Here is a 72,089-nt window from a genome sequence, read left to right as displayed (position 1 = left end):
ACACCAGACAAAAAGTATAACATGAGAGTTCGCAAGAAATGCTGAACCTCAGTTTACTTGGGTAATATACAAGTATCTCCCTCCAATACCATCTCCACTTCAAACCCCCAAAACACAACAAATCACAATTGTACTCTATCACGCGTTCAATCCAAATCGAGCATCAAATTCAATATTATATCTCGAATTACCATTAATTAGCAACAATTAAAAATAAATATATAAGTTGTACCATGTTAATCTACTCAAAAATTCATATTGATGTTAAATTCTAACAGTACGAACTTACCTAGATTGAACTGCAGAAATGTCAAAGTATAGGGGCATTTTGTAATTTTCATTCTCTTCGATTTTCTACTCGATCTTGATCTAAATTAATAATTTCATTCAGTTTATTAATTTAGATAGCAAAAAAAATTATTTTATGAAATTTAGACATTTTGAAAATTTTACAAAATTACCCTTAATATTTTACTTTTATTCAATTTAGTCACTGAGCCTAAAACATGCAATTTAACCATTTTTACCTAAATTGAAGCTTAGCCAAATGTTCATGGCACCCAATACAGCCCAAATTTGTAATAATTTCACATCAAATCCTTTTACTTTTATTAATTCAACAATTTAGTCCTTAATCGACAAATCCATTAAAAACCACTTAACAAAATACTTTTACATAGCAACTAATATCTCAAATTCATCATTTAACATAAAAAACCACAAGATTCATAAATGAAAACATTCAAAATCTTTAATAGTTTCAAAATCGAAGGTACGGGCTAGCTGAACCTAGTTGCAACGATCTAAAAAACACAAAAATTATTAAAAACGAGACTAAAACTAACTTACATGCATCATTCAAAGCAAGGCCGAAGCTTAAAACTTCTCCATTTCTTTTTCCATGGCACATTTGGTGTGCTTAAGAAGATGATGCCCTTTTGTTTTATTTTATTAACCTTTTTATTCATTATTTTATCTTTATATTTTAATAATAATATTATAACATATAAAATACATATAAAATTAAAAGAAAATAAAGATTTAACTGTCCACCAACTTAAGAATGGGCAATTTACCCATTAAGACCCTTCAATTATACTTCTTCAATCAAATAACACATTTAAACTAATAACGATAGACTTTTTTCAACTTTTATGATTTAGTCTTTTTGTCTTAATTAACTATCGAAACGTTAAAATTTTTCAATGGAACTTTAATAGAGCCTTTATAAAACTCCGTAACTATTTATAAAAATATTTATCACTCAGTTTATAGAAACGAGGTCCCGATACCTCATTTTCTAAAACCACTTGACTTTAGGGTTTTACCAGTTGAACTTAATTAATTATTCGAATAGCATAAATTACCATATCAAAAACCTTTTAATAATCATAATTGACTCGTAAAAATTAAATAATAACATTTACGAACTTACTCATCGAATCTGTGGCCCTGAAACCACTGAAAAATGGGTTGTTACAACATTTATGCTACTAAGGCCAATGATAATCTGATCGTGTCCAGCCTTGCTACTGGTGCAAATGTCTCCCAGTAATCAATGTCATACTGTTGACTGAAACCTTTCACAACCAATCTCGCCTTCAGCTTGTGAAGAGAACCATGAAAATTTAATTTGGTTTTGAACACCCACTTGACACTAATGACCTTTTTATGTGATGGTTTGTCAATGAGCTCCCAAGTTTGGTTCTTTTGAATTATGCTTATTTATTCTTGCATGGCTTCTTTCCAGCCTTCAATAGTTTCAACCTCTTCAAATCTCTTAGGTTCAGGTAGTGCTAAGTCAGCTCTCTGATAGATCTCATCAATAGATCGTGTGCTTCTTACTGGAGTGTCATCGAATTCTACGTTAGTTAACTCATTGCGAGACCACGACCTCAGCTCGCCATCATCATAATAGTTTTGCGAACCCAATTTGCCCAACCTTTGCTCAACCTTAGTAGTATCCTAATTCCATGTTTTGCTTTCATCGAATACAACATCCCTGCTCGCCAAAATTTTCTTGGAGGAAGGATCATAAATTCTATATCCCTTCCTATTATTTCTATACCCAAGAAAGATACATGGCTGCGACCTTATTTTTAACTTGTTCCTTTTCACATGTGGAACATGAACCAAATAGACACAGCCAAAAATTTCTAAGTGAGAAATAAGGGGTTTGTTTCCATTCCATGCTTCGAATGGAGTCATCTCTTTTACTGTCTTAGATGGCAGCTTGTTCAGTAAATAGATTGGTGTGTTCACTGCCTCAGCCCAAAACTTATTTTGCAACCTGCTTTTAAATAATAGGCACCTTGCCATATCTATTACTATCCTATTCTTTGTTTCGCAGACTCTATTCTACTGTGGAGTGTAAATTTTGGTGAGCTGGTGATGATTCTAGCTTCTTCACAGTAGTTTTGGAATCTCTCAAAAGTGTACTCGGTTTCATTGTCAGACCTGATCTTTTTCAGTTTCCTGTTAGTCTGGTTTTCAACTGTACTTTAAGTTTCCAAAATACTTCTTCAACATTATTTTTTTTGTTTCAAAAAATACCCAGCAATACCTGGTGCAGTCGTCAATGAGAAAAACAAAGTATCTACACCCATTTAATAAAGGTGTTTTCAAGGGTCTGCACACGTCAAAGTGCACCAACTGTAGCTTTTTTTGAGCTCACCAAGCTTTTTTCGCTAGGAACGGTAACCTCGTCTGCTTTTCAAGTTGGCAGACTTCACAAGTACCATTTTGCTTCTCAATACTGCTTTTTTATTGAACTAAACCTACTTCGCACATTCGACTAAGGGACTTATATTTCGCATGTCCTATTCTTTTGTGCCAAAGGTTCGCATCACTGACCGTACTAGTGTAGGCCCTTGAGTTCGCCAAATTTCAGTCCAACATAAAACTTCTATTTCACATCGAGGCTGTTACAAATTAATGTCCCAATGAATCAAATATTATGCAGCCATAATTCTTAAAAACTACATTGTAAATTTTTTTCAATTAGTTGACCAATGCTCAGAAGATTTAGATCTATCGCAGGTACAAAGAGAACATCATAAATTACTTTAGTACCTGATTATGAATTAAGCACAACTTCACCCTTACCCATAGCTTCTAAAAGTTCGTTGTTACTTTAAGATCGCAACTTTGATCAATCTTCCTGAAGATTCTTTCATCTGAGGTCATATGATTGGTGCATCCACTATTGATCAACCAACCTTTCACGACTTTGTTCTTTGAAGCATAACTTGTGGCTGTGAACACCTGCTCTTCTTGAATGCAATCTTCCTCAGTTTCCTGAGCTTGCATATTCTGTTGAGGGGTTCACCCTATGTTCTTGCATACCTTCTCTATATGACCTAACTGCTTGCATGATCTGCACTTAATATTTGGTCTGTACTAGCAATATTTCTCAGGATGAGTGTATTTCTTACAATGCAAACATGGTGAATATTTCTTCTATCCACCATCTTGCATCAACTTCTCCTTCATCTTTGACCAACCTTTATTTCCTTTATGTTTTTAGGGGTTTGCACCTTCAATGCTCAGGGCTCGTAAAGCTTTTTCTCCTGCCTGCTCCTTATTCCTTGATGCTCTTCTTTGTTCTTAAGCATACAATACATTTATCAATTCTGAAAGAGAGATCACCGAGAGATCCCTTAAGTCTTCGAGTGAGGAAATATTTGATTCATACCTCTGAGGAAATGTTTTTATAACCTTTTCAATGACCTTGTTAGCTGCGAACTCTTCCCCAAATAACTTGATGTTGTTTACAACCGCCATAATTCTGTTTGCATATTGCTTCACTGTTTCCGGCTCCTTCGTCTTCAAATTCTCAGAATCTCTCCTAAGATTAATGAGTTGTTGTTGTTGTTGTCTGGTCTTATCTGAACCTTGAAACTTTTCCTTTAGTTTATCCCAAACTTCCTTTGGGGTTTCACAGGCCATAATGCGTGTGAATATGACATCCAAGATACCATTTTGAATATAGGACATTACCTTGTATCTTTTAGCTCGCTCGTCATTGTGGTGTTTAATTTGAGCAACTGTAGCATTGTCCCTCAATGGTGTTTAAGTCGATACTAAGAAAGGAAGAATTGTAGAGAAGAAACGAAAAAAATATTAGCAACAAAAATGACTGCTAAGGTTTTTATTATTTTTAACTCATCTGTTTTGAACAATGCAACAATGGTATTTATAACAAGAAAAAACTCCTAAATATGGAAAGAAATAACAAAGATATTTATACTAATAAATGCTAAATATATTATACTAATAAAAAACCAAATCTTCTAGAAAGTAAATATATTTTGTTTAACTTGTCTTGCAAGTAAACCTCATTTGCAAGTAAACTCATCAAATCCTATTCATATTTTTTTATTCACCAAAATTAATTAGCTCGCCACTTTCTGTGAGATTGCCAATCTTAATGGGTTCGCCAAATGTGTTTGCTGCATGAATGGTCATCTCGCAACAGTATCAAAATTCCAACAAGTTTGATCATAGCTACAATCACTACACTCAACATACTCAAAACTGTTAACTTGAGATTCCAATTGTATTTAAATGAAAATTTACATGTTTCTAGTTAGTAATAGGAAAGTTATATGGTCTAATTGTTTTTCCCACAAATTTCCTCTGTTTTCTTAGTTTGGGGATAAATTTTAATAATCATTCCAGAATGGTTTGGTGCACCTTTTAGGTCTGTTAGATTAAGATCTAATTTTCCAAATTTGGAAGTTGAATTACAAAGATGGAATCAAAATCGACCAATTGGTCTTTTCTGTTCATGTTGATGAGCTCCAAACACGTAACACACGAGGGAGAAGCAACGGAAACAAATGAATTCGAGAAAGTGGATACAGTTTTATGAACTCTCATTGGTAACAAGACCAGAAAATCTGGTAAAATGAGCATTGATAATGCACAAATTGAATTGCAGAAATTGGAGTCAAGTATTCAAGATCTTGAAGATGGAGTGGGGTGCTTGTTGAGGCTCTTGGTCAAAACTAGAGTTTCTGTTCTCAACATCTTTAGCCATTAGGCTACAGAAAGGTATAACATATGGCAATAGAAAACAACTTTATACAATTTTGCTATACATCCTTGTATATTGGTAAAATAATATATGTATACTTCATCTATCATAAATGAAAAGAATTTTGACAAATGAATTTAATATTTCTTTAGCATATACATTTGTTGTTTATTCTATGCCTAGTATAGTAACTTTCATCCTTGTATATACATTTTTTGTTTATCATATACATCTATTGATAGCATGAAACAGAAATTCTAGACTCCCATTTGGGCATTTTACAACCTAGTATCTTGAAGGACTTGAAAGTTTCTTTAAGAGTTTGATCATAGCTACAGTCACTACACTCAACATACTAAAAATTGTTAACTTGAGATTCCAAATGTATATTGATGTGTCTCACGTGACTAACTAAAAATATGACTAAGGTAAGTGCACCTATCAAACAATAGTATAGCTACGGTGAGTAAAGATATCATATCCATGAGGACTAAAAGTATTAGTAATTACCGTTTTCTTATTATTTAACCGACAAATTCGAGTGATAGGTTTTAAGCTAAAATTACTAAACTAAATTAACTAAGAACTCAATAGAGAATGAATCAAGGAAATAACCGAATATTAACCAATGAGAGAGACAATACCTAGGAAAGAATCCACCTAAACTTTATCTATTATTATGACTCTGAATTAAATGATTAATATCTTTTTCGAGAGTAAAAACAACTGACTCTATGTTGATTATTTGAAATCTCTTTCTAATTAAAATCCTTATAGTTGCATCACCTCGATCTATGAATTTCCCTAATAGATTTGACTCTAATCCGATTGATTTATGTCGTCCTATTTCTAGGATTGCATGCAACTCCACTCAATTATGTTAGATCTACTCTTAAACAGGGACTTTTCCTCCACTGAATTAAGCATATTAAACATGAATTAATATCCCGAAAATATTAAAACAAAAAATAGTCACACATAATTGAGAACAATAATCAAGTATTTATCATGTAAAACAGAAATTAAACAATAGAATTCATCATAGGTTTGATCTTTCTTAGGTATCTAGGGAATTAGTTCATAATCCTAAAAAAAATATCTCAATGTCAGAAAAACCACAAGAAATAAAGAAACTCATAAAAACGTCAAGGAAAATTAAAAGGAGGTCTTCGATCTTGATGGAAATCCACTTCAGAATTGGCTTCGATGGTGTTCTTCGAGTTATTTTCTTGATATTCTCTGATGGCTCCTATATGTCTTATTCTATTTGGTATTTATAGACTTTATAATGCTTAGAAAGCCTGAAATTCAGTATTTTCGCATGTTTGGGAAGCAGGTTGTGAAATCGACACGGGCTACCACAAGGCCGTATGGTAGCCCGTGTGGGTCACATGGCCGTGTGGAATGGGTAAGCCCGTGTGAATCCTGTAGCTTGTTTCGATTTTTTGATTTCCACTCATTTTTTACTCATTTTGATCCCATGTGCTTTATTAAGCGTAAAAACATGAATTTAAAGGATTAGGAGCATAAAATTCACAATTGACATCAAATAATCAACCAAAAACGCATAAAAAAAATTTGACCATATTAATTTAAGCTCTTCAAGGAACTTTCGTGGATCTAAATTCTTCAGCAACACTTTGTCTCTTACTTTGAATTTGTTCATCCATTGAAAATGCACACCATGGCATTTCTTTATTACTTCTTTGAACATTCTTGGTTTCTCATAAGCCTTTGGTTTCCATTCGTCTAATTCATCAAGTTGCACCATTCGTTCTCCACTCGTCCCTTAATTTTTATCACCTTGAACAGGATACAATTCTAACATGTTTTCATTAGTGATTTCCTGCAAAGAATTTTGGGTCGCATGATTTCTAACACTATCAAAATAACGAGTATCATTTCGCTCACTAGAAACTCTAAAAAATTCACGTGCTTGAAGAGTAACCTCTTCATCACCTACCCTTAGCAAAAGTTAACCATTACCTATCTCAATAACAGTTCTAGCAATGGCTAAAAAGGGTCGACCTAAGATTATGGGTAACTCAATATCCTCGTCCATGTTTAATATAACAAAATCAATAGGGAATATAAATTTATCGAGTTTAACAAGTACATCTTCAATAATGCCCCTAGGATACTTAATTGATTTGTAAGCTAATTGAATACTCATCTTATTGGGTTTTGGTACACCGAGAACAAGTTGTTTGAACATTTTATAAGGCATCAAATTTATACTAGCACCCAAATCAGCCAAAGCTTTTTCAACATTTAAGCTACCAATAAAATAAGAGATAGTAAAATACCCTGGATCTTTAAGCTTGGTGTGTGACACCCCTAAAGTGACCCTAGTCTGAAAGTGGTTTCGGGACCACTAAACCGAGTCATAAAGATAATTAACCGTCATAGTTGATGCTCATTATATGTACATATGCATGTATGAAAATTTCATGTTTGAATTGTGTTAATGGTAAGTGAATTTTATCAAATAGGACTTATGTGAGAAAATTTGGAAATGTGCTAGGCAAATGTAAAGTGGCCTAATAATGCATGTTGTGAAATGATGGGTTTGCATGTCAAATTCCCCACCTTAGAGGAAGTGGCCGGCCATGAGGGTATGGGATACAAAGCATATGCATTTTGTATTAATATTATAATGACTACATGGTTTTATAATAGGAAATAAGTATTAAAAGAAAAACATATTAAAGACATTTTATGCTAATATGTGTGGGAAGAACAATAAAATATGAGGGGAGTGGGAGGAGAAACCAAAGTTGTTTCATCCTTGCTCCCCCATTTTGCCGAAACTAGAAGAAAAAAAAAGGCTTCATCCTCTTTGTTTTTCTTGACCGAAAAATCAAAGGAAGAAGAAAGAGCTCTCTTGCTTATGTTCGGTTTGGATGAGGATTAAGAAGAGGTAAGTACCTTGAAATTCTTGGAAAAATTTTGTATAAAGAAGGTGGTTAGTTCAAGTTCTAATCATTCCATGGCTTAAGTTTTGATTGTTAGGAGGTTTAATAGTTGGCCAAGTAGTTTGAAGCTCTTAGCACATATATTTTTTCTTCTTCTTTCTTGAAGGTTGAAATTTGGGTTGTTATTAAGGAGGTGCCGAATGTGGTCCTTGAAGGGCCTTGAGGAACAATATATGTGGCTTGGGTTATAACATTCGGCCATGGTAGTTTGAGGATTAAGGATTTTATTTCTTGTTAAAATTGGATGAGTCTTAGTGTGTGAAGTGTTTGAACTAACTAAGGATCAAATAGATGCATGGGTACAAAGTAGGAAGAATCGGCTACTATGGTTGACACTAATGCCGAATGTAAAAATGTTATATTACATAATGTATGTGATTTGAGTTAATGGTATGAAAAAGAATATTTAGATGTATTATAATTGATTAAGTAATAAATCAAAAGTTGCTAAAATTGCCATTTCTTTAGCCGAATATGTGTTTGATCAATGAAGAATTTGTTGAAGAATATAGGTGAACTTGGTAAGAGTATTCGGCTTAGTGTATAAATGATATAAAGATTTTTGAAATTTATTTTGGTTAGATGTATGTATGATTAAGTATATTCGGCAATATACTTAAAGTGAGTACATGATATTATTGAGCTTAAGTATATGGATATGTGTATATGTGGTCATATAATGACATTTTGGGTTGAAAATTTAATGATATGTGATTGCCGAACGTGATAAATAAATTCATATTATTGGTTTAAATATTGAATACTCCTATTTGTATTCTCTAAGCTCAAGAGCAAAGGGGAACTAAATCCGATAAAGGGAAGGAAAAAGTGGTCGAATAGCCATCGGAATCGTTCGACAACATCCGAGGTAAGTTTTAAGTGTTTAAACGCTGAGTAAATTCAATTATAATAGGACATGATGAGTTGATTTAATAAGATAAGATGTGGCCATGATATGTTCTAAGCTCAAATGGTAAGTTCTTAAGTGTTTGAGCTTGGGAATTTAAGGGTAATTTGAAATAGTCTGCTTCGGACAGCAGCAGTAACGTGAATTTAGAAAATCACCATAAATTCATGGACTTGAATTAGAGGCTGAATGAGACATGAAATTAAAGCTTAATGAGTCTAGTTTCTTATAAAAGAAACTATGTAAGCAAAGGAATTTCCGATAATGAGATACTTAAAGTTGTGTGAGACAGCGCAGAATGACACTGTAATCCTCTGTTCTGTTTTTAGAAAATCATTATAAATTGTAAAAAAATGGTTATAAGATAAAATTTATATTCTTAGACTCCTTAATGAGTCTAGTTTCAAATTAAATCAAATACAACACTTTTTGAATTCTGTAAAATGAGAAATTTGATTCGTAGCGAAGAGTGGTCAGATTAGTCAAACAGTGAAACAGGGGAAACTTTAAGAAAAATCTGGTATTGATTGGCCAAACCTAAAATTCTGGAAATTTTATGGATGGAAGATATACGAGTCAATATTCAGGAAAAATTAACGGAAAGTGATTTGGAGCTTTGTAGCTCCAGTTATAAATAATTTAGTGACTATTGCTCAGGAAAAACAGCTTGTGCTGAATTTGAGATTATGTTGTGAACCTTGATAAACTTGTTTTAGTTGCTCATAAGCTATTGATTAAACCCATACTTGAATTCTAAATCGTGGTATTGTAAGTTTATGAGTATTCGAATATGAAATGATAGTAAGGCCTAATGGCCGATGTGATGAATGTGAAAGTGTATATATATGTGATAGGGCCTAATGGCCGATGTGATGAATGTGAAAGTGTATATACGTGATAAGGCCTAATGGCCGATGTGATGAATGTGAAAGTGTATATACGTGATAAGGCCTAATGGCCGATGTGATGAATGTGAAAGTGTATATACGTGATAAGGCCTAATAGCCGACGTGATGAATGTGAAAGTGTATATACGTGATAAGGCCTAATAGCCGACGTGATGAATGTGAAAGTGTATGTGTGTGATAGGGCCTAATAGCCGACGCGATGAATGTGAAAGTGTATATGTGTGATAGGGCCTAATAGCCGATGTGATGAATGTGAAAGTGTATATATGTGATAAGGCCTAATGGCCGATGTGATGAATGTGAAAGTGTATATATGTGACAAGGCCGAGTGGCCAACGTAATGGATGTGGAAGTGCATAAATGTGATAAGTCCCGAAAGGCATTTGTGTCAGTACTATATCCGGGTTAAAACCCCGCAGGCTTTATGCGAGAATATTATCACTGATTAATGTCCTTAAGCTTCGTGCTTGTACTATATCCGAGCTCTAAAGACCCGATGACTACGTGTGGGGATGTTGTCCGGGTAAGACCCGATTACTTCGTGTGGAGATTATGTCCGGGTAAGACTTCGTAATAAGAATTGCTTATAAATATATTCAATGCGAAAGGTTAAACAGGTATGTACTTCAAGTTTATATGTGAGCTTGATTTGCACTAAATCATAAGGTAGTTATGTGATGCATACGAAAGCAATCTATGAGACTATTCCTGTGATTATGTGACATCGGATCAGTGTGAGAGGTGATGTGAAATCATACGATATATCTATGTCACATGAGCTCACTTTTATGTGAAATTTTATCTGCCTATTGTATATGATGAGATGTACAGATTCGGTAAAGGGATGGTATGCCCGAAGGAAGAGTGAAATAAAAATACGAACAACTATGTTATAATTTGATTGTTATCTGTTGACACTGCTTAAAACTTACTAAGCATTGTAATGCTTACTCCGTTTACTCTGTTTCCTCTGTTTTATAGATCTCATTGCGAAGCTACAGGCTCGGGGATCGTCAGCAACTAGTCACACTATCACTATCCACTGTTTGGTACTGCTATGTTTCGGATTGTCTTATGGCATGTATAAGATAGACTAGTGGCGGAAGAATATTTTGGTTAATGTATATAGCCATGCGAAAATGGCTTATATATGTTTGAGCATAATGTTATAATCATTTGGTATGGAATTGGTTAATCGCTATCATGATTTGTGCTATTTATGCTAAAAGGGCTAGTTGAATCATGGAAACTATGAAATAGGTAAAGTCTACCTTAAAGGCAGATGCTGGCAGCAGCAGTGATGTAGATTTGGAAAATCACTAAAAATAGTAGGATTGGAATTAAATAGTGAATAAATTATGTAAACGAACCTTGATGAATCTATTTTCATAGAAAAGTAACTAAATGATCATATGGACAGTATGTTAAGAGATATTCAGGTTCTCGTGAGAAGGGGCCAGAACGGTTTCTGGATTCCCTGTTCCGACTTTGGAAATTCATTATAAATTAACCAGAGATAATTAGGAGTCATGCCATATATGTATGAATTCCTCTCTGAGTCTAGTTTCTATAGAAACAAACGGCATCAGTATTGAATCCCTGTGCAGGGAGATATCCAAGTCGTAATGCGCAAAGGTCAGTGTAGTCGATCCCTGTAACATGGGAGACTTTGACTAATAAACTGTACTAATTGGCCGGACCAAAAATTCTAGAAAAAAATATGTAGATGGGCATATGAGTCTAGTTTCAGGGAAAAATTACGAAACTGATTTTCAAGTTGTGAAACTCAAGATATGATTTTTTTAAAGCGACTAGTACGCAGATTGGCAGTGTCTGGGAATTTTTTTTATAAGTGGTTAAAGTCTGCTAACACCTCGTGTTCGACTCCGGTGACGGTCTCGAGTTCGGTTTGTTACATTTGATTGGTATCAGAGCTACGGTTTAGTCGATTCTAGGACTAACGTAGCACGCGTGAGTCTATTTATACATGCCATAAAGTGATAAAATGATAGTGTGATGATTTTTGGCTATTAAAATGTGTTTGCTGTATTGCAATGAATCTTGATCCCGATCGAGCTGTAGCAAGCTTCTGACTATGAGAATTTGCGATATAACTTCACTTAGATATGCCTAAATTATTAAGTTGATCAGGTACGTATCATGTACTCGTATTTGAATTTCGATTTGGATTGAATTATAAGGGTATAAGTGATGCAATTTGAAAGAGTGTTATGACTACAAATGTGATTTTTGTATGTGGCTATGGAACTGGAAGTTGAATGGTCGATAAGCGTGTTTTGTTTGTATTCGAGTAATGTAAATGATATACTAAGGTGTATTGCTATATGTGTATATGTATGTAGAGATGAAATTGTCGAATGTAAAAAGGCAGTGAAGCGTATAGAGTGGTTGGTTTTCAGCACTAAGTGTGCGAGCAATAAGTGTTCACGGTTGTGAGATTGGCACTAAGTGTGCGGGCTTGAAATGCATGGCACTAAGTGTGCGAGTTTAAAGTACATGGCACTAAGTGTGCGTGGTTGATTATTAAGCACTATGTGTGCGAACCCACTATATATATATTCTCTATCAATTATTTATATTAAGGGTGCGACCTTACCGAGTCGATTTCGGACAGCGGAAAGGGGTAAGTTCTTGAGTAATAGAGCTTAAATTATGATTTGATTAGATCATGTTTTAAGCAAATCAAAATCATGCTCTTTGTGTGTGGCTATTGAGCCGAAATTGCAAGAATGATAAGTGTCTTGTGTTTGAGTTTTGCTAACGAAAATGAAATACGAATGTGCCATGATTTGTTGTTAAATGTGCATGGTTATTTGAATGATGTCCGGGCTAAGTCCCGAAGAGCATTCATGCTAGTGATGTATCCGGGCTAAGTCCCGAAGAGCATTCATGCTAGTGATGTATCCGGGCTAAGTCCCGAGGAGCATTCATGCTAGTGATGTATCCGGGCTAAGTCCCGAGGAGCATTCATGCTAGTGATGTATCCGGGCTAAGTTCCGAAGAGCATTCGTGCTAGTGATATATCCGTACTAAACCCCGAAGAGCATTCGTGCTGGTGTTATGTCCGGGCTAGGTCCCGAAGAGCAATCATGCTGGTGACGTGTATTCGGGCCTTCGTGCCTAGTAGGCTTCGTGCCGGTAATTTGAGCAAAGTTTAAGTATTCATTACTATACGAATTCAAATTTAAATGAGATGATATGTTTAAAAGTGTTCATACATGATGTTTATAGACTTGGTTAAGTCATTTCAATGTGTAATAACGAATGAATAAGAGCACTATGTGTGTGAATGATTAGAGGCACTGTGTGTGTGCGAATTCCTTTAACCGAGCACTATGAGTGCGAGATCGGTCAGTGGGCACTAAGTGTGTGAAGTGGAATTCATGTAAGACCTCGTTTGGGACGAAGGCATTGATTTGAGATAGTGTGTAAGACCATGTCTGGGACATGGCGTCGGCTCGATATGTGAGAATATGTAAGACCATATCTAGGATATGGCATTGTAAGAGCTATATGTACTATTGCTGAACGGACACTATTTTGTTAATCTTGTTTAAGAAATTATTTTGATTAAGTTTCGACATTCGAAAGTTTGAAAGAATTTTGATGAATGTTGATAATTTTTGATATACGAGTTATGTGCTAGAATAAATCTCATGCCAGTGTATTATATTAGGCTTTATGCCTATTCGACTGTATACAGGTAACGTTAACTATGATTGAATGTGCTAAATGAACTAAATGTTCAGGTACGTGGAAGTTGACTTTTCTTTTGGAAATGAGTTAAGTTGAATATTGAGATGTGATAAAGTTATAAAGGATATTTATTGGGATGTTTGAGTATATGTGTACTTTCGTTTAGGTTACAGCTTATTCATGAATGAAAATGTGGGTTACAAATATGTGGGTTGATGATGTGAATTATACATGTTAATATGTGTTTGAAATGCATTTGTGAATTAAGTTAAGTGATTATTGCTTATGAAATCAAGAAAATGAGATATTTGTGCATACTTGTAGAAATGTTTATGTATTTGTTTTAAGATAAGAAAATGATTTTATAGACCGATGCGAAATCAATAATGAATTACAATTGCTATCAATGAGCTAATGTCTTTGTGGATGTAATTCAATAAGAGGACGTTATCCTAAACTATGCATCGGTAGAAATTTTCGGGGACGAAAATTTCTTAAGGGGGGGAGAGTTGTGACACCCCTAAAGTGACCCTAGTCGGAAAGTGGTTTCGGGACCACTAAACCGAGTCATAAAGATAATTAACCGTCATAGTTGATGCTCATTATATGTACATATGCATGTGTGAAAATTTCATGTTTGAATTGTGTTAATGGTAAGTGAATTTTATCAAATAGGACTTATGTGAGAAAATTTGGAAATGTGCTAGGCAAATGTAAAGTGGCCTAATAATGCATGTTGTGAAATGATGGGTTTGCATGTCAAATTCCCCACCTTAGAGGAAGTGGCCGGCCATGAGGGTATGGGATACAAAGCATATGCATTTTGTATTAATATTATAATGACTACATGGTTTTATAATAGGAAATAAGTATTAAAAGAAAAACATATTAAAGACATTTTATGCTAATATGTGTGGGAAGAACAATAAAATATGAGGGGAGTGGGAGGAGAAACCAAAGTTGTTTCATCCTTGCTCCCCCATTTTGCCGAAACTAGAAGAAAAAAAAAAAGGCTTCATCCTCTTTGTTTTTCTTGACCAAAAAATCAAAGGAAGAAGAAAGAGCTCTCTTGCTTATGTTCGGTTTGGATGAGGATTAAGAAGAGGTAAGTACCTTGAAATTCTTGGAAAAATTTTGTATAAAGAAGGTGGTTAGTTCAAGTTCTAATCATTCCATGGCTTAAGTTTTGATTGTTAGGAGGTTTAATAGTTGGCCAAGTAGTTTGAAGCTCTTAGCACATATATTTTTTCTTCTTCTTTCTTGAAGGTTGAAATTTGGGTTGTTATTAAGGAGGTGCCGAATGTGGTCCTTGAAGGGCCTTGAGGAACAATATATGTGGCTTGGGTTATAACATTCGGCCATGGTAGTTTGAGGATTAAGGATTTTATTTCTTGTTAAAATTGGATGAGTCTTAGTGTGTGAAGTGTTTGAACTAACTAAGGATCAAATAGATGCATGGGTACAAAGTAGGAAGAATCGGCTACTATGGTTGACACTAATGCCGAATGTAAAAATGTTATATTAAATAATGTATGTGATTTGAGTTAATGATATGAAAAAGAATATTTAGATGTATTATAATTGATTAAGTAATAAATCAAAAGTTGCTAAAATTGCCATTTCTTTAGCCGAATATGTATTTGATCAATGAAGAATTTGTTGAAGAATATAGGTGAACTTGGTAAGAGTATTCGGCTTAGTGTATAAATGATATAAAGATTTTTGAAATTTATTTTGGTTAGATGTATGTATGATTAAGTATATTCGGCAATATACTTAAAGTGAGTACATGATATTATTGAGCTTAAGTATATGGATATGTGTATATGTGGTCATATAATGACATTTTGGGTTGAAAATTTAATGATATGTGATTGCCGAACGTGATAAATAAATTCATATTATTGGTTTAAATATTGAATACTCCTATTTGTATTCTCTAAGCTCAAGAGCAAAGGGGAACTAAATCCGATAAAGGGAAGGAAAAAGTGGTCGAATAGCCATCGGAATCGTTCGACAACATCCGAGGTAAGTTTTAAGTGTTTAAACATTGAGTAAATTCAATTATAATAGGACATGATGAGTTGATTTAATAAGATAAGATGTGGCCATGATATGTTCTAAGCTCAAATGGTAAGTTCTTAAGTGTTTGAGCTTGGGAATTTAAGGGTAATTTGAAATAGTCTGCTTCGGACAGCAGCAGTAACGTGAATTTAGAAAATCACCATAAATTCATGGACTTGAATTAGAGGCTGAATGAGACATGAAATTAAAGCTTAATGAGTCTAGTTTCTTATAAAAGAAACTATGTAAGCAAAGGAATTTCCGATAATGAGATACTTAAAGTTGTGTGAGACAGCGCAGAATGACACTGTAATCCTCTGTTCTGTTTTTAGAAAATCATTATAAATTGTACAAAAATGGTTATAAGATAAAATTTATATTCTTAGACTCCTTAATGAGTCTAGTTTCAAATTAAATCAAATACAACACTTTTTGAATTCTGTAAAATGAGAAATTTGATTCGTAGCGAAGAGTGGTCAGATTAGTCAAACAGTGAAATAGGGGAAACTTTAAGAAAAATCTGGTATTGATTGGCCAAACCTAAAATTCTGGAAATTTTATGGATGGAAGATATACGAGTCTATATTCAGGAAAAATTAACGGAAAGTGATTTGGAGCTTTGTAGCTCCAGTTATAAATAATTTAGTGACTATTGCTCAGGAAAAACAGCTTGTGCTGAATTTGAGATTATGTTGTGAACCTTGATAAACTTGTTTTAGTTGCTCATAAGCTATTGATTAAACCCATACTTGAATTCTAAATCGTGGTATTGTAAGTTTATGAGTATTCGAATATGAAATGATAGTAAGGCCTAATGGCCGATGTGATGAATGTGAAAGTGTATATATATGTGATAGGGCCTAATGGCCGATGTGATGAATGTGAAAGTGTATATACGTGATAAGGCCTAATGGCCGATGTGATGAATGTGAAAGTGTATATACGTGATAAGGCCTAATGGCCGATGTGATGAATGTGAAAGTGTATATGTGTGATAAGGCCTAATAGCCGACGTGATGAATGTGAAAGTATATATGTGTGATAGGGCCTAATAGCCGATGTGATGAATGTGAAAGTGTATATGTGTGATAGGGCCTAATAGCCGACGTGATGAATGTGAAAGTGTATATATGTGATAGGGCCTAATGGCCGATGTGATGAATGTGAAAGTGCATATATGTGACAAGGCCGAGTGGCCAACGTAATGGATGTGGAAGTGCATAAATGTGATAAGTCCCGAAAGGCATTTGTGTCAGTACTATATCCGGGTTAAAACCCCGCAGGCTTTATACGAGAATATTATCACTGATTAATGTCCTTAAGCTTCGTGCTTGTACTATATCCGAGCTCTAAAGACCCGATGACTACGTGTGGGGATGTTGTCCGGGTAAGACCCGATAACTTCGTGTGGAGATTATGTCCGGGTAAGACTTCGTAATAAGAATTGCTTATAAATATATTCAATGCGAAAGGTTAAACAGGTATGTACTTCAAGTTTATATGTGAGCCTGATTTGCACTAAATCATAAGGTAGTTATGTGATGCATACGAAAGCAATCTATGAGACTATTCCTGTGATTATGTGACATCGGATCAGTATGAGAGGTGATGTGAAATCATACGATATATCTATGTCACATGAGCTCACTTTTATGTGAAAGTTTATCTGCCTATTGTATATGATGAGATGTACAGATTCGGTAAAGGGATGGTATGCCCGAAGGAAGAGTGAAATAAAAATACGAACAACTATATTATAATTTGATTGTTATCTGTTGACACTGCTTAAAACTTACTAAGCATTGTAATGCTTACTCCGTTTACTCTGTTTCCTCTGTTTTATAGATCTCATTGCGAAGCTACAGGCTCGGGGATCGTCAGCAACTAGTCACACTATCACTATCCACTGTTTGGTACTGCTATGTTTCGGATTGTCTTATGGCATGTATAAGATAGACTAGTGGCGGAAGAATATTTTGGTTAATGTATATAGCCATGCGAAAATGGCTTATATATGTTTGAGCATAATGTTATAATCATTTGGTATGGAATTGGTTAATCGCTATCATGATTTGTGCTATTTATGCTAAAAGGGCTAGTTGAATCATGGAAACTATGAAATAGGTGAAGTCTACCTTAAAGGCAGATGCTGGCAGCAGCAGTGATGTAGATTTGGAAAATCACTAAAAATAGTAGGATTGGAATTAAATAGTGAATAAATTATGTAAACGAACCTTGATGAATCTATTTTCATAGAAAAGTAACGAAATGATCATATGGACAGTATGTTAAGAGATATTCAGGTTCTCGTGAGAAGGGGCCAGAACGGTTTCTGGATTCCCTGTTCCGACTTTGGAAATTCATTATAAATTAACCAGAGATAATTATGAGTCATGCCATATATGTATGGATTCCTCTCTGAGTCTAGTTTCTATAGAAATAAACGGCATCAGTATTGATGCACTGTGAGGGGAGATATCCAAGTAGTAATGCGCAAAGGTCAGTGTAGTCGATCCCTGTAACATGGGAGACTTTGACTAATAAACTGTACTAATTGGCCTGACCAAAAATTCTAGAAAAAAATATGTAGATGGGCATATGAGTCTAGTTTCAGGGAAAAATTACGAAACTGATTTTCAAGTTGTGAAACTCAAGATATGATTTTTTTAAAGCGACTAGTACGCAGATTGGCAGTGTCTGGGAAATTTTTTTTATAAGTGGTTAAAGTCTGCTAACACCTCGTGTTCGACTCCGGTGACGGTCTCGGGTTCGGGGTGTTACATGGTGGGTAGGTTTTTATTGGAGAATTGTCAAACACTCCTCATTGAGCTCCACAGTGGACAGGTCATCTAACTTCTTTTTATTTGTTAACAATTCCTTTAAAAATTTTGTAACTTTGGCATCTACGAAAGGACTTCAACAAAAGGTAAGTTAATATATAGTTTCTTTTTCAAAAGTTCAAGAAATTTACAATATTGTTCATTCATGCGGTCTTTCTTCACTTTTGTCAGATATAGAATTGACAGTTGTATTCTTTGACCACCTGTTTATGCTCTTTCTTACTTTCCTCAACCCCTTCATTTTTCTCAATAACTTCTAGATTCAGCTTCTTTTAAGGTTCAACTAACACCTTTCCAGTTCGTACAGTGATTACGTAGACTTGCTCTTTTAGGTTGGTTTTAGTTTTACTGGGTAAATTGCCTTGTTGTCTCTACGAAACCAATTTACCAAGCTGACTAATCTAATTCTCGAGTCCCTGAATAGATGCTTGATGATTCCTCAAAGTTGTTTGAGTGTTCTTGAATCTAGTTTTTGGCACTGAAATAAATTTCATTAGCATCTATTTTAGATTCGGCTTTTTTTTTCTTGCTGATAAGGTTGCTAAAAACCTAGAGGGGGTTATGACCTTTGATTTTCTTGACCACACCAAGAGAAATTCAGATGATTGATTAAAAACTAAATGTACTAGTAATTACGGTCTTTCTATTATTTAACCAAATAAATCGAGTGATTGATTACAAACCAAAATGAACTAAATTAATTAACTAATGAACACAACAAAGAATAAATCACGAAAATAACCGATTAACAACCAAGAAACGAAATAGTACCCAAGAAAGAATTCACCTAGATTTCATTTGTCACTATCAATCTAAATTACACAATTTCTTTACTTAGTAACTTGATCCGTAGAAATCCTTAAATTATCCTAATATCTTTTTCGAGAATAAAAGTAGATGACTCTACGTTGATTAATTGAAATTTCTTTCTAATTAAAAACCCTATTATCACATTACCTCATGCAATGGATTCTCTTATTAGATTTGATTCTAATTCGGTAGATTTATGCCATCCTATTTCTAGGATTGCATACAACTCCACTCAATTACGCAAGATCTACTATTGAACTGGGTCTATTCCTCCTCTAATTTAAGCACATCAAACATGGATTTGTAGTCTAGAAATATCAAACCAAGAATTTAGCATACATAATTGAGAATAAGAAACTAAGCCTCTATTGCGTAAAATAAAAATCAAATGATAGAATCCATCATAGGATTCATCTCCCTAGGTATTTATAAAATTAGCTCATGCTTGAAAATAAAAACATCCAAGATACAATATAACCGAAAGAAATAAAGAAATTCATGATAATATCCTCAAAAATAAACCGAGAATCTTCAATCTTGACAGAAATCGACTTCAGAATTGGCTTCAATAGTGTTTTTCAAGTTGCTTTCTTGAATATTCTATGGCGGCTCTCTCCTATCTTTTTATTTTTGCCATATATACGTCTTAGAATGCCCCAAAAACCTAAAAATATGTTTTTCTGCAGTTTAGAGTGCAAATTGGCACAATCGACATTGTCTACCACATGGCCGTGTGGTAGCCCGTGTGGGTCAACGACCGTGTGGAATGGGTCATCCCGTGTGAATCCTGTAGCTTGTTTCAATTTTTTGATTTCTGCTCATTTTTTACTGCTTTTAATCCCAAGTGCTTTATTAAGCATAAAAACATGAATTTAAAGGATTAGGAACATAAAATTCACAATTGACATCAAATAATCACCCAAAAATACATTAAAAATGAGGTAAAAATATGTTACTTTTAGCACTTATCACGAGCCAAAATGGGCCTAGGGAAGGACTAACATGTCGATCTAGTGTGCAGGACACTATTTTTGGGCTAATAATGCAAAGGACGATGACAGCGTCGCAAGACCAGCATGTGGTATCGCAACACCACACTTTGAAGCCAAAGAAATCACCCACAAAGTACAGTGTCTCGGCACTGGAGCAACGATACGCAATTTTAAGTCAAGGGTCTTTTCGTCTGTGCAACACATCTTATTTAGCTTTAGGGTTTCTAATTGACCTAATTAGGACATAACATTTGGCTATAAATATTAATGTTTAGCCTAGGTTTGGAGGCTTGGCCGAGTGAGCTATTTTAGATTAGATTTTTAGGAATTTATTTTTAGTTTTAGTTTTATTTCAATTTAGTACTTTTATTCAAAAATAGAACTTTTCCTTTGTTCTCACTTGTTTTCGATTTGGATCCAATATTTTCTTTATTGCGTTTTTATTCATTTCTTTTTTGTTTTCAATTACAATCAACACAATCTTCGTAACTGTCAAAGGAATTTCAGCTTTCGTGCACAAATTGATATCAAAATGGATCAATTTCTTTATTCCCTTTTTCTATTTAATTATTTTCTTTGCATGTTTAATATGAAATTAGGGAAAATTGCATCTAGATCTATGAGTGGTTAATTTTCTTAGGGAGATTAATAATCAGATGTGGGAATAATTAGTGGAAGAATTAATGTTTGTTTTCAAATTATTTGGTTTAAATTATGTGTGATTAAACCTTAGGATTAACGACCCTGGGAAGTAATTTAGGATAAACGAGGTCGAAAGATAAGTTTTCTGAGTAAATCATAAGTTATCCCGATCAAGAAATTGAGGTCGAAAGATAAGTGTGTATTGGTTGATTAATTAATTAGTTAGAGGCCGAAAGGTAATAACTGGTTAGTTATTCTTTTAAAGTCTTCCCAAGATAAAGGAAGTTTGTCTTAATGGAAGATACAACAATCAAATTTTTTTTCATTTTCATATCATATTGGTTAAATTGATTCAACATTTTTTCAATATCATGAAATTGTTCCATAACAAAACAATCATCAATCATTTGATAATTATTGAAATGAAAAAACAAATTTACTTGTATCATTTTCGATCATGTATCTTATCTCCTATTTGTCCTATAATTCCTTAGCAGTGACCTCTTTTTGGTAGCTATCGAATAAACCATCAAATAAATCATTCATTATGTGACTTATCCACATGAAATTAACATTGTTTCATTTTTTCCTTTCTCATGTTGCAACAAGAGATTTGTTTCCATTCTCTTCCGGTCCTGGAGTATCCAAAACATAAGTAAACTTCAAAGTAGATAGTAATAATTGCACCTTTTCTGCCATTATCGAAAATTGCCACAATTAAACTGGTCAAGCTTGACAAAATTGAAAGGCAAATCCCTTAGTGTTTCACTTTCATGTGTTGCATTAGCCATCATGAAAATGGAGTAGAACCTTAAAATTGTTAGTGCGGAACTTCGATGAGGAAAAGCTAGAACACATGAATGGAACACGAACAATAACTCGAGTCAATAGGACAAGGCTCCAAGACATGTATCAAGCCACTATATTTAAGTTTCTATTCATCCCCACCTATACTCAGTGTGAAAATGAGTTTCAAGCAAATGGACCTCGAGGATAGAATGAAACTTAGTGACTATTTGCGTTTTGCATTGACGACAATAGTCCATTAAGCACTATAAAGAATTTCTGCAATAATTTTTTATAGAACAATCTAATAATAATAGAAAATGGAAGAAGAATTGAAAGAACTTTTTGGTATATCCTTCAAATGAAATCTCACTTTTATTTATAGGAATTCAAATATCTTTTCATAGAGACATAACTTTTAATAGGTGTCTTATATAAATAATTAAATCTTAAAAAAACATAATTATTCATCTAATATCTCTGAAATAGATATAATTATTATAGTAAGAGATACAACTTGAATAGTTATAATTCATTATAAAAAAATCAAGTGATATAACTCTTCATACTTAAGAGACTGAACTTATTATTATGAATAGTTATAAATCTTGATTAATAACCAATAGTTATAACTTTTGATTAATTCCATCTTTTCATTTATAGTTATTGGAACAATATTAATATTTGAAAATGTTCCAACATAGTTGAGAGAAGACATTTCGCATAAATAGTGCTGACAAAGTGTTCATATCGAGATCTAAATTGAAAGAAAAAGATAAAAATAATTTATTAACGAAGCACTTGAGATTTCTTTTGTCTCTATGACCTGATGTATATATAAAATGGAGTTGATGCTTACTTCCACATAGCAAATAATAGGTAGAAACATTCAACCATTAGGCTATTTCCCTGAAGAAGAAAGAAAAATGGCAGCCCAAACAATTCACCACGCTCATTCTAATAGCTTCCCTCTTCCATCCAGACCATACACAGTTGTTTTAGAGATTGATTAACATTTGAACAGATGAGGGGATTTCGAAGCTACATGCCATCATCAATAAGCCATAAACTAAACGACCTTCATGGTTCGTATGATTGTGTGGATAAGTTGCTACAATTGCCCCTTATTCCCATCAAGAATTAACTCAAGAACAAAATAAGGGGTTTGTTGATGAGTTGTTGGATGGATCCCTTAGACTAGAACAACTTTGTCAAACTTTTCTATATATGCACTTATAAGATTCGTTTATTTTATAACCATTAGCTAGAACACCTTTGTCAAACATTTGGTGTCATTGTTTTAGTGCTTGTTTATGTCAATATAGAGATTTAACAAGCTTACATACTTTATACCTTTGTCTTGGAACAAAAAATCCTTATGATTGTTCGATGTACATTTCCTCTTCTAGTTCACCATTTAAAAGTACAATTTTAACATCAGTTTGGTGAATAACCAAATTGTACATTTAGGTAAGTGATATTAAGAGTTTAATAGTCATAGGTATCAAAGCAATCAATTCTATATTTTTGTATAAAACCTTTGCCTACCAATGCTACTTTAAATTTATCAATGGTTCTATCGACCTTTATTTTATTTTTGAAGATCAATTTACAACGAGTTGATTTGGAAAATTGCGGAAGATCAACTAAAATCTAATTATAATTTTCCATTTTTAAATCTATCTCATTATTTATTGCTTCTTTTCAAAAAGAAAAATCTTGATATTTCATTATCTGTTCAAATGTAAATGAATCAAATTCTATAATATAACAATAATGTATCTTATTATTTATATTTTGATATTTTCCTTCTACAAACAACGTAATAAAATCTGGTGCAAAAACTTTAGCCTTTTAAATCCTCTTACTCCTTAATTCTTGAAAAAATTCATTATTATTATAATTCCAATATCATATAGAAATAAAATGAGCCAAAAACTAAGCAGCCTTATAAATCTTATGAGTTGGTTGATAATTTGCTTCAACAACCACTTAGAAAAAAATCATTAGCACAATAATATAATGAAAAACAGATTAACAAGTTGTTGAATGGGTCTCTCAAGTTCTTGGGTGTTTTTGGTGTGGCCAAGGATGCTTTATTACAGGCCAAGAAAGATACCCAACAACTTCCATCAATTTTTAGAAGAAGAAGGGGCTATGAAGCTAGTTTCATATATGAAGCTAAGGAACACTTGGCTTCAAGCAAGAAAGCAAAGAAGTTAAGAAACAAGTCTCTAAAAGCTTGTAAATGTGGCTTTGCTCTGTTAGAAAACGATGCTGAGGCCGCATTTAGCATGTTGTGAGAGGTACAAGGAGTTACATTCACAGTGTTTGAATCCCTCTTTTCTCATATCAATGGCACAGAGATGGAATCAAAATCGACCAATTGGTCTTTTCTGTCCAAGTTGATAAGCTACAAATGCGTAACACACGAGGGAGAAGCAGCGGAAACCAATGATTTCGAGAAAGTGGATGCAATTTTGTGCACTCTCATTGGTAACAAGACCAGAAAATCGTGTAAAATGAGCATTGATGATGCCAAGCATTCAAGATATTAAAGATGGAGTGGGCTGCTTGTTGAAGCTCTTGGTGAAAACTAGAGTTTTTGTTCTCAACATCCTTAGCCATTAGGCTGCAGAAAGTTATAACATATGGCAATAGAAAATAACTTTAAACAATTTTGTTGTACATCCTTGTATATTGGTAAAACAAATATATGTATACTTCATATATCATAAATTAAAAGAACTTTGCCGAACGAATGTAATCTTTCTTTATCATATACATTTGTTGTTTATTCTATGCCTAGTATAATAACTTTCATCCTTGTATATATATTTGTTGTTTATCATAAACATCTGTTGATTGCATGAAATAGAAATTCTAGATTCCCATTTGGGCATTTCACAACCTAGTATCTTGAAGGACTTGAAAGTCTCTTTAAGAGTTTGATCATAGCTACAGTCACTACACTCAACATACTAAAAACTGTTAACATGAGATTCCAATTGTATATTGATGTGTCTCATGTGACTAACTAAAAATACAACTAAGGCAAGCGCACCTATCTAGGAGGACTAAAAATATTAGTAATTACTGTTTTCTTTTATTTAGCCGACAAATTAAAGTGATAGGTTTTAAGCTAAAATTACTAAACTAAATTAACTAAGAACTAAACAGAGAATGAATCAAGGAAATAATCCAATATTAACCAATGAGAGAGACAATACCTAGGAAAGAATCTACCTAGACTTCATCTATTATTATGACTTTAAATTAAACGATTTATTCACTTGGTGTCTTGATCTGTAGAAATCCCTAAATTATGTTAATATCTCTTCCGAGAGTAAAAACAACCGACTCTACATTGATTAATTGAAATCTCTTTCTAATTAAAACCCCTATCATCGCATTAACTCGACCTATGAATTCTCCTATTAGATTTGATTCTAATCCAGTAGATTTATGTCGTCCTATTTCTAGGATTGCATGCAACTCCACTAAATTATGCTAGATCTACTCTTAAATAGAGACTTTTCCTCCATTGAATTAAGCATATTAAACATGAATTAATATCCAGAAAATACTATAACAAGAAATAGGAACACATAATTGAGAACAAGAATCAATTATTTATCATGTAAAACATAAATTAAATAATAGAATTCATCATAGGTTTCATCTTAAAGTTAGAAAAACCATAAGAAATAAAGACACTCATAAAAACTTCAAAGGAAATTAAAAGGAGGTCTTCGATCTTGATGAATATCCACTTCAGATTTGGCTCCGATGGTGTTCTTCGAGTTGTTTTCTTGATATTCTCTGATGGCTCCCATATCTCTTATTCTATTTGGTATTTATAGACATTAGAATGCTCAGAAAGCCTAAAAATTGAGTTTTTCTGCATGTTTGGAAAGCAGGTTGCGAAATCAACATGGGCTGGTGGAACAATGGAAATGTGCAAGTGTACACAATCGCAACAAGTAATAAAGTGACAAGCAAATGTCAAGTTATCGTACCCACAGGTACTGTGAAAAAAAATTATTTTTGAATACAATTAAAAACACTTTGGTGAAGAAAAATATTTTAAATTTGAGGAATTTATTTCAAACAAAAATTTAACTAAGTAAAATAAAATAAAATAAAATTTAACTTAGAATTACTAAACTCATGTTAATGTTGTTACGAATAAATTCACGACAACTCAGTAATTTGCTAACTACTGCTCATACATACCTATTAAATTAACTAATCTTTTGAACATTTTCCAATGCCAATTCAAACAATTAACCAATTTTCATAAGCACATAAAAGATTAAGTGAGGCAATAATGTATTCCTACCTTGAAACAGTTTAATCACAATAATCTTGCAAGTTATGCAAGATTAATGTATTGACTAATACCTTAGAAGATTAAACATGCACCGATTAAGTATTGTGTCAATTAATTACAATTTCAACACTTTTAAATAATTAATTCATCAGTCACCTTACAATTATAATGCAAGAATAACTTAGTCATGGTTTTACTTAATCAAACAGTTTACCAAGACCTACAACAACACAAACATAATTTTAATAACTCAAGTGGACGAAATGCAATTAACCTAGCACGAATTAAATTGAATTAAACATATCAACATCACAAGTATTCATAGACATGATTATAGCCAAATAATCAGCCAAACAAGCTGATTGGATCATCATATGGGACGGTTTTGGGCAGTCCAGTGCTCGATTGGATCGGTTTTCTCGATCCAGCTCAGTTGGGCCTCTTTTCATAATTAATTAGTAATTATTATTTAACCCAACACAAAATTGAATTAAAATTAAAATTAATTATATTATGAATTAATATTCATAATTTGGACCGTCTTAGGTTGAAAAATTAATTCGCCTTGATGTTTCAAAATCGCTTCTCGGTTTTGTGCTTATAGCAATGTCTGCCGAGCCAATTTTTGTCCTTTGTGCGAATATGTCGAAAATAAATAAAAATTAATCAAAATTTATTATAAAATTAATGAAGATTCAACATGTTAATAATTGAAGTACAATTTAATTATTTTATAATTATTATATATTTTTCAACAAGAATTGTACCGAAACTGCATGAATTTGAGTTAAAAAGGGCATGAAAAAGTGTGTATATTTGAGTTAAAAAGGGTATGAAAAAGTGTGTATATTTTCATGTTTCCAGCTGGCACATGGGCGTGTGTCCAGCTTGTGTGACTCCTGAAATATGCACTTTTTATCTAATTTTCGCTCATTTTGCTCCCAAATGCTCACCTAAGTATAAGAACATGAATTAAAGGGGTTAGGAGCATCAAATTCACCAATTTGCATAAATAATCATTCAAAAAAAGCATTAAGAATGAGATTAAAATATATTATTTTTATCATTTATGTTAGTGATTGACCCGATTAAGTAAGGAACAAGTAAAAATAACAGAAGAAATTGAGAAATTGAACACACAAATTTAACATGGAAAAACTCCTCCAAAGAGGATAAAAAATCACGGGTAAAGATAATTTTACTATAATGACAAAAAAAACGAAGAGTACAAAAAAATGGAGATAAAAACTAAACCCCAAAAACTCAAAAACAAAAAACCCTCAACGTAAACACAAAATTCTCTAAATGTGTTATGAGTTCTAATATCTAATGGGTGTTTTTTCTAAGGTTGTAAAAGAGCCTATTTATAGGCTAAATTCATATGTCAAATAATAATAAAATAATTTAAACTAATCAGTGTTTGATTGAAACAAATAAACAGAGTTTAACTAGAAATTATTTCTCAAATTTGACTGAAATAAGAGTCATACTTAACAAATCTCCACCTTGACTCATATTTCTACAACGCCATCTTTTCCAAAGCTTGTCATGAGCCTATCCTGAACTATGCAGGGAATTAACTGAGTCGAATCTGTGCTTAGAAACTGGAAGACTTCTAGCCTTCGACTAGTACACTGCCAAATCAAATCTAACCCGGGTCTGATTTTAACGAACATAATGCCCTAACTTTTCAAAACCTGTATCCAAAAGAGAATCTTTCTTCAACGAAATGATCATACATTTTTCCCTCCTATGACCAAGTTGCCTTCGCTTCAAATGAGTTGACTTCGACTTTGTAACGGACGAGGGACGTCCGATTTCAACAGTCATTGTAGAACCTTCCAGAAAAAAAAGACTGCCAGTTCTTTTACCTTTTAACAAAATGAGAGCTCCACGAGATACTTTAATGCCGCTCGACTCGATATTGATTCTGCATCCTTTCAAGTCTAAAATACTCAAGGAGATGAGATTCTTTCGTAAATCAGGTACATACTTGACATCTGAGAGTGTCCTAATCGTCCCATCATGTATCCTAATTTTAACAGTACCAATACCAATTACCTTACTAGATGAATCGTTTCCCATGCGCACAACTCCACCTTCAACCGAACTATATGTGGAGAACCATTCTCTATTGGGACACATGTGGAAAGAGCATCCCGAATCTAGGATCCACTCGGACGTAAGCTTGGAGTTATTGCTCGTTGACGCTAACAAGAAATCATCACCGTTTTCATCGACCAAGTTAGCACCAGCTACATCTTCCTCGTTACTCTTAGCAGCTTTTTTATTTCGCAGTTTATAACAATCTGCTTTGATGTGACCTAACTGTTTACAATAGTGACACCTTTTGTCTCATTTCTTTGATGCTATCAAAATGAAAGCCTACCTATTCGCCTTGCTATCCAAATGAAGCTTATTGTCGAGTTTGTCTCTACTCAACAAATGACCCTTCACATCTTCGAACGAGAGTTTGTCTCTACCATAAATTAGGGTCTCCCTAAAAGACTTGTATGAAGGGGGTCAAGAGCACAGTAATAGCATAGCTTGATCTTCATCATCAATATGAACCTCAACATCATTTAAAAGAGTAATGAATTGACTGATGTGATCTCTAAGAAGCTCACATTCGTTCATGCGAAACGTAAATAGATGTTGTTTCAACACTAAACGGTTAGTTAGAGACTTAGTTGCATAAAGAGTTTTTAACCTTTTCCACAAGGCAGATGAGGTCTTCTCCATCAATACCTCCTGTAATACCGTATTCGCGAGACACAACTGGATTGCAGACAAAGCCTTTTCATCAAGCTCTTCCCATTCTGTTTTATTTAGATTCTCAGACTTTTTCCTGGTAACAACATTTTTCAAACCGAATTAAACTAGAATTGCCATCATCCCAACTTGCCACAGATTGAAATTTGTCTCACCATTGAACTTCTCAATTTCAAACCTTGTTGCTGCCATATCTGAATGAGCTGATTTATGAAAATTAAACTAGCTATGATACCACTTGATAGAGATTGACCCGATTAAGTAAGGAACAAGTAAAAATAATAGAAGAAATTGAGAAATTGAACACACAAATTTAACGTGGAAAAACTCCTCCAAAGAGGATAAAAAACCACGGGCAAAGATAGTTTTACTATAATGGCAAAAGAAACGAAGAGTAAAAAAAGATGGAGATAAAAACTAAACCTCGAAAACCTGAAAACAAAGAACCCTCAAAACATAAACACAAGATTCTCTAAATGTGTTATAAGTTATAATATCTAATGGGTGTTTTTTCTAAGGTTGTAAAAGAGCCTATTTATAGGCTAAATTCATATATCAAATAATAATAAAATAATCTAAACTAATCAGTGTTTGATTGAAACAAATAAATAGAATTTAACTAGAATATTATTTATCAAATTTGAGTGAAATAGGAGTTATACTTAACCATTAATTATATATAAATGAAAATTTACATGTTTCGCTAGTAATAGGAAAGTTATATGGTCTAATTGTTTTTCCCACAATTTTCTTTTGTTTTCTTAGGGGATAAATTTTAATAATCATTCCAGAATGGTTTGGTGCACCTTTTAAGCCTGTTAGATTAAGATCTAGTTTTGCAAGTTGAATGACAGTCTCCATCACCAAATTTGGAAGCTGAGAAACTTTGTGAATATCTGATCTGTCATGATTCCTTTTATGTCGTCCTTAGAGATAATTGAAAGCTTGACCATCATATGGTGAACGCGGTCATGCATACTTCAAATGATAACAAATTGTGAATAGTAAAATGAATTACTCAGAAGCCAATTTCATCCTACAGGATCTTGTTTAGCAATTATTTCGAAACCCTAAAGACATTTGATTTAATCATTCTACTTTGGTTAGAATAATGGAGCATCTGAACATGTGAATGAGGAGGATGAACAGCAAGTAGGCATTGGATAAAAGTTCAAACAGTCTGTATTTGCCTCAAAAAATGCTCAGTAAAACACCCAACAGGAGGAAAATTGGCAAAATATACAATTACAGTACATGATCTTTTAATTTAGTGTGCGTGTGTATTATAATGTCACTTCTTTTATGAGGAGAAAAAATGAAAATGTTAGGTTCCGACTTCCAAGGGACACAATATCATATAGAAATGGATAGAATATATAGCTATACTTGTGCAAATATTTATTGTTTGCAGTTGTCTTATTTCAATTATACAATGACAACAGCTAACTTGTGCACGGGGAAATTGGATGATGTTAACTTAATTGGACAGCCCTGAGCTGGAGAGCTGGTTGAGGGAAGACATTTTGCATAAACAACGCTGACAGAGTTCTCAGATCGATATCCAAATTGAGTGAAGAAACAATAAGAAATTGCTGATTAAATAAGTATTTAAGATTCCTTTTGTCTGTATGACCTGATGTATATATAAAATGGAGCTGATGCCTACTGCTGCTATTGCAAATAATAGGTAGAAACATTCAACCATTGGGATGTTCCCCTGAAGAAGAAAGAAAAATGGCAGCCCAAACAACTCACCACGCTCGTTCTAACAGCTTCCCCTTGCAATCTAGACCAAATCCACTTGTTTCAGAGATTGATGAACATTTGAACAGATTAAGGGACTCCGAAGAAACGTCAACGTCATCATCAATAAGCCATAAGCTAAATGGCCTTCAGGATTTGTATGATTGTGTGGATAAGTTGCTGCGGTTGCCCTTTTCCCAACAAGAATTAGCTCAAGAACAAAACAAGGGACCTGTTGATGAATTGTTGGATGGATCCCTTAGGCTCTTTGACCTGTGCAACACTACTAAGGATATTTTGTTGCAAACAAAAGGAAGTATACAGGATATTCAATCAGTTATGCGAAGAAGACCATGCGGAGAAGTCGAGCTTGTGGGTGAGGTGAGGAAGTACTTCACCTCTAGAAAAGTGGTGCAGAAGACTATCCACAAGGCATTGAAGAATGTGAAGGGCGTGGAAACGAAACGCATCTTCTCATCTTCGAACGACCACGAGACCAAGGCAATGGTTAGCTTGCTAAGGGAGGCTGAAGCAGTCACTTCCTCCATGTTTGAGTACTTATTCACCCTCATCTCAGGGCCAATGGAACGATCAAAGTGTGGCAGCTGGGCGTTAGTGTCCAAGCTATTGCACCACAAACGGATAGCGTGTGAACAAACCGGAAGAAGAGACATTAATGAATTTGAGAAGGTTGATGCTGCTTTAAGATCAGTAATGAGTCAGAAGATGAGCAAATCTGAGAATGTTGAGATGCCAAGACAGCTAAAAGAGTTGGAGCTTTGCGTTCAAGATCTTGAAGATGGACTTGAGTGCCTCTTCAGGTGTATGATCAAAGCTAGGGTGTCTCTTCTCAACGCACTCAATCATTAGAAAATTTTGTAAACACCAATCTTGTACAGACATGAGATATACATATATATACTGAATGAAATGCAGTTTTGATACTACAATATCATTTTCTAGCATTTATCTGCACCTTTTTTTCCCATTTGTCTGGAATAAACTCCATTCTGTTTTAAACACCAAATTAGCAAGAACCTCAAGACTGATTTTCTAACTTTCGATTTTTTAAGCCATAAATTCAAATGTTTGATGTTTCAATTGAGGGAAGGTTGTTAAACCAGATTCGGACAGAGCTGACTCAATCTATCAATTAAAACATAAATAAAAATAGAGAAATAAGTCTTCAAAAATGAACTCTTCTTGACTATCCCTGAATCATCTTCTTCAATGTCAAGAATCCTACCGTCTCAATCCACAAACACATTATTAGAAACTAATAAAAAATTCAATTGACATTCACATGGTTGATTCAGATCATACACGAGCTGCATCATAAAAAATTGTTAGTTAAGGGACAATCGAATCTTCAAGAAATGCTTTCTTGCTAAAAATTATAGTATACAAGTCAAGCATGCGGATCTTGCCTCCCTTTTGCCAAACGTAAGGTGATAACCAGCAGACAAGTTGAAAGCAATGAGGCATTAATATAAGGGAAGAACGGAAAAGCAAATGGCCATTGCCTATATACTTTCTCAGCACCATCGTGTGTATTTGTATATTTTTATATTATTATCATGCTATTGAAGATAAGTTTTGATTGTATTTGCTAAGGGGTAATGAGTTGTTTTGACGGTGGAAAGGAGACAACACATGAACAGTTTTGTAGATCCAAATCTAGTTCATGTTACTTGTAATTGATATTTAAAGAGGATGAGATTCCTCTTGTCCACCCTCAGCCTGTAATATATATATATTCAGCAGATGACAATGGGAAGACAGCAAATAGGTAGAGTGAGTTGAAACACACAATTGCAATTGCAAGGCCTTCTTTCTTCTCTAAAACAAAGAAATGGCTGCCTCTCCTTTGAATGTCCAACCTTCTTTCCATGCTCGCTCAAACAGCTTGCCTTCAAGGCAACACCCCATTACTTCACAAATTGATGAAAATCTGAACCGATTGAGGGCATCTCAATCGGCCTCTACATCTTCGTCATCCACAGGACATGAACTGACCTGTCTTCAAGATTTGTACGACTATGTGGATATGTTGCTTCAGTTTCCCCTCACTCAACAAGCTCTAGCTCAAGACCAGCAAAGGAAATCGGTTGAACAAGTTTTGGATGCATCTCTCGTGCTCCTGGATGTATGCGGAACCGCTAAAGATGCCTTGTTGCAAATCAAGGAATGCACTAAAGAACTCCAATCGGTTTTGCGCCGAAGACGAGGAGAAGTTGAAGGGTTTGGTGATGAGGTTAGAAAATACTTAACCTCCAAGAAGGAAGTGAGAAAGGCAATAAGCAAGGCCTTCAAGAACTTGAAGCATATGGACAATAAACTTATGAGCAAAGACGGTGAGACCGGAGCCGTGATTAGCACCTTAAAACAAGTAGTAGCAGCCACCATGGGCGTGTTACTGTTGGTGCAAGAGGCAGCAACAGACTATTTTCAATCTTGCTTGTAGGGCAAGCCTCGATCCTTGCTGAAGAAACAAACTCAGAAGCAAGAACAGAAACACATGCAAATGGAAAACAAAAGAAATTGAGAGAGAGTATTTTGAATGAAAAGAGCTAATATTTTTCATTAACTCACCTTAAGGCATAATGCCATTACATATAAGGGATTACAATAGCAAAACAAACAAGTTATCACCTAATAACTTACCTAACACCACTAATTTGCCTAGTAACTTGGCAAACTTGTTTGAATACATAAACAGCTACCTAAACTTGTCATTCATCACTTAGTTACATCAAAATCCAGCTACCAACTAAGTTTGATCCTAACGAAATACAAAACATTCAATTAAAGAAACTAAATGGATAGCTTCAGCTTGCTGCACCAATTTGTTGTTGAAGCACGTTCCCTGCATGGCCACCTTTGCTGCTACATGGGAGCTGTCTTCAACACTCCTCCTCAGCTTCTATGCAGCAGACTCCTAGTTCCCTCTTTAGGCTTAGAAATCTTGATACACCAAGAGGCTTTGTGAAGATATCAGCAATCTGATTTTCAGAACTGCAATGAACCAGCTCAATTTCTTGAGCTTGTTCCATCTCCCTTATCACATGCAGTTTAATATTGAAGTGTTTTGTCCTACCATGGAAGACAAGATTTTTTGCAATAGCAACTGCTGACTTGTTGTCACAATGTATCACAGTTGCTTCATTCTGCTGTAGGTTTAAATCACTCAAAATTTTTCTCAGCCACACAGCTTGATTAACAGCACTAGCAGCTGCTACATACTCAGCTTCAGCTGTTGACTGAGCCACCATTGTTTGTTTTCTTGAGCTCCAACAAATCATTGCAGAGCCAAGTGTAAAAGCATAACCAGAGGTGCTCTTCATGTCATCTTTTGAACCAGCCCAATCGCTGTCTGTATAGCCAATCAATTTCAACTCCTTGACCCTTTTGAAACATATACCATGGTTCAAGGTACCTTTGATATACCTCAGAACCCTTTTTCCTGCTTTATAATGCTGCTGATTACAGCAATGCATGAATCGTGACAGCATGCTCACAGCAAATAGAATATCAGGTCTTGTTGCTGTCAAATACAACAAACAGCCAATAAGGCTTCTGTAATCTGTTTCACAGACAGATTCATGTTCCTCTTGGCTCGATAGCTTCATGCCAATAGCCATTGGTGTGCTCACTGGTTTACAATTCTCCATTGAGAATTTAGCCAGCACTTTCAAGGCAAATGTCTTTTGTTTCAAGAGGATTCCTCCTTCTACTTGATTGACTTCCATTCCTAGGAAATATGTCATCAATCCCAGGTTTGACATCTCAAACATTTCCTTCATTTTTGCTTTGAAGTCAGCCAACATAAACTTGTCTCCTCCAGTCACTAGAAGATCATCAACATACAGTGACACAATAAGCTGTGTTTCAGCTCCATTCCTCTTAACATAGAGTGTTGGCTCACTAGCACTCCTTTCAAATCTCAAACTGACCAAGTATGAGTCAATTTGAGCATACCAGGCTCGAGGGGCCTGTTTTAGGCTATACAAGGCCTTTCTTAGCCTATACACCAAATGTTCCTTACCAGGCATTATAAAACCTGGGGGTTGTTCGATGTATATCTCCTCTTCTAAGAATCCATTGAGGAATGCAAACTTGACATCCATTTGGTGGATTGTCCACTGGTTCTGAGCAGCAACTGCAATCAGCAATCTGATTGTATCGAGTCTGGCTACTGGAGCAAATGTTTCCATGTAGTCCAGACCATACCTTTGACTGAAGCCCTTTACAACTAGCCTGGCCTTTAGCTTGTTTAAACTTCCATCCGCATTGTGCTTCACTCGATAGACCCATTTTACACCAATGGTCTTTCTGTTGGCAGGCTTTTCAACCAACTCCCATGTCTGATTCTTCACAATCATGTTGATTTCATCAACCATAGCCTGTTTCCAACCTTCATCTGCTTCAGCTTCTTCAAAACTACTAGGTTCTGCTATAGCAACTTGTGCTCTTTCATAAATCTCATCTAGGGGCCTTGTGCCTCTCACAGGCACATCATCAACATCCATTTCAGGACCAAGGTGCTCAAGTTCAGCTTGATTAGGCATCAGGTCTTCTGAAGCAGCTTCTGGTTTACTCTTCTCCCAATTCCAGCAAGCCTTCTCATTAAAGATGACATCTCTGCTCACTTGGACTTTGTTTGTCAAAGGATCCAGCACCTTGTAGCCCTTCTTAACTGAGCTATAGCCTACTAGAACACCTGGTTGAGCCCTTTCAGAGAGCTTTTCTCTCTTTGCTGCTGGTATTTGTGCATAACACAGGCAACCAAACACCTTCAGATGTGCCAAGGAAGGCTTGAAACCAGACCAAGCCTCGAAAGGTGTTTTGGATGCAAGAGCTTTGGTAGGAAGCCTATTTTGAAGGTAGACAGCAGTGTTTACTGCCTCAGCCCACATGGTCTTGGGCAGTTTCTTCTCAAACAGCAGGCACCTGGCCATATCCATCAAGCTTCTGTTTTTTCTTTCTGATACCCCATTCTGCTGAGGTGTGTAGACATTTGTAAGCTGGTGTTTGATACCAGCATCATTACAAATGGCTTGAAACTGAGCTGAAGTGTACTCAGTGCCATTGTCTGACCTTATCGATTTCAGCTTGCAACCTGTTTCTGTCTCTACAGCAGTTTTAAACTTCACAAACACTTGAGCTACCTCAGACTTGTGTTTTAAGAAGAAAATCCAGCAAAACCTTGTAAAATCATCAATGAAGAGGATGAAATACCTATTTTTGCTGAGTGATTCAGTCCTCATCGGGCCACATACATCAGAGTGCACCAGCTGTAGTTTTTCAGTAGCTCTCCAAGCTGAATTTGTAGGAAATGGCAATCTTGCCTGTTTCCCCATCTGGCAAACTTTACACACATCATCATGCTCCACTGAGCTAGTAAAGTTCTCTGCCAAGCCTTCTTTGGCCATTCGAGCTAATGATCTGAAGTTGGCATGCCCAAGCCTTTGATGCCAAAGCTTGGAATCATCAACAGAGGCTGTATATGCAGACTTTGAGTCATTTGGCCAGTGTACCTCAAAGCATTTGTCAGTCATTGTGACTGTCATAAGGCTTGATCCACTTGGATCAGCAATGTGGCACTGTTTATTCTTGAACACAACAGAATAGCCTTTCTCGAGCAATTGAGCTATGCTGAGAAGGTTTCTGTCGATTTCTGGCACTAACAGCACATTTGGAATGATCTTGTTGCCTGTGGGGGTACATATCAGAACCTCTCCTCTTCCTTCAGCTCTTATGAACTGACCATTTCCAACCTTGACCTTGGTTTTGCAACTTCTATCCAAGGTTTTGAACAAGGAGGCATCTGGTGACATGTGGTTAGTGCAACCACTGTCCAATAGCCAGCCTTTTGAGCATTTCTTCTTAACAGCTAAGCAAGAAACAGCAAAGACCTGCTCTTCTTGATCACTACTGTCCTCAGCTACTCGAGCTTCAACCTTTGGTTGTTGAAATTGACTCTGCCTTGACTTGGTTCTATTTTTGCAAACCCTTTCAACATGGCCTTTCTTCTTGCAGTGTTGGCATACTGCATCTGGTCTGAACCAGCATCTGTCTTCTGGATGACCTGGCCTCTTGCAATGTCTGCAGGGCTGGTCATTGCTCCTTGCAGTATCAGGCTTAGGCCTGCTTTTCCAAGGCTTTTTACCTCTTGGAGCATTGATGCTCGAGGCTTCTTTGGCCTTGGCATTGAATGCACCTTCCTGGTGGTCTTCAACTCTGCTAGCTCTCCTTTGTTCCTGAGCATAGAAAGTGTTGATTAGCTCAGTCAAAGAGATGGTAGCAAGGTCTCTTGAGTCCTCAAGAGAGGATATCTTGGCCTCATATCTCTCAGGCAAAGTGGAGAGAACTTTCTCTACTATCCTTGCCTCATCAAAGTGCTCACCAATGAGCCTTATACTGTTAACCACTGCCATGATTCTGTCTGCATACTGCTTTACTGTTTCTTCTTCCTTCATTTTTAGGTTCTCGAAATCCCTTCTCAAATTCAACAGCTGCTGTTGCCTTGTTCTCTCAGTGCCTTGAAACTCCTCCTTAAGCTTATCCCAGGCCTGTTTTTGAGTCTCACAGGCCATAATTCTGGTGAAGATGACATCTGACACACAGTTCTGGATGCAGGACATGGCTTTGTGCCTTTTGGTCCTCTCATCAGCATGTTGCCTGATCTGAGCTACTGTGGGATTAGCCCTCAGTGGTGCTGGCTCAGCATCTGTGTTGACAACTTCCGACAGATCAAAGGCCTGCAGGTAAGTCTTCATCTTAACCAGCCATATGTGGAAGCCCTCTCCATTGAAGACTGGTGGGGCTGCTGGTGAAAAACTTGAGGAAGACATTCAGCTTTCTTAGTTTGATAAAAAACAGGTCCACTAAGAATGAAGCTCTAGATACCAATTGTTGGTGCAAGAGGCAGCAACAGACTGTTTTCAATCTTGCTTGTATGGCAAGCCTCGATCCTTGCTGAAGAAACAAACTCAGAAGCAAGAACAGAAACACATGCAAATGGAAAACAAAAGAAATTGAGAGAGAGTATTTTGAACGAAAAGAGCTGATATTTTTCATTAACTCACCTTAAGGCATAATGCCATTACATATAAGGGATTACAATAGCAAAACAAACAAGTTATCACCTAATAACTTACCTAACACCACTAATTTGCCTAGTAACTTGGTAAACTTGTTTGAATACATAAACAGCTACCTAAACTTGTCATTCATCACTTAGTTACATCAAAATGCAGCTACCAACTAAGTTTGATCCTAACTAAATACAAAACATTCAATTAAAGAAACTAAATGGATAGCTTCAGCTTGCTGCACCAATTTGCTGTTGAAGCACGTTCCCTGCATGGCCACCTTTGCTGCTACATGAGAGCTGTCTTCAACAGTTACAATCCTTGTTGTCCTTTATTTCAGGGCCAGAGGCATCGAGCCGGTGGTCACTAGTTTCAAAGTTAATGCACCAGAAAAGAGTAAGGTGCGAGGAAGAAGAAGAGAAAACAAATGAAATCGCGAATGCTGAAGCCGCATTGCATTCCTTCATTAAATCTGGAAACGTGAAGCATGTTGAGAATGTGCAAAATGAGCTCCAAAACTCAGAGTTGTGCATCCAAGACCTTGAAGAAGGTCTTGAAAGCTTCTTCAGGCGTTTGATCAAAGCTAGAGTCACTGTTCTAAACATTGTCAACTGTTGAAATCTTGGCATTGTAAACTTGTACATAATAATAACTTACATGTATACAACTATTGTTAAAACAAAAAATTATACAGTCTTCATTCCACCAACTTTCTCTCTTTGCATTAAATCTTGTCCACCAATATCTGAACTAGCAAATTGAACTTTTCTTTTTACGAGATTATAGATACTGAAATTCCAACTCCAAACCCAAATTCCAGATTTGATGCGATTCTGCTATGAATGCATGAGCTGTCAGGATTCCTGTTTTGATAAGTTTTAACAATTTGATTACTTTGACTATGACATGGTAGATACATGCATATCTCACACGCTTTAAGAAAATAAATCATAGTCTGTCGATCACAATAGTTTCTTCGGTTCTGTGAGGAGAAAAGGGAGCAAAGGATACGAAAGTGGATCTTGTCCTACCCCTTGCCATTTTTACTCCAATTATTTTGATTTTGATTTTAATCTGTATTTAATTTTGTGTTTAAAAGGTCCATTATTTAACGAAAACTGTCTCTCAGTTATGCTCACAGCTTTGTCATCCTGCATTGATCATTAAACTCCACCCATTTTTCTATAAGTTGCAAACTATGTACAGGTTGAGATTGCAGATCTTGCCCGCCTCCTGCACGACAAGAAATTAATAAACTCAACCATGTTAATTGCATGCACATGTTCAAGTCGATGTTGATGGAAATGATTAAACAATAATAGTTACATAAATTAGTTTCTTGTCTCCAAATAATAGACAAGTAGCCACTGTTAGTTGAAGCAAGCTTAAAGCCACTCGTGCATAGCCCCATTATATAGTATAGTTTTATTATATCAGGAATCTTATATACTAATTAAAAGAATCATGTTATGAGTTGTGGAGCATGTTAGGAGGGAGACATCGCTCAACCATGCTGACATAGTAGTTCAGATTGGTATCAAGTTCATGTTAGCTCATGACTTCAATTTGGAAGGGTGAGATTCTTCATGTCTCCTCTTTCACACAATATATGCATATATATATTAGGTAGATGAAGGAAAGAATATGTTGTCTATCAACTACGAGTCATGGCCTCAAATGCCCGATAGCAACAGAAATCAAGCCCTCGATAATATTAAGGTAACAAAATGTTAATGTCATCTGTAATGCTTGGGAAATAGTTTCATTTATATTTACTTTATTAACTTGTGTTTTTTTGTTTTTTGTAGCCGAGGTTTGCTTTAGAGGTCTCGGATGCTTATGTAAAGAAGGCATTGGGAAAAAGATGGAGAGACAACAAAAGTACTTTGAAGAAAAAATATTATAAGACAAAAAAAACCCTCGATGAGAAATTGCAAAATGTCTCGCCGGTATGTTGAGGTACCAATGGGAAGATGCGGTTAGATTTTGGCATTCGAAGAAAGGCGAGGTATGACGTACTTCCAAACTATTGTAATTATTTTGGTTTATAGTATTTTCTATTTACGTACTAAAAAATTTCGTAACGTAAGATTGTGAACAAGTTGGAAAAAGCAGCAGGCAGAAACAAAAATTCACCCACACAACCGGGTCGAGAAGTTTTGCATGTGTAGCTGAGGCGGAGGTATTTTTAATTTTTTTAATATTGTCGAATATGTATAACTTTCTATTAAATAATATTTATACTACTATATTGTAGGAACTGTCGTCCGGTCAAAAAGTTGGACGCCTTCAACTTTTTGAAATTACACATAGGATGAAAGATGGATCTCCCATGACTCCTGAAGCTGGTGAAATAATGGTACGTTTACTTAATACAATTTGATTTATTTTAGTTATTTATAGTGTTTATTTTCTAATGGTTTAAATCATTGCTTGTAATGCGACTATTGTTATGTTGCATATGTTTTTCAATATATAATATTGCGTTCCTAACTATGTGATATATTTATTAGGAAAAACTAAAGGATAAAAAGGCGGAGTACGAAGCGATTGCTTCTAGTGATGTTCTGTTCATCTTGAAGACATTGATAACCGGATTATTACTGAAGTTTTGGGTCCTGAAAGGTATGGTCGGGTTCAATTTCAAGGATCTTTTGTTAGCCCAACCCAATATTTTGGATCCAGCTCCCACCAATACATGGCTTCGGGGAGTCAGGCTCAAGTTGAAGTTCAGAGGTTAAAAGACCAGATGGCTCAGATGCAAGCGACCACAGTTGAGGTTCAAAGGAAATATGAAGAACTTCAGCTACAACTTAAAGCAGAGGCGGAAGCGAGGGAAGCAGCGACTGCAGCGAGGGAAGCGGAGGCTGCAGCGAAAGAAGCAGAGCAGAGCAAAAAATACGATGAACTCCAATAGCAGCTTCAGATTATGATGAAGATGTTTAAGTCGCAACTTCCGCCTTCATAGTGTATGACATAAATATTTTTATCATTTTAACATTTAACATTTTTTGCAAAAATAATATGAACAGTACTTTTATTTATTGATATTAATATTATTTTATTCGTGTAATTTGAAATATTATATAAATTTATTGCTATTGGCTGATTTAGTTCTGGTTGCTTTTGATTTGTTGCTACAGGAGGACCGAAAAAATGAAAAATTTAATATAAAAAAATCCCAAAAATAGTGGCGTTTTTGTATAAAAGCGCTGCTAAAGAACATGTTCTTTAGCAGCGCTTAGAAAAAAGATGCCGCTAAAGACCATGTTCTTTAGCGGCGCCTAGAAAAAAACGCCGCTAAAAACCATGTTCTTTAGCGGCGCATAGAAAAAAAATGCCGCTAAAGAACATGCTCTTTAGAGGCGCTTAGAAAAAAACGCCGCTAAAGAACATGTTCTTTAGAGGCGCACAAACAAAAATGCCGTTAAAGAATATGGTCTTTAGCGGCGTTTTTGTTTGTAAACGCTGCAAACGTTTGCGACGTTTTCATTAGCGGCCTTTTTTGCGGCGCTTGTGGAAGCGTCGCAAATACCTTTACTGGCGTTAAAAAGAGCCGCTAAAGGCCTAAAAAAACGCCGCTAAAAACCTGTTTTGGTGTAGTGTTCACATCTTCGAACGAGAGTTTGTCTCCACCATAAATTAGGGTCTCCCTAAAAGACTTGTATGAACGGGGACAATAGCATAGTAATAGCATAGCTTGATCTTCATCATCAATATGAACCTCAACATCATTTAAAAGAGTAATGAATTGATTGATGTGATCTCTAAGAAGCTCACCTTCGTTCATACGAAACGTAAATACATGTTGTTTCAACACTAAACGGTTAGCTAGAGACTTAGTTGCATAAAGAGTTTCTAACCTTTTCCACAAGGCAGATGAGGTCTTCTCCATCAATACCTCCTGTAATACCGTATTCGCAAGGCACAATTGGATTGCAGACAAAGCCTTTTCATCAAGCTCTTCCATTCTGTTTTATTTAGATTCTCAGGCTTTTTCCCGGTAACAACCTTTTTCAAACCGGATTAAACTAGAATTGCCATCATCCCAACTTGCCACATATTGAAATTTGTCTCACCATCGAACTTCTCAATTTCAAACCTTGTTACTGCCATATCTGAATGGGCTGATTTATGAAAATTAAACTATCTCTGATACCACTTGTTAGAGATTGACCCGATTAAGTAAGGAACAAGTAAAAATAACAGAAGAAATTGAGAAATTGAACACACAAATTTAACGTGGAAAAACTCCTCCAAAGAGGATAAAAAACCACGGGCAAAGGTAATTTTACTATAATGGCAAAAGAAACGAAGAGTACACAAAGATGGAGATAAAAACTAAACCTCGAAAACCTGAAAACAAAGAAACCTCAAAACGTAAACACAAGATTCTCTAAATGTGTTATGAGTTATAATATCTAATGGGTGTTTTTTCTAAGGTTGTAAAAGGGTCTATTTATAGGCTAAATTCATATGTCAAATAATAATAAAATAATCTAAACTAATCAGTTTTTGATTGAAACAAATAAATAGAATATAACTAGAAGATTATTTCTCAAATTTGAGTGAAATAGGAGTTATACTTAACCATTAATCATATAAAAATGAAAATTTACATGTTTCTGTTGGCACATAATTAAATTAATCTTGTACAAATAAATTATGAAAAGTTAAAAGAATGAAGAGACTTGAATATGAAGAGTGAAGAGACTTGAAGATGAAAAGTTACACACATTATGAAGAGTGAAGAGACTTGAATATGAAAAGTTATACACATGCATGGATAGTCATAACTCTTATAGTATTTAAGTTATGTAAATGAATAGTAACAACTCCTAGCATTTAGTGATATAGATGAATAGTCACTTACAACTCCTATATAAAGAGTTGTATGTGATGAAGAATTTAAGTAGAGTGATTGAAATAAAAAGTTTATTATAAGGAATTTTATTTCTTCCATATAAATTTTTTTTTCTTTTCATTATATTTTTTTATCATTTTTTTTGTTTTATTTCTCCAAATATTGATCAATTTTCTACAAATTGGTATCAGAGCCTTGTTCAATCGAAATGAACAATTCTATTCCTCTTTCTTTCGTTCCCCAATTAACCAAAGAAAATTATGGCAAATGGAGTATCCAAATGAAGGCTCTTCTTGGATCTCTGGAAGTTTGAGAGATTGTCGAAAAAGGTTATAATGAAGTTGAGGCTGAAGAGGAGGAAGAATTAGCACAAGTTCAAAAAGAGAGTCTAAGAAAATTAAGGAAAAAAAATCAGCAAGCCTTATTTTGGATATATCAAGGAGTTCAATCATATGAAGCGGCTTGGGAAAAAATAGCTTGTGCCACCACGACAAAACAAGCATGGGAATTTTTACAAAATTCATTCAAATGAGATGAAAAGGTGAAAAGAGTTCGGTTGCAAACTCTTCGAGGGGAGTTTGAAACATTGCAAAAAATAGAGTTAGAATCAATTTCTGATTACTGTTCACGGGTTTTGTCCATAGTCAACCAATTAAAAAGAAATGGTAAAACTATGGATGATATTCGTGGTGTTGAGAAAATCCTCCGTTCTTTAGATTCCAGATTTGACTACATTGTGGTAGCCATTGAAGAATCAAAGGACTTGAGTACCATGACTATTGATGAACTCACAAGTTCGTTGCAAGCCCATGAAGAAAGATTAAACAAGAAGAAAAAGGAAGTAGATCTAGATCAAGCACTCCAGTCAAAGTTGTCTCTAAATGAGAAGAAGGGAGATTTTAAAAATCAAAGAGGGAGAGATCCTGGTCATGGAAGAGGAAGATATTTTAGAGGAAGAGGCTCAAATGCTCGTGAAAGAGGTGAAGATGCAAGCACGGAGAATGGATGGAAAGAAGCAAACCAAAGTCAAAATTTTAGAGGATCACAAAGAGGACGTGGACATGGAAATCAAAGAGGAAGAGGTCGTGGCTATTTTGAATGTTATCATTGTCGCAAACCTAGTCATTTGGCAAGTGAATGCTGGTACAAGAAAGAAGAAAAAAATGAAGCTAATATAGTACAAAATAATCAAGAGCAAAAGCAAGAAACTTTGTTGCTCATATCTCATGGTGGAGAGATTGATGATGTCTGGTGCATAGACAATGGTGCTAGCAAGCATATGACAGGTAACAAAAAATTATTTTCAAAGTTCTTTGAATCTGATTGTGGAGAAGTAAAAGTAGGAGATGGCAAAGCTTACAAAGTTAGCAGTGTTGGTGAGTTGGAGTTCAAAACAAAGCAAGGAAGGGTAGAGAAAATGTCTGAAGTTTATTTTGTTCCTGGTCTTAAAAATAATCTGCTTAGCGTTGGGCATCTCTTGAAGAAGGGGTATGATATTCATTTCCGTGACATGGCTTGCTATTTGTCAAAGAAAAATCAGGTTGTTGCTAGAGTTGGAGTGGCATCAAATAATCTTTTCTCTCTCACCTTTCAAAATTAGAATATGTCTTGCTTTATTGGTGCTCATAAAGGAATTTCAAAGTTATGGCATGATAGATATGGACATTTGAACTATGGAAATTTGGAGATGCTTTCAAGGAAGATGATGGTTAGAGGTTTACAAAAAATCGATCGGCTTGATGATGTTTGTGAAGCATGTCAACTTGGAAAGCAACACAAAATTGCTTTTCCTTCTCAATCCTCGTGGAAAGCAAGAATACCATTGCAACTTATTCACTCGGATCTTTGTGGTCCAATGACAGTTTCATCTTTGGGAGATAATCGTTACTTTATCTCTTTCATTAATGATTACTCAAGAAAGTTATGGGTGTATTGTGTCAAAGAAAAATCAGAGGCTTTTCAGAGATTCAAAGATTTCAAGGCAGAAGTGGAGAACTTTACTGGGCTGAAAATTAACACCTTACGGACAGATCGTGGAGGTGAATATTTTTCAAAAGAATTTGAGAAATATTGCCGAGATAGTGGCATCCGGCATGAAATGACAGTCCGCCATACACCTCAGCAAAATGGTGTGTGTGAAAGAAAGAACAGAACAATTATGGAAATGGCTAGATGTCTTCTTAAGAAGAAGAGGTTATCAAGAAGATTTTGGGCTGAAGCTGTTTCTTGTGCAGTTTATCTTATAAACAGATCACCGACAAGAAGCTTGGAGAATTGCACGCCACATGAGGCGTGGTATGGTATAAAGCCTAGTGTTCGTCATCTTAAAGTATTTAGGAGTGTTGCTTACTCTCATATTCCAGATGCAATGAGAAGCAAGTTGGATGACAAGTCAGAGAAATGCATTTTCATTGGCTATAGTGAAAGAAGTAAGGCATACAAGTTGTACAATCCGGTGACAAAGAAGATTGTGATAAGCCGAGATGTTCGGTTTGATGAAAATTCCATGTTTGAAGAAATGAAAGTTGAAAAAGAAAATTTGTCAATTTTTCCTTTTGAACTTGAAGAAGAAGAAGAGGCAGTAATTAAGAATGCTAAAGATGATGCTCAAGTAGGAAATCCTCCTGCTTCCCCAAGTTCTTCATCAAATTCTTCTTCATCCAGCCCGATTCGAAAAACGAGAAGCATCCAAGAGTTATATGATGTAACGGATAAAGTTGTGCAAAATGATACTGTATTCTTTGCTTTCTTTGCAGGAGATCCAATTTCTTTTGATGATGCATATCAAGAAGAAATATAGAGGAAAGCCATGAAAGAAGAGATTTGCTCAATTGAAAACAATGATACATGGGAACTCACAGATTTACCGCCGCACAAGAATTTAATTGGAGTCAAATGGGTGTACAAGACAAAGATGAATCCAAATGGCTCTATCAACAAGTACAAGGCAAGATTGGTTGCAAAAGGATACAAGCAAAAGTAAGGAGAAGATTTTACAGAGGTATTTGCTCCAGTTTCAAGACTTGAGACAGTTCGGTTACTTATTTCTCTTACTGCCCAAAACAATTGGAAAATGTTCCAAATGGACGTAAAATTTGCGTTTTTGAATGGTGTTCTCAAAGAAGAAGTCTATGTTGATCAACCACCAGGGTTTGTCAAAAAAGGAGAAGAAGAAAAAGTTTACAAGTTGAAGAAAGCTTTGTATGGGTTGAAGCAATCACCCTGAGCTTGGTACAACCGCATCGATTCTTATTTTCAGAAGTGTGGATTCCAGAAATCTCCATATGAGTATACTCTCTACATCAAAGGAAATTCTCAAGGAAGATTCATGGTTGTAAGTCTCTACGTTGATGATCTTATTTTCACAGGAAATGATGTGAAGATGTTGAAAGAATTTCGGCACTCAATGATGGCAGAATTTAAGATGACAGATTTGGGAGAACTTCATCATTTTCTAGGCATTGAAGTTCATCAATCCGAGAAAGGAATTTTTATTTCACAAGAGAGCTACGCAAAGGAAGTTCTAAAAAGTTCATGATGGAAAATGCGAATCCAGTCTCTACTCCATGCATTACAGGTCTGAAGTTATCTAAAGAGGGTGAAGGAAAGCTTGTCAATTCCACCATATTCAGAAGTTTGGTTGGGAAGTTGATGTATCTGACTTCGACAAGGCCTGACATCGTGTATGCTGTTAGCTTGGTGAGTAGATTCATGGAGAAACCTTACTCCAATCACTGGGAGGCTGCCAAGAGAATATTGAGATATGTGAAGGGAACCATTGATTATGGAATTTTCTATAAAGCTAATACATTAGTTGATCTCATTGGTTATACGGATAGTGATTTAGCAGGAAGCATTGATGATAGCAGAAGCACTTCTGGTTATGTTTTTCACCTTGGTAGTGGTGCAGTTTCATGGAGTTCAAAGAAACAACCAATTGTGGTGCTTTCGACTACAGAAGCTGAATATATCGTTGCATCTTATGCAGGATGTCAATTGATTTGGTTACGTGGAATTTTGGAGAGTCTTAAGCAGAAGCAGAGCAAGTCAACGATTTTGTTTTGTGACAATAGTTCTACTATTTCGGTCACAAAAGATCCAGTTCTTCATAGAAGGACAAAACACATTCGCATTCGGTATCACTTCTTGAGGGAACTAGTGAATAATGGTGATATTCAAGTTGAATATTGCAAGACAGAAGATCAGATGGCTGATATCTTCACAAAGCCGCTTAGTGGACAAGTCTTCAAGAAAAATGTTGAAAGGTTGGGAGTTCGAAGCAAGTTTAATTTAAGGGAGGTATTGTTGGCACATAATTAAATTAATCTTGTACAAATAAATTATGAAAAGTTAAAAGAGTGAAGAGACTTGAATATGAAGAGTGAAGAGACTTGAAGATGAAAAGTTACACACATTATGAAGAGTGAAGAGACTTGAATATGAAAAGTTATACATATGCATGGATAGTCATAACTCTTATAGTATTCAAGTTATGTAAATGAATAGTGACAACTCCTAGCATTTAGTGATATAGATGAATAGTCACTTACAACTCCTATATAAAGAGTTGTATGTGATGAAGAATTTAAGTAGAGTGATTGAAATAAAAAGTTTATTATAAGGAATTTTATTTCTTCCATATACAATTTTTTTTTCTCTTTTAATTATATTTTTTTATCATTTTCTTTGTTTTATTTCTCCAAATATTGATCAATTTTCTACTGTTTCGCTAGTAATAGGAAAGTTATATGGTCTAATTGTTTTTCCCACAATTTTCTTCTGTTTTCTTAGGGGATAAATTTTAATAATCATTCCAGAATGGTTTGGTGCACCTTTTAAGCCTGTTAGATTAAGATCTAGTTTTGCAAGTTGAATGACAGTCTCCATCACCAAATTTGGAAGCTGAGAAACTTCGTGAATATCTGATTTGTCATGATTCCTTTTATGTCGTCCTTAGAGATAATTGAAAGCTTGACCATCATATGGTGAACGCGGTCATGCATACTTCAAATGATAACAAATTGTGAATAGTAAAATGAATTACTCAGAAGCCAATTTCATCCTACAGGATCTTGTTTAGCAATTATTTCGAAACCCTAAAGACATTTGATTTAATCATTCTACTTTGGTTAGAATAATGGAGCATCTGAACATGTGAATGAGGAGGATGAACAGCAAGTAGGCATTGGATAAAAGTTCAAACAGTCTGTATTTGCGTCAAAAAATGCTCAGTAAAACACCCAACAGGAGGAAAATTGGCAAAATATACAATTACAGTACATGATCTTTTAATTTAGTGTGCGTGTGTATTATAATGTCACTTCTTTTATGAGGAGAAAAAATGAAAATGTTAGGTTCCGACTTCCAAGGGACACAATATCATATAGAAATGGATAGAATATGTAGCTGCACTTGTGCAAATATTTATTGTTTGCAGTTGTCTTATTTCAATTATACAATGACAACAGCTAACTTGTGCACGGGGAAATTGGATGATGTTAACTTAATTGGACAGCCCTGAGCTGGAGAGCTGGTTGAGGGAAGACATTTTGCATAAACAACGCTGACAGAGTTCTCAGATCGATATCCAAATTGAGTGAAGAAACAATAAGAAATTGCTGATTAAATAAGTATTTAAGATTCCTTTTGTCTGTATGACCTGATGTATATATAAAATGGAGCTGATGCCTACTGCTGCTATTGCAAATAATAGGTAGAAACATTCAACCATTGGGCTGTTCCCCTGAAGAAGAAAGAAAAATGGCAGCCCAAACAACTCACCACGCTCGTTCTAACAGCTTCCCCTTGCAATCTAGACCAAATCCACTTGTTTCAGAGATTGATGAACATTTGAACAGATTAAGGGACTCCGAAGAAACGTCAACGTCATCATCAATAAGCCATAAGCTAAATGGCCTTCAGGATTTGTATGATTGTGTGGATAAGTTGCTGCGGTTGCCCTTTTCCCAACAAGAATTAGCTCAAGAACAAAACAAGGGACCTGTTGATGAATTGTTGGATGGATCCCTTAGGCTCTTTGACCTGTGCAACACTACTAAGGATATTTTGTTGCAAACAAAAGGAAGTATACAGGATATTCAATCAGTTATGCGAAGAAGACCATGCGGAGAAGTCGAGCTTGTGGGTGAGGTGAGGAAGTACTTCACCTCCAGAAAAGTGGTGCAGAAGACTATCCACAAGGCATTGAAGAATGTGAAGGGCGTGGAAACGAAACGCATCTTCTCATCTTCGAACGACCACGAGACCAAGGCAATGGTTAGCTTGCTAAGGGAGGCTGAAGCAGTCACTTCCTCCATGTTTGAGTACTTATTCACCCTCATCTCAGGGCCAATGGAACGATCGAAGTGTGGCAGCTGGGCGTTAGTGTCCAAGCTATTGCACCACAAACGGATAGCGTGTGAACAAACCGGAAGAAGAGACATTAATGAATTTGAGAAGGTTGATGCTGCTTTTAGATCAGTAATGAGTCAGAAGATGAGCAAATCTGAGAATGTTGAGATGCCAAGACAGCTAAAAGAGTTGGAGCTTTGCGTTCAAGATCTTGAAGATGGACTTGAGTGCCTCTTCAGGTGTATGATCAAAGCTAGGGTGTCTCTTCTCAACGCACTCAATCATTAGAAAATTTTGTAAACACCAATCTTGTACAGACATGAGATATACATATATATACTGAATGAAATGCAGTTTTGATACTACAATATCATTTTCTAGCATTTATCTGCACCTTTTTTCCCATTTGTCTGGAATAAACTCCATTCTGTTTTAAACACCAACTTAGCAAGAACCTCAAGACTGATTTTCTAACTTTCGATTTTTTAAGCCATAAATTCAAATGTTTGATGTTTCAATTGAGGGAAGGTTGTTAAACCAGATTCGGACTGAGCTGACTCAATCTATCAATTAAAACATAAATAAAAATAGAGAAATAAGTCTTCAAAAATGAACTCTTCTTGACTATCCCTGAATCATCTTCTTCAATGTCAAGAATCCTACCGTCTCAATCCACAAACACATTATTAGAAACTAATAAAAAATTCAATTGACATTCACATGGTTGATTCAGATCATACACGAGCTGCATCATAAAAAATTGTTAGTTAAGGGACAATCGAATCTTCAAGAAATGCTTTCTTGCTAAAAATTATAGTATACAAGTCAAGCATGCGGATCTTGCCTCCCTTTTGCCAAACGTAAGGTGATAACCAGCAGACAAGTTGAAAGCAATGAGGCATTAATATAAGGGAAGAACGGAAAAGCAAATGGCCATTGCCTATATACTTTCTCAGCACCATCGTGTGTATTTGTATATTTTTATATTATTATCATGCTATTGAAGATAAGTTTTGATTGTATTTGCTAACGGGTAATGAGTTGTTTTGACGGTGGAAAGGAGACAACACATGAACAGTTTTGTAGATCCAAATCTAGTTCATGTTACTTGTAATTGATATTTAAAGAGGATGAGATTCCTCTTGTCCACCCTCAGCCTGTAATATATATATATTCAGCAGATGACAATGGGAAGACAGCAAATAGGTAGAGTGAGTTGAAACACACAATTGCAATTGCAAGGCCTTCTTTCTTCTCTAAAACAAAGAAATGGCTGCCTCTCCTTTGAATGTCCAACCTTCTTTCCATGCTCGCTCAAACAGCTTGCCTTCAAGGCAACACCCCATTACTTCACAAATTGATGAAAATCTGAACCGATTGAGGGCATCTCAATCGGCCTCTACATCTTCGTCATCCACAGGACATGAACTGACCTGTCTTCAAGATTTGTACGACTATGTGGATATGTTGCTTCAGTTTCCCCTCACTCAACAAGCTCTAGCTCAAGACCAGCAAAGGAAATCGGTTGAACAAGTTTTGGATGCATCTCTCGTGCTCCTGGATGTATGCGGAACCGCTAAAGATGCCTTGTTGCAAATCAAGGAATGCACTAAAGAACTCCAATCGGTTTTGCGCCGAAGACGAGGAGAAGTTGAAGGGTTTGGTGATGAGGTTAGAAAATACTTAACCTCCAAGAAGGAAGTGAGAAAGGCAATAAGCAAGGCCTTCAAGAACTTGAAGCATATGGACAATAAACTTATGAGCAAAGACGGTGAGACCGGATCCGTGATTAGCACCTTAAAACAAGTAGTAGCAGCCACCATGGGCGTGTTACAATCCTTGTTGTCCTTTATTTCAGGGCCAGAGGCATCGAGCCGGTGGTCACTAGTTTCAAAGTTAATGCACCAGAAAAGAGTAAGGTGCGAGGAAGAAGAAGAGAAAACAAATTAAATCGCGAATGCTGAAGCCGCATTGCGTTCCTTCATTAAATCTGGAAACGTGAAGCATGTTGAGAATGTGCAAAATGAGCTCCAAAACTCAGAGTTGTGCATCCAAGACCTTGAAGAAGGTCTTGAAAGCTTCTTCAGGCGTTTGATCAAAGCTAGAGTCACTGTTCTAAACATTGTCAACTGTTGAAATCTTGGCATTGTAAACTTGTACATAATTATAACTTACATGTATACAACTATTGTTAAAACAAAAAATTATACAGTCTTCGGTCCACCAACTTTCTCTCTTTTCATTAAATCTTGTCCACCAATATCTGAACTTTCAAGTTGAACTTTTCTTTTTACGAGATTATAGATACTGGAATTCCAACTCCAAACCCAAATTCCAGATTTGATGCGATTCTGCTATGAATGCATGAGCTGTCAGGATTCCTGTTTTGATAAGTTTTAACAATTTGATTACTTTGACTATGACATGGTAGATACATGCATATCTCACACGCTTTAAGAAAATAAATCATAGTCTGTCGATCACAATAGTTTCTTCGGTTCTGTGAGGAGAAAAGGGAGCAAAGGATACGAAAGTGGATCTTGTCCTACCCCTTGCCATTATTACTCCAATTATTTTGACTTTTATTTTAATCTGTTTTTAATTTTGTGTTTAAAAGATCCCATTATTTAACGAAAACTGTCTCTCAGTTATTCTCACAGCTTAGTCATCCTGCATTGATCATTAAAACTCCACCCATTTTTCTATAAGTTGCAAACTATGTACAGGTTGAGATTGCAGATCTTGCCTGCCTCCTGCACGACAAGAAATTAATAAACTCAACCATGTTAATTGTATGCACATGTTCAAGTCGATGTTGATGGAAATGATTAAACAATAATAGTTACATAAATTAGTCTCTTGTCTCCAAATAATAGACAAGTAGCCACTGTCAGTTGAAGCAAGCTTAAAGCCACTCGTGCATAGCCCCATTATATAGTATAGTTTTATTATATCAGGAATCTTATATACTAATTAAAAGAATCATGTTATGAGTTGTGGAGCATGTTAGGAGGGAGACATCGCTCAACCATGCTGACATAGTAGTTCAGATTGGTATCAAGTTCATGTTACCTCATGACTTCAATTTGGAAGGGTGAGATTCTTCATGTCTCCTCTTTCACACAATATATGCATATATATATTAGGTAGATGATGGGAAGAAAAGGCAAATTGAATTCAGATCACAACTTCCAAGTTTCTATTTCCAGAGGAAATAATGGCTACCACTGGTTACCACAATCGTTCCAATAGCTTTCTGTTGGAACAATGGCAGCAGCAAACATCAAACAAAGTTACAACTCAGTGTTTGCAAGACTGAAGCAAGAAGAATTGAAGCAAAGCAAAGCAAAAATTTGATCAAAATTGAATACTCAGCAATGTTGTAACTGAACATCCATAATTTTTCATTCAAATTTGAAATATATAAAAGAGTTACAATGTACATTGACAGTTACCTAATGTATTTAACTGCCCCAACTAATACAAACCTAATCACTAGCCAAAAATAATCAAATATAGCTGACCACTCAGCCATTACATCAAAAGATCTTATCACTATCTTAAGTTTAACTAGTATTACAAACAAACTAAAGTTGAACTGAACCAAATTACATCAAAACAAAACAGCAAAGTTGGTTGCTTCATTCGGTTCAAAACTATTCGTGCGCACCAAGCAAAATGAGCTGAGCTCGATAGCTGCTGGTCTCGACAGTAGCAAGCTTTTGGCTCCATGTTGCATTGCAGTCCAGCTTTCAACACTCCTCCTTGGACTGTATGCAACACATTCCAATTGCACTTCTCAAAGATTCAAATCGAGCAGCCCCTAAGGGCTTGGTCATTATGTCAGCCAATTGTGCTCCTGAGCTGCAATGCACAAGGCTGACTTCCTTTGCTTGTTCAGCCTCTCTAACAAAATGCAGTTTGATCTTAAAATGCTTAGTCTTGCCATGGAACACAGGGTTCTTGGCTATTGCAACTGCAGACTGATTGTCCACCCAAATTTCAGTTGCTTCATCTTGAGTTTCATTAAGGTCGTAAAGCAGCTTTCTTAGCCAAATGGCCTGATTAACTGCTCCTGCTGCAGCAATGTACTCCGCTTTAGCTGTGGACTGAGCAACAGTTTGTTGCTTCTTTGAACTCCAGCAAAACATGCCCGATCCAAGTGTGAAGAAGTATCCAGAGGTACTCTCATGTCATCGAGAGATCCTGCCCAGTCACTGTCAGAGTAGCCTTCTAGTTTCAGTTGGTTTCGACTTTCAAACATTACACCAAAACTAGCAGTGCCCTTGATGTATCTAAGGATCCTCTTTGTTGCCTTCAAATGTGCCTCATTGCAACAATGCATAAATCTCGATAACAGGCTGACACCAAACATGATATCTGGCCTGGTTGCTGTTAGATACAACAGACAACCAACTAGGCTTCGATAGTGCCTCTCATCAACCCTCTGCTGATCACCACTGCTAGTCAGCTTTTCTCCTTGAGCCACAGGTGTGCTGACTGCTTTACAGTTATGCATGCAAAATTTTGTCTAGGATATTCAAAGCAAATGAGTGTTGGCTGATGAAGATACCTCGATCAGACTGGTGCACTTCCATGCCAAGGAAGTAAGTCATGATCCCCAAATCTGTCATCTCAAACACTTGCTGCATTTGGACCTTGAACTGATCAATGAGCTCAATTTTGCTCCCTGTCACAAGCAAATCATCCACATACAAGGAGACAATCAGCAAGGTTTCATGTTCTGACCTTTTAACATACAGAGTAGGCTCACTAAGGCTCTTTACAAATCCAAGTTTGGTCAGGTAAGCATCAACTCTGTCATACCAGGCCCTTGGTGCCTGTTTCAGGCCATAGAGGGCCTTTCTCAACTTATACACTTTGTCTTCATGTCCAACAACTTCAAAACCTTCAGGTTGCTCGATGAAGATTTCCTCCTTGAGAAAACCATTCAGGAATGCTGATTTGACATCCAATTGGTGAACTCTCCACTGCTTCTGAGCTGCTAAAGCAAACAGCAGTTTAATTGTATCCAGTCTTGCCACTGGAGCAAAAGTTTCTAGGTAGTCAACACCATACTGCTGACTGTAGCCCTTCACCACAAGCCTGGCCTTGTGCTTGTTCAGTGAGCCATCAGCATTGTACTTGGCCCGGTACACCCATTTAACTCCTATGACCCTCTTGTGTTCTGGTCTGCTCACCAACTCTCAAGTCTGATTTTTGTTGATCATTTCCAATTCAGCTTCCATAGCTTTCATCCAGCTTCTGTTCTTAGCAGCCTCTTCAAAGTCTGAGGGCTCAATCACAGCAACATTGCACCTCTGATAGACATCAGCCAAAGTTCTGGTGCCCTTCACTGGTATATCATCGATAGCATCATTACTTGGTCCTTCTTCTGCAGGTTCAGCAACCAAGTCTAACTGGTCCAATTCAGACAAGTCAGTCTCAACACCATTCCAATTCCACACCTTTTCCTCATCAAAATTTACATCCCTGCTGACTAAAACCTTCTTTGCTGTAGGATCATACACTCTATAGCCCTTCTTGTTGCTGCTGTAGCCAACAAAGATTCCTGGAGTTGCTCTGCTCTCAAGCTTGGTCCTTTTCTCTACTGGAATAAGTGCATAACATACACAGCCAAACACTTTTAAGTGTTTTACCACAGGTTTGACTCCATGCCAAGCCTCAAAAGGAGTCTTATCCTTGACTGCTCTAGTTGGCAGTCTGTTGAGCAGATACACTGAGGTGTTGACTGCCTCAGCCCAAAACTGACTTGGAAGCTTGCCTTGAAACAAGAGGCACCTGGCCATGTTCAGTACAGTCCTATTCTTTCTCTCACAGACTCCATTCTGTTGAGGAGTATAGACTGTTGTGAGCTGATGGTGAATCCCAGCACTGTCACAAAGCTTCTGAAATCTCTCAGACACATATTCAGATCCATTATCAGTCCTCAAGGCTCTAATTTGCAGCAAGACTGATTTTCAGCATAAGCCTTGAATTTGCAGAAGGCTTCAAACACTTCTGACTTTTGCTTCAAGAAGTAGACCCAGCACAACCTTGTTAAATCATCTATAAACAGGGCAAAATACCTGTTCTCACTGATTGAAGGTGTTCTCATAGGGCCACAAACATCAGAGTGTACCAATTCGAGCTTGTCTTGAGCTCTCCAAGCACTGTCAGCAGGAAAAGGCAGTCTAGCCTGCTTACCAAGCTGACAAACCTCACAAACATTCCCACTAACTTCAATTTTTGAAATGTCATCAACCAGATTCAGCCTATGTAACAGATCGATGGATCTAAAATTTGCATGGCCTAGTCTCCTATGCAACAAGTCAGTGCTTTCAACAAGGCTGGTGTATGCCTTTCTTTCTATTTGGCTAACATCCAGCATGAAGCACCTATCAGTCATAGAGACTGTGACTAACTCCAGACCATTCATGTCTTGAACAATACAGCAACCATCCTTAAAAACCAATGTATAGCCCTTTTCAACTAATTGGCCTACACTAAGCAGATTCTGGTCTAAGTCAGGTACAAAAAACACATCTGAGATCAGCTTGTTACCTGAACCAGTGCTAATCAACACACTGCCCTTGCCTTTAGCCTCAATCAGCCTACCATCTCCAATTCTAATCCTCGAGTGGAAGCTTCTGTCTAGGCTTTTGAACAGCTTCTCATCTGCTGCCATATGGTGTGAGCAGCCACTGTCTAGTAGCCAATCATTGCTGGCCTTGGTTGTGCCAACAAAACAAGTTGCTGTGAACACTTGCTCCTCCTGAGCTTGAATGTCCTCAGCAGGTCTAGCTTGTTGCAGAGTAGCCTCCCTTGGTTTGCCCTTGCACACCTTCTCCACATGGCCAAACTGCTTGCATTTTCTACACTGAATATTTGGCCTAAACCAGCAATACTTTTCTGAATGTGTTATCTTCTTGCAATGAACACATGGTGGGAACACCCTTTTTGCTTCATCTCTTCCTGACTTGACCCTTCTATTGTGCCAAGGCTTCTTGCCTTTTGCACTCACACTCGAGCCTTCACTGGCTTTAGCCTGGAAAGCAGCTTCAGGATTCTCCTCCTGCCTATTTGCCCTCCTTTGCTCAAGTGCATACAGGGAGTTTATCAGCTCAGACAATGAAATGGCTGATAAGTCCCTCGAGTCCTCAAGTGAAGAGATTTTAGACTCAAATTTCTCAGGGAGAGTTGTAATAACCTTTTCAACAACTCTGCTCTCTGTGAAGTCCACTCCCAGGAGCCTAATGCTGTTGACAATGGCCATTATCCTGTCTGAGTACTGCTTGATGGTCTCAGACTCCTTCATCCTCAAATTTTCAAAGTCTCTCCTGAGGTTGATCACTTGCTGTTGCCTTGTCTTATCAGTCCCCATGAACTCCTCCTTCAACTTCTCCCAAGCCTGCTTAGGTGAGTCACAGGCCATGATGCGAGTAAATATCACATCAGAGACTCCATTTTGCAAGCAGGCCATAGCCTTATGCTTCTTGGCTCGCTCCTCAGTATGTTGCCTCATCTGTGCAATGGTGGGATTGGCTCTCAATGGAGGTGGTTCAGTATCATTCTCGATCACACTCCAAAGATCATGTGCCTAGAGATAAGTCTTCATTTTAACTATCCAAATGTGATAGTTTTCTCCAGTGAACACTGGTGGAGGTGGTGGAGTGAAACTCATTCTGCTAAACTGATTTTAAATGCTTCAATCTTACCAAATTTTGAACTTGCTGTTGGTTTTGATTCGAACACAACAGATTGCATACAAAGGCCCCTCAAAGACTCGGGCTCATGATACCATTTGTTGGAATAATGGCAGCAGCAAACATCAAACAAAGTTACAACTCAGTGTTTGCAAGACTGAAGCAAGAAGAATTGAAGCAAAGCAAAGCAAAAATTTGATCAAAATTGAATACTCAGCAATGTTGTAACTGAACATCCATAATTTTTCATTCAAATTTGAAATATATAAAAGAGTTACAATGTACATTGACAGTTACCTAATGTATTTAACTGCCCCAACTAATACAAACCTAATCACTAGCCAAAAATAATCAAATATAGCTGACCAATCAGCCATTACATCAAAAGATCTTATCACTATCTTAAGTTTAACTAGTATTACAAACAAACTAAAGTTGAACTGAACCAAATTACATCAAAACAAAACAGCAAAGTTGGTTGCTTCATTTGGTTCAAAAACTATTCGTGCGCACCAAGCAAAATGAGCTGAGCTCGATAGCTGCTGGTCTCGACAGTAGCAAGCTTTTGGCTCCATGTTGCATTGCAGTCCAGCTTTCAACACTTTCCCTCTCGAGCCCACCCTCTTGCTTCCAAGGTTGATGAGCATTTGAGAAGATTGGCATTGTCTGAGTCGGCATCTACATCGTCGTCCTTAAACCAAAAACTCGGTAGACTTCACGATTTACATGATTGCACTGAGAAACTGCTTCTGCTACCCTTGACTCAACAAACCTTATCCCATGAGCAGCAAGGGGAATATGTCGATGAGCTGTTGAATGGATCTCTTGGGCTTTTAGATGTATTCACCACTGCCAAGGATGTCGTATTGCAAGTAAAGGAACGCACTGTAGAACTTCAATCTATCTTGTGCTGAAAGAGAGGTGCTACAAAAGGCTTTGCTAATGAGGTTAGAAAATACTTGAGCTCTAAGAAGGCAGCTAAAAGGGCAATCTTGAAGACCTTGAAGAATTTGAAGCACAAGGAAAGCATCGCTTTGAACGAGACCTATGCCACGGTTAGCATCTTAAGGGAGGTTCAAGCAGTCACTCTTAGCATGCTAGAGTCCTTGTTCTCCTTTACTTTTTGTTTGTACAAAACTCTAGTGAGAAAAATCTTGAACACACGAACGGAACTTGAATAGAATAAGAAGAAATAGGACAATGTTTCAAGGCGTGTATCAAGTCACTATCTTTAAGGTTATATTCACCCCCACCAATTTTCGGTGTGCAAATGAGTTCCAAGAAACTTAACCTTGAGGATACAATGAAACCAATGTCTATTTGCATTTTACACTGACAAGAAAAGTCCACTATGCACTAAGCAATGTATAACAAGAAACTCAATTCTTACAAAGGATTTCTGCAGTAATACTTTATAGAATAATCTAATAATATTAGAAAATGAAGGACGGAAAGAAAGAATATTAGAATTTGTTGGTGTATTTTACAAATGAAATCTCATTCCTATTTATAGGAATTTTCATGTCTCTTCAAAGAGACATCTTTCATCAATAGGTGTCTTTCTAAATAATAATGTCTTTAAAAAAACACATAATTATTCATTTAATATTATAACTATTCAAATAATGTTATTTAATTCTTCTTCTTAATTCTTGACAAGATTCATCATTATTATCAATTTGTTTTAATAGAATCTCATTCTCATTTGAAGAATAAATCAATTGTTGTGGCTGTAATTGTCTTGATATAGAATTAAATCTATTTTCATAAAAAATAGCATCTCTTGATTCAATAACAGTATTAATTGAAATTGAATCATTTGGTTCAATTACCATGAACCTATATGCTTTGCTATTATGTGTATAACCTATAAATATGTGTTCAATTTCTCTTTCACCTAACTTTTTACGTTTAGGTGTTGGAATTTTAACAATAGCTCTACAACTCCAAACCTTCAAATAATTAATGTTTGGTTTCCTTTCCTCCATTTTTCATAGGGGGTTCTTTTGGTTTCTTTATTAGGAGCTCTGTTCAATATATGACAAGCTGTTAGAACAACTTCTACCCAAAAACCTTGTCCAAGACCTGAATATGATAACATTGAATTTACAATTTCAGTCAAGACTCTATTTTTGCTTTCAGCTACACCATTTTGTTGTGGTGTGTAAGGGGCTGAAACTTGATGGACAATTCCAGTGGATTCAAAATAACTTGGATTATAGTATTCTCCACCTCTATCTGATCTTCAGCACTTAATAAATGATTCACACTGAAATTCAACTTCAGATTTATAAACTTGAAATTTATCAAGCGCTTCATCTTTTGAATGCAATAAGTATACATAACAATATCTATAACAATCATCAATAAAAGTAACAAAATATTTCTTTCCACCTAATGTAGGATTATTATGCAAGCACATAAATCATTATGTATCAAATCAAGCAATTTTTTTTTCTTTTAACTTTAGGGAAAGGGTTTCTTGTACTTTTTGTCAACATACATGTATTGCATTTTTCAATATTATTATTAAAAACATGAATTAAATCTAACTTATACATGTCATTCAATTTTCTATAATTCAAATGACCTAATCTATAATGCCACAAACAAAAAGATTCAACCTTATAAGCAGAAATAGTATTTTTATTCTTATTAAAAATATTAATTTTGAGCATACTCTCATACGTATACCCTTTCCCCAAAAAAATTCCTCGCTTAGACAAAATAAACTTATCTGCCTCAAAAAAAAGTTTGAAACCAAACTTATTCAACAGACTTCCAGACACTAAATTCTTTCTAACTTTTGGTACATAATATACATCATTTAAGGTTAAAACCTTTCCAGAAGTGAATTGTAGTTCAACAGACCCTTTGCCTTTGATTGCTACGGTGGAAGAATTTCTCATGTACAAGACATTGTCATTTTCACATTGTGTGAACTTTGTGAACATGTTTTTGTCTTTGCACACATGTTTAGTTACTCCAGTATCAATCCACCATGTATTATCATCTTGTGCCATATTAATTTCAAATATCATTGCAACGAACTTTTCGTTATTATTAGCCTTAGAAGATGATTTCTTCTTTAAAAATAGACATTCATTCTTGAAATGTCTTGGCTTTCCACAATGATAGCATGGGACCTTTTGTTTCTTTTTGAACTTAGGTGCTCTATCAGTCTATTTGAACTTTCTCTTGAATGGTTTAGTAGTCTGTACTTTCTCCGTAACATGCACTTTGACATTTTCAGAATTTAGGTTCTGATCTTGTTTTCGATATTCTTCTTCAATACGAAGATGATTTGCCAACGCCTCAAGAGATATTTCCTCTTTCTTATGTTTTAGACTTCTTTTAAAGTCTTTCCAAGATAGAGGAAGTTTGCCTATTATGGAGGATACAACAATCATTTCATCCATTTTCATATTATATTGTTTGAATTGATTCAGCATCTTTTCTATATCACGTAATTGTTCCATAATAAAATGACCATCAACCATTTGATAATTATTGAAACGACTGACAAGAAATTTCTTACTTGTAACATCTTTGGTCATGTATCTTGTCTCCAATTTGTCCCATAATTCTTTAGCGGTGACCTCGTTTTGGTAGGTGTCTAACAAAACATCAATAAACCATTCAATATGTGGCCCATGCACATGTAATCAGCATTGTCCCATTTTTGTCTTTCTTGGGTTGCAGCAACAAATTCGTTTTCATTCTCTTCAGGTCTTGGAGTATCCAAAACATAAGCAATCTTTAAAGTTGATAAAATAAGAAGTGCATCTTTTTCTACCATTGTCGAAAATTGCCACCATCAAACCGATCAAGTTTGACAAAGTTGGAAGCCAATTCCCCTAGTGTTCCACTTTCATGTGCTGTGGTAGTCATCATGAATAATATAACCTTAAAAGTGTTAGTACAACACTCCGGTGAGGAAAATCTCGAACAGACGAATGGAACTTGAATAGAAAAAGAAGAAATAGGACAAGGCTTCAAGGCGTGTATCAAGTCACTATCTTTAAGGTTAAATTCGCCCTCATCTATCTTTGGTGTGCAAATGAGTTCCAAGCTAATTAACCTCGAAAATACAATGAAGCCAATGACTATTTGCGTTTTGCACTGGCAAGAATAGTCCACTATGCACTGAGCAATGTATAAGAAGAAACTCAATTTCTACAAAGGATTTCTACAGTAATACTTTATAGAATAATCTAATAATATTAAAAAATGAAGGAAGGAAAGAAATAATATTAGAATTTTTTGGTATATTTTCCAAATGAAATCCCATTCCTATTTATAGGAATTTTCATGTCTCTTTACAGAGACATCTTTATCAGTAGGTGTCTTTCTGAATAATAATGTCTTTAAAAAAATACATAATTATTCATTTAATATTATAACTATTTAAATTATATTATTTAAATAGTTATAACTTTTTTTTTCAAAAAATCAAATAATATAATCTTTTGATTAATTACATCCATTCATTTATAGTTATTGGAACACTATAAATACTTGAAAATGTTTCAACACTTTTGGGGTCCAGAAAGAATCACATACGAGCCCCTAGTCGTTAGTCTCAAAGCTTTTGCACACAAAAAGAGTCAACAGCGAAGGAGAACAGCATATCAAAGAAATGGCAAATGCTGAAGCCTCATTGCTGTCCCTTGCAACAAGCAAAACTGACCTTATGCAAATTGAGAAAGTTTAGAATGAACTCAAATTATCATAGTCTTGCCTTCAAGACTTCGCAGAAGGGCTTGAGGATCTGCTTAGGGGGCTGATCAAAATCAGAGTCAATATTCTCAACATACTCAACAATTAACCTAGTCTCAGATATCATTGGACTTCATCTTGGACTTCATCTTGTACGTTAAATTCAACACAAATGTAATATTCTTAGGTTACGTTATAGTAAAATATACTTTAGAAATTTTTGCTTCTATTGCATATTCCTCTTTCTTTCATCTTCCTTCTTTTTCTTTTGTCCTCTCAAATATTAATCATCTCTTTTCTAATGCATTGGAATCACAAAAATTGTATGACATCATAACACGATTACCATGGATAGTACAATTTTACCATTGGCTAAACTCTTTAATTAACATAAATTGATATAATACACAAGCAACAGTTGGAATAACTTTTCATAAAAAAAATTGATATAACCTATCAAAATACCAATTGCTTATTTAAATAATGAGATTGCAGATCTTGTCTTCCTCTTGTTCAACCTAAAAAATTAGTAAACCTAATTAAAATATGAAAGTATTGCATTCAAGACTTTGAGAAAAGACTTAGGGTGTGTTTAGATGATGATCAAAGTCAGAGTCAATATGCTCAACATTCTCAAGTATCAAGTAGCTTTATCATGGAAATTAAAAATTCAAGACTAATGTAATATTCTTATGTCAAAGTAAACTATACTTCTGAAACATTTGCCTCTGTTTGCAAATTCCTCCTTTCATATTCCTTTTCTATGTTTTTTTTAGAATCTCAAACATTAATCATCCTGTTTCAAATGCATTAGATTGAGCAATATAAATACCTTTTAAACCTTTAAAATTAGTAAAATTATGTAATTTTGTTATTTTAATTAAGATAAATTAATAAATATTAGTCTAATTAATAGTTGATTAGTGAACCTTTTCAAAACAAATGCAAGTAATTCTTTAACTTCCTAACTAGGAACTAGTCAATCAACTCAACTGATTCGATCGAATCTTACTCCAACAATTTACTCTTCAAAACAACCCCAAAAATTTTGTAACGTCAAAACTTGTTGATAATAAAAGATATTTAAAATAATAACTTTAAAAGATGAAGTCAAGTAATATTACAACAAAATCAAACTTGGAATTAAAAGCACTTTGACAATGGTGAAACATGCACCACAAATGTTAAACATAAAAGCTTTGCTTACCACAAGTGCAAATACTATTGTCAAGTAATAATTGCAACGGAAATAAATCAAAAGATAGAAGAATTTCAAGATTTGAATCCAAAGGATGGATGTCAAAAACTAAATGCAAAGAATGATTCCAAAGTTTCGCTAGACTCAACTAAGTTAGTAGCAACGTTAATCACAATATCATCTTTATCCAAACTATTGATCATCCAAACTAACCCCACTTAAAATATTAAAACCTTTTATTTTTATTTTCAAACCAATTTGTAAATTTTTTCCTTCATTTTCTTCTCTATACAATACTTTCAAAACTTATTTTTGGCGAGCGGAAATTCTAATTGATGCAAAAAAAAAAAAGTTTCAAAGGTTTTAGATTTTAGTGGCGAAAAACTTATTAGTAGCCATATAATTCAAAGTTTTCAATCAACTTTTTTTCCTTTTTTTTTAAAAAAAAATTTCTTCTCCATTCCTTCTTCAAACCGAAACACAACATTTAGTTAAAAAACAAAAAAAAAAAAGAAGAAGCCAAAGGCATCTTTTGGAATTTTCGAAACCAAATAAAATTCTTCAAAATTTTTGAACCTTTATCTTTAAAATCAAAACCAAGATCTAAGAAAGAATGTTTTTATAGAAACTGAATCCTTTTTTTTCCTTCAAATGAGCAAAAAAAAAAACATAATCCCTAAACCAAAGAATTCTTTGAAAAATTAATATTTCTATTTGCTCGTATTTGATGTGATTATTACTCATGTTGTTAATTGCATGTGCCTTTGTTTTATAGTGATACAAGGTGCATCAAATGAGGATATAGATTCAATTTTAAAGTGCTATTTTATCAAAAAATTTTAATTCAATTTTAAAGCCCGACAATAAAAAAGATGAATTAATTCTAAGTTGGATATAAATTCGATTATGTGATTATTATTGTTGCTTAATGATCACATGATTCACACTCAGCACTAAGACAACCCAGACAAGCTAAGGCTTGTTTGGAGTAATAGTTAAAACTCATTTCTCGCACCCGATGGCACGGGATTAGACCCTATCATCCTCTCCTCCTTTAATATTGTAATGATAAAAAAAAAAACAACCCGGACAAATTGGTTGTCAACAATTGAGTGTTACATAGAAAATCCTAGACGTAAACAACATAACCACAATCAAATCCAAATAAAAACAAAAGAGAGATGTGAAGCTTGATGCAACATCCTTCACGGAGAAGAGATCCATCTTCTTTAAACATGTTGATAAATATGAGATAAAGATGGTTTTTGTAGTGATTTAAGATACTTAAGAGTGAAAGTACAAGAATGCCCATTTAGGATCATCAAACTTTCATGTTTCAATCTTCCAACATGGCATTATGACGCTCAATCCTGGTGTTGCGATCAATGAAGTCGGTTCCATATTGGCTCCTACCATTCCAGTCGATGCGCACCGTTCCGATAATAAATTATCGCAACCAACTCCTATTTTTCACATCGACAAAAATTTTGGTACATACCGGTCGCAACAACCTATTTCGTCCAATTTTGGTCACACCAGTCCGAACATTCTGCACAACTAGTGCATTATTATAAAGGTGATCATGGGTCGGGTCGGGCCGGACCCCAGGCAAAATTTTAGGTCCATTTTCTAGGCCCGAGCCCTGCTCGACCCGAAATATGGGCCTAAAAATTTGTCCAAGCCCAGCCCGAAAGAAAATTGCTAAGCCCGAGCTTGGCCCGGCCCAACCCATATTAGATTTTACAAGACCAAAATAGGGAAACATGAAAGTTAAAAAATATATTTGATTAAAAATAAAAAAAATATTTTCGGGCTGGGCCGAGCCGGGCCTGGGCCAAAAAAGTTTTACCCGAGGCCTAACTCGTTTTCTAAACGGGCCTCGTTTTTTGCCCAAACTCATTTTACAGGCGGGCTGTCGGGCTGGGCTGGGTAGCCCAACCCATGATCACCTCTATTCATGAATAATATTAAAAAAATATAAATTTTCTAACATTTTACCATTATGGTAATAAATAATGAAAACATTTACCGAAAAATTGTGCTTCAATTACAGCATGAATATTTAATATTTGAAAATTATTAAATATCATTCATTTGATATTTGTAAATATTTTTATATCATTCATCTGAAATTTATTTGTAAAAATTTGGAACAAATTGGTGTCGGTACACATCAATTCTAGTAGAAAAACGGTACACCCACCGGTGCGATACTGACAACCTTGGTTGCGATGTAGGCTATTTTGGTTACACAAGAGAACAACACACCATCAATTTTTATTAATTTTTATGCTAAAAACTAAATAAAACATCGAAAAAATTATAAAAAATACAAAACACACGAAAACTTATGAAAAATTAGACTCTGCACATTTTAGCCTAAAACGGGGCTGTAAAAATTAGAGTATATTGGACACTACTCATACTCCGACGATCGAATCCCGAGAGAAAAAAGAATATTGAAAGGGTGGAATACACAACACTTAGAAATTAAAACATAAATTACACATTAACTACTAATTCAAGCAAATACATAAGCTACTCAACCTAAACATCTATAAACACAATCAATATCATATAAGTTAGAATACTAAACTAAAAGGAAAACTATTCTAAATCTATTTTGTAACACAAATGAATGGAACCAAGCTTCGAAGTAGTGACCGGTTCTTTCCTCCTAATTTTGTCTTGACTCATTGGGATGATGCAATTGCTACATTGAACTGCCAATATAATACTAGTTTTGATCGGTGAACTGGCCCAACATTTAGAGCCTATACTTCCACCTTCAATATCCCAATCACGATGCAATAGCATGACATGCTTTTTCAAATAAAAAAATAGTAACGATAGCAGTATTGACATACAACTTTCATGTATTCAGAAACAGATTGTTATTTTAATAGTAGTAGTAAACATGCATTAGTAGCAATGGCAGATTTAAGACAGGGTTTACATCACATACATTATCAACATAACAATTCAAAGTTTATTAGATCTATCATACATAGTTTCGTTACCCAATAAATTCAATTGACGGTTTTTCGATACAGGTTCAAAGGTTATTTTTATACCAGATCCATGTTTACTTAGCAAAACCGAAATCATTATAGGTATTTAATCATCATCAAGATATGAAATTAACAACCAAAAATCACAAGGGTAGCACATATGCATTCGGCTGAATGCCGACACACACGCATTACAACACTAATCAAGATACACACCTTCTCTACTAGTCCATTCGACACTCCTCAAGTTTAGATTTGATCCACCTCTCCCAAATCTGGCCGTTTAACATCATTCACATGAAACTACTTAATGTTAGAATCAATGACAAAGTTTCGGTTAAATCTAAGTGCAATCGGTTAAACTAAAAAGCAGAAAGAGCCGTAATTCAGTTAAATTTCCCAGAATCAATGTTTAATTGATACAAATGTATAACTTACCGATTTTTTTCTAAAGACTATGGATTTAATCACCAATAGTGTATCGAATGAATAAGGAATCCCTCAAGGAAGGAAGGAAGATCGACAACCCAAATAGTAGTAGAGGTGACGACAGCGGAAGGGAATAATCAAGAGAGGTTCAACGGTTCAATGTACGACGACTATATAGAGAAACAAAAAGAAAACAACAGGTTAATGGTGGTACAAGGTGTGGCAGTAGGAAGGGGAAAGAAAACAACGGGTTAATGGTGGTACAACGTGTGACTCCAAATCCTGCAATGTTCAAATACTGAGTGATGCCGCCATGATAGAATGAGATCACATGTGGTTCGTCCCCTCACAATAGCACTGTATGTAGGAAAAAAAGTGGAGCAAAACCCCAAGGTAACCTCAGTATATGTCGGCTCCACGATCGCGAGGAACCATTCCCATGGAGTCGCTTCCAAAAGAGTATGAACCGGAGCAAATAAACCCACAGTCTAAAGGGCTTCCTAGTCAATACACCTAACCAAACCCAATGATCTGTCCTTTAGATACTGGTACCTCTCCTCATGGGGTTGATGGTAAAAAATAAGGTATCGGAGTATAGTGGTTGCGGTCAGAAATGACGAAGATGAAGTTCCAATAGCTTTTTTTCCTTGGAATGAGTGGGTACCTTAATTTTTCCTGGTTTGTTCGACATCATGTACCTAATAAAAGAAAAAGACAATCAACTATCAGAACAATAGTGAATTATTGACAGGGGCATAATCAACATCGATAAAATTCATATCATATGAATATAGGTGATATGGGTAACAATTATCAGACAAAAATATAAAAAACAAAAAAAATTGTACCGACAGAAATTAACCCAAAACATCGAATTTGTAACATAAAGATTTAGCATGCACAGAGCCAGAAAGTTGAACACCAATCAATGAACTAGTCTAGTAGATGAACTGATTGACATACGACACACAACTAACGGAGTGCAATACTCCTTACGACGAAAACCGATTCCTAATTAAAACATAACTAATTCTAAAGAAAATAATAATAATAACATAAAAATGAAAAAAAATCTGCTACTAACAATAATCGAATGCATAAAACAATAATATAACTAACGTTCCTAATAATAATAACAAACATAAAAATAATAAAGAAAAAGGGACTAACGACGGTGGCTTGTGGGCGAAGTGGTCTAAGGATGATTGATTGGCAGTGAAGAGGAAAGGTAAGGTGCCATCAGCAGCGAGAGAGAAACAAAAGATGGGGAAAGGGGGAAAGGGTTGATGAACGGAGAGGGGGAAAAGAGAATTTAGCGGTGGTGAGCTTATGATTTGAAAAGAGAAGGGGATGGGTGGGGAATGGTCGATCGGTGGCGTGTAATCTTGGGCGGTGGTTTTATTAAACAAAACTAGATATAGGGAGTGGGAGACCGGTGGTGAGTTCAGAAAGTAAGGGAGAAGAGTGGATTTTTAGGAGGGAGATTAGGGACCAAAGAGATTGGTGAAGGAAATGACAAAAAGGGAACAACGGCAGAGGTTGAATGCCAAGGTGGCGATCGACGGCGGGGTGAGGGTTTTAAATAATGACGACTGATGAGGAATAAGGGAGAAAATAAATAAATAATACAAATCGCAACTTTAAAGAGGTCCACGATCATCTGTCAAGCCTTGTGGGCCACACGGCCGTGTACTTACACCTAGTACATGTGTCTCTCAAAAATTTTAAAAAAATCAGCTCTAGTATTCACATGGCCTATGACATGCCCATGTGTCCAACATGGTGATGTCACCATGTTGTCTGGCTTATCTTAGCTCATGTGATGCTCTTGTTCGCTTTTACCATGATCGTGTGCATGGTCATGTGGGTCACACGACCATATCGCCAGATTGTGTGACCTCACTTAGATCATGTGTGTTATGCAAAAAAAAAATAAAAAAATTCGCTCCAGTAGTCACACTGTCTATGACACGCCCACGTGTCCAGGCTATATGGGTTGATGTAGGCCGTGTGAGGTCATTGTTTGCTTCTCCCACACCCGTGCCAAGGAATGTGTGTCACACGGCTATGTCTTAAGGCCGTGTAACTCTGTGTGACCATGTTATCAAAAGAAAGTTGGAAAAAATTCGCTCTAGTATTCACACGGCCTATGACATGCCCGTGTGTCACACAAGACTGTGTGACCAGGCTGTGTGAATCACCCTAGACCGTTTTGTCCATTTTTTGTTTTGATTTTTTTAGTAATAGAAATAAATATACTGGATAATTGTTTTAAAGTAATAAAAATATTATACTAAACGTGCAACTTAATTAGATGAAAGTCAAATAAATAAAATGCTTTGGTTGCCTCTTGAAAAACACTTATTTAGAGTCTTAGCTCAACTTCCCTTTTGAAGCTCACGGTTAAGTCAGATTTTGGAGTTGGAGCTATTCTCTTTTGTTATTAGTACGACCACTAAAATAAATTTTGAGTCGATGACCATTTACCTTGAATGTGTCGTAATCAGGGTGTGTTACCTCAAAGGTTTGGTACAAGAATACATTTTGTACCATAAAAAATTTGACCATCTTGATTTAAGCTCATCAAGGAACATTCTTGGATCTAAATTGTGTAGCAACACTTTGTCTCCTACTTTGAATTTGTTCATCCATTTTAAATGCACACCATGGCATTTCTTTGTTACTTCTTTGAACATTCTTGGTTTCTCATAAGCCTTTGGTTGCCATTTGTCTAATTCATCAAGTTGCACCATTCGTTCTCCACTTGTCCCATAACTTTTATCACCTTGAACAGGATACAATTCTAACATGTTTTCATTAGTGATTTCCTGCAAAGAATTTTGAGTCACACAATTACTAACATTATCAAAATAACGAGTATCATCTCACTCACTAGAAACTCTCACAAATTCATGTACTTGAAGAGTAACCTCTTCATCACCTACCCTTAGCAAAAGTTCACCATTACCTATATCAATAACAGTTCTAGCAGTGGCTAAAAAGGGTCAACCTAAGATTATGGGTACCTCAATATCCTCGTCCATGTTTAATATAACAAAATCAACAGGGAATATAAAGTTATCGACTTTAACAAGTACATCTTTAATAATGCCCTTAGGATACTTAATTGATTTGTAAGCTAATTGAATACTCATCTTATTGGGTTTTGGTTCCTTGAGACCAAGTTGTTTGAACATTTTATAAGGCATCAAATTTATACTAGCACCCAAATCAACCAAAGCTTTTTCCACATTTAAGCTACCAATAAAATAAGAGATAGTAAAACTCCCTGGATCTTTAAGCTTGGTGGGTAGTTTTTTATTGGAGAATGGTCGAACACTCCTCATTGAGCTCCACAATGGACAGGTCATCTAACTTCTTTTTATTTGTTAACAACTCCTTTAAAAATTTTGTATACTTTGACATCTACTAAAGAACTTCAACAAAAGGTAAGTTAATATGTAGTTTTTTCAAAAGTTCAAGAAATTTACCATATTGTTCATTCATGCGGTCTTTCTTCACTTTTGTCAGATATGGAATTGGCAGTTTGTATTCTTTGACCACTTGCTTATGCTCTTTCTTACTTTCCTCAACCGCTTCATTTTTCTCAATAGCTTCTAGATTCAGCTTCTTTTAAGGTTCGATTAGCACCTTTCCACTTCGTACAGTGATTACGCAGACTTGCTCTTTTCGGTTGGTTTTAGTGTTACTGGGTAAATTGCCTTGTTGTCTCTCCGAAACCAATTTACCAAGCTGACTAGTCTAATTCTCAAGTCCCTGAATAGATGCTTGATGATTCCTCAAAGTTGTTTCAGTGTTCTTGAATCTAGTTTCTAACACTGAAATAAATTTCATTAACATCTATTTTAGATTTGGCTTTTTTTTTCTTGCTGATAAGGTTGCCGAAAACCCATAAGGGGGTTATGATCTTTGACTTTCTTGACCACCCTAGGAGAAATTCGGATGATTGATTAAAAACTAAATGTACTAGTAATTACTGTCTTTTTATTATTTAACCAAATAAATCGAGTGATTGATTAAAAACCAAAATTAACTAAATTAATTAACTAATGAACACAACAAAGAATAAATCACGAAAATAATCGATTAACAACCAAGAAACAAAACAATATCCAAGAAAGAATTCACCTAGATTTCATTTGTTACTATCAATCTAAATGATACACCCCCTAACCCCAAACTGTTACCGAAATAGGGTTATAGAGCATTACCAGACTTATCGGAAGATTTACAATTAGTATACAAATAATTATCGAACATAATATAAAATAAGCTTCAAGTCCCTTAGATGGACCCTGGAGGCCCAAAATACTAGTTAGGAGTGATTTAGGACTAATTCAGGCACTTGGAAATTGTTTTTTTCCAGGTTTGTTACCCAAGCTTACCAAATTTGTCATACCATTTTATTAAACTTAGTATCAAAACACCAAATATCATTCATTACAACCAAAGTTATATAACATTATAAAGTGACCATTGCAACACCTATGTACATGCCACTTTCATTTAAGGAAGAAAACATATCAGCTGTAATACCCATTTTTTGCCCGGTCCCTAAGCTAAATATAAAAACAAAATTAAAAGTCCAAATAAATAGTCTGTTTTACAATATACAGCCCAATTATAAAAATAAACTAAATACCCAGAAGTGAAATAAGCCCAACTCAGCCCAAAAATTACCTAGACCCAAATACCAACTTAACACCTAACCCTAGCCCGAGCCGTTAGCCCAATACAACCCAAGGCTGAAACGCCAGCACTCAGCTCTAGCCACCGCAGCAGTAGCTCCCATACGCCGCGCCGAGCCGTGCCACATCACCGTACGGCCTCGCACCTGCAACGACCTGCAAACAAAGCCAACGACGCAGTAGAAAAGAAAAAAATTGTATTTTTATTTTTTCATTTTTGTTTCACTTTTTCCCGGCCTATAAAACGAATGTCGAGGCCTTTGTAAATTTTTTTACGAGAAAAAATACAAAAGAAATAGTAGAAAGGAAATCAAAGAAAAATTGCTAAAGGTGACTCTTTTTTCTTGTTTTCTCCGTCTTCTTTGATGTGTGATTACTAGTGATAGTTTTGCAAAATAAAAGAAACGGAGGGGAGATTTACCTTTGGGGCAGTGGCGATCGAAGCCTCGTTCACTTCGTCACAATCGAAGTACGGACGAGGGCTATGAGGCCGGAAACCGACGGAGCTTTCGGCAATGGGAAACTAGGGTGAAACCTAGGCATAGATGAGGAAAAGGGGCACCTCCTTTTTCTGCGTTTTTGTTGTTAGGGTAACTGAGTTACCAAAATTTTTTAGTTTAAATAGGTGGTCGCATAGCGTCGTTTTGGGCTAGGGTTAACAGCTCTCGAAACGGCACCGTTTAATCTTAACCCGATGACCCGACCCAGAAGCGGCTGAGATCCGCGCGTCATGGTCTTGGTAGGGTTATTTGCTTATTCGGTCCTCCTTCTTCCGGGGCGTTTCCAAATCATCTTTTTCTTTTTTTGTGAATTTGGTGCTACATTTTGCCTCTATTTCATCTGGGTCCAGATTATATGCAGCGTTATGGGGAGACAAGGATTATTTCCCGTTTGGTCCTCCAGGTTGTCCGCACATTGCATTTGGTCCCTTCGTTTTATTTTATTTTCATTTGGGTTCTTTCAATTCTGTTTTTGAGCTGATTTGATTCACTTCATTTTTTTATAATAATTAATCTAATAATAATATTAATATTATTAACCCTAGTATTATTTGTATTATTATTAATTGCTCATTTCGTATGCGTGGTAACCTATTTATATTAATATAGGTATATGTTGGGTATGTCGTATGTATTTTTTAATTTTTTTTATCATTTTGTAAAATTCATTTTGTTTTATAATTCCAAATGGTATTTCTTTCATCATCTTTTAAATCCATTTTAAATTCGCATGTACATATATATATTGTTTGCGATGAAATTTTATGCATGTGATTTATTGATTTTATTATTTTTTTTTTCTTGCATGTTTTTTAGTCCATATCAAAATTGTATATCAATTTATCCGATATTCCATTTGATTCTTATTATTCCATCAGCATATAATATGAGACTCTTACCTTTGGCATATTATATTGTTATATATGTATTGATTGTTTGATATGCTTTAATATACGTTTAGGTTTATGAATCGTCATTTTG

The 72,089-nt window shown here is 35.5% G+C and overlaps 6 protein-coding genes and 1 long non-coding RNA gene across 7 annotated transcripts; 6 read left to right on the top strand and 1 right to left on the bottom strand.

Annotated features, from left to right (window-relative positions):
* The first annotated feature begins 30,518 nt into the window (after positions 1-30,518).
* On the top strand, positions 30,519-31,397 carry LOC107921471 (uncharacterized). The gene has a single exon (XM_016851321.2). It carries the CDS (start codon positions 30,519-30,521, stop codon positions 31,395-31,397), a length of 879 nt encoding a protein of 292 aa, XP_016706810.1.
* A 982-nt stretch (positions 31,398-32,379) lies between these two features.
* LOC107921541 (uncharacterized) lies at positions 32,380-32,991 on the top strand. Its single transcript, XM_016851381.2, has one exon. It carries the CDS (start codon positions 32,380-32,382, stop codon positions 32,989-32,991), a length of 612 nt encoding a protein of 203 aa, XP_016706870.2.
* Positions 32,992-43,158: 10,167 nt separating this feature from the next.
* LOC107921542 (uncharacterized) lies at positions 43,159-44,085 on the top strand. The gene has a single exon (XM_016851382.1). The coding sequence runs from the start codon at positions 43,159-43,161 to the stop codon at positions 44,083-44,085; it is 927 nt and encodes a 308-aa protein (XP_016706871.1).
* A 4,065-nt stretch (positions 44,086-48,150) lies between these two features.
* Positions 48,151-49,204, top strand: LOC121213957 (uncharacterized). The gene has a single exon (XM_041087470.1). The coding sequence runs from the start codon at positions 48,246-48,248 to the stop codon at positions 49,122-49,124; it is 879 nt and encodes a 292-aa protein (XP_040943404.1). The 5' UTR covers positions 48,151-48,245; the 3' UTR covers positions 49,125-49,204.
* An 80-nt stretch (positions 49,205-49,284) lies between these two features.
* Positions 49,285-51,061, top strand: LOC121213958 (uncharacterized). The gene has a single exon (XM_041087471.1). The coding sequence runs from the start codon at positions 50,106-50,108 to the stop codon at positions 50,784-50,786; it is 681 nt and encodes a 226-aa protein (XP_040943405.1). The 5' UTR covers positions 49,285-50,105; the 3' UTR covers positions 50,787-51,061.
* Positions 51,062-56,368: 5,307 nt separating this feature from the next.
* On the top strand, positions 56,369-57,723 carry LOC121213601 (uncharacterized). Its single transcript, XM_041086398.1, has 3 exons — positions 56,369-56,401; positions 57,130-57,414; positions 57,460-57,723. Exons 1-3 carry the CDS (start codon positions 56,369-56,371, stop codon positions 57,721-57,723), a joined length of 582 nt encoding a protein of 193 aa, XP_040942332.1.
* Positions 57,724-65,543: 7,820 nt separating this feature from the next.
* Positions 65,544-67,494, bottom strand: LOC107921214 (uncharacterized). The gene is made up of 3 exons (XR_001690979.2): positions 67,070-67,494; positions 65,909-66,597; positions 65,544-65,745 (listed from the first exon to the last, which is right to left on the bottom strand). It is a non-coding gene; the product is annotated as an uncharacterized lncRNA (long non-coding RNA).
* Between the last annotated feature and the right edge of the window lie 4,595 nt (positions 67,495-72,089).

This window comes from Gossypium hirsutum, chromosome D01 (assembly GCF_007990345.1).
Source record: "Gossypium hirsutum isolate 1008001.06 chromosome D01, Gossypium_hirsutum_v2.1, whole genome shotgun sequence".
NCBI lineage: Eukaryota > Viridiplantae > Streptophyta > Magnoliopsida > Malvales > Malvaceae > Gossypium > Gossypium hirsutum.
This window is presented reverse-complemented; position numbering and strand designations above follow the sequence as displayed.

Excerpts from the sequence above, each read along its gene's own strand:
- LOC107921471 (XM_016851321.2), top strand. The coding sequence starts at position 30,519 with ATGGCAGCCCAAACAACTCACCACGCTCGTTCTAACAGCTTCCCCTTG.
- LOC107921541 (XM_016851381.2), top strand. The coding sequence starts at position 32,380 with ATGGCTGCCTCTCCTTTGAATGTCCAACCTTCTTTCCATGCTCGCTCA.
- LOC107921542 (XM_016851382.1), top strand. The coding sequence starts at position 43,159 with ATGGATGATATTCGTGGTGTTGAGAAAATCCTCCGTTCTTTAGATTCC.
- LOC121213957 (XM_041087470.1), top strand. The coding sequence starts at position 48,246 with ATGGCAGCCCAAACAACTCACCACGCTCGTTCTAACAGCTTCCCCTTG.
- LOC121213958 (XM_041087471.1), top strand. The coding sequence starts at position 50,106 with ATGGCTGCCTCTCCTTTGAATGTCCAACCTTCTTTCCATGCTCGCTCA.
- LOC121213601 (XM_041086398.1), top strand. The coding sequence starts at position 56,369 with ATGGTGGGATTGGCTCTCAATGGAGGTGGTTCA. Across the intron at positions 56,402-57,129 it reads CTCTCAATGGAGGTGGTTCA|TCCAGCTTTCAACACTTTCC; the intron begins GTATCATTCTCG and ends GTTGCATTGCAG. Across the intron at positions 57,415-57,459 it reads CCAAGGATGTCGTATTGCAA|AGAGGTGCTACAAAAGGCTT; the intron begins GTAAAGGAACGC and ends TTGTGCTGAAAG.